A 61,622-nucleotide genomic window follows, 5' to 3' on the forward strand; every position below is an offset into this window, starting at 1 on the left:
AAAGGAGCAGGGCTAGTCTCTCCGGTACAACCTAGACAACACTCCTCTTTGGTGACCTACAAAATACTATCGGAGCAATCAAGTGGATCCAATGGAGTGTCCGCCTATTTGTCCCTGGACGATGCTAGAGCCCAACTCATGAAAAATGGTACTCCCTCCGACCGGTATTACTTTTCTCAAATTTGCTCAAATACGGATGTATCTATGTGTAAAAAGTGTCTAGATACATGTAATATTTCGACAAGTAATTCTGGCCAGAGGGAGTATCTGTGCCAATGGAGTATTTGTAAATTATTGATTAGTTTTACCTCTAAAAGAGCAACATTTTAGCTTGAGACATGGACCTACCAAATGCCACGATATCACAGGTTAATAATGCTAGATACAGAAGGTTAGGCTCCTAAATATCACCAACAGATACCAGTATTCCAATATAAGGAGATTAAGCTACATAATCACATCACAGTGAAAGAGTTTGCCTAATACGCATGCATGTTATGTGTTGTTGTGGACTTCGAAAGGAGTCATGACCCACGGAAATAACATAACGTACCATAACTAGCAAAAGGAGATATAATAATGCAAGGGAAACCTGGCACTAACACCTTGCCAGTAAGATTACAGTAGACAGGAAATAAGCTTGCAGGGACATATAGGAAACCAAGGCAAGTGCTTAACAAAAATTTGATCTACAGCTATGCACTGAAATAACCAAGCCCATACCTCCTCTACAAGATCTCCAGCAATTCCTCTAACAAACACACATAGATTGTTTTCTGTACATTCATCACTAATCCAGAAACCCACATCCTTGTGACAAGGTGGAAACTGTACAGCAGCAGAAGAAAAGTCAGCTAGAAATCAATAGACAAAAATTAAGAAGATTAAGATTAATTTTGGTGGATATGCTTGACCTTATTGCAAATTTATACACAAGTTGTGGTAATCTGCAAATCATATATTCCCTCCGTCCAACAAAGGATGTCTCAAGTTTGTCAAAATTTGGATGTATCTAGACATGAGTTAGTGTATAGATGCATTCAAATTTAGTCAAAGTTGAGACATCTTTTGTTGGACGGAGGGAGTAGGATGAATAAATGCAATTTGTTTGGACCACATTTCCCAACTAGATGGATGGCACAGAGAATGTAAGCTGCACTTTCTGATGCTAGATGATCCAAATTAAAGTGATTCATGTACAAAGATTTGGTTTAATATATTCCACTAGGCATGCTTGCATAGACAAAGGATATTGTTGAGAAATAGCAATGCATACTTGAGAATATTCTGGAACATTCTGGATAATTGGAGAGTATTGGGAATTAGTTATGCATATTTTGAGAAGATGCTAGAATACCTTGGATTAGTGGAGGAGAAGATATTTACAAGGAGCTTTCCAGTGAATATGAAAAGATATGAATATTCTAGAAGCCTTGAGAGATTACTTGAAGAGTGTTGCAATTTACCATGGAAGGACATAGTTAAGATAAGTTTCAAGAATAAGTGAGAATTCTCTAGAACTAGGATACATGTAGAGTATTCTAGAGAATTGTAGTGGGATATACCACATGGTCTTGTACAAGTATAAATAGGAGTGCCCCCACCTCATAGGTGTACCACAATCACCACAAGTAGTGTATCACCACACCAAATAGAGAACTGAGCTATCATGGTAGGGTTGTGTGTAGGGTAGCCACTAAAGATAGTGTTGTACCAATATTGAAATAGTGAATAAAGTGTTGAGTTCCCACAAGTTTGATATTCCAAGTAGTGTAGTGTGCAAAGGTCCTCAAGAGTGGGTGTTAGGGTCGCCGCGTGTAAAATCTCTACAGATATAAAGCAGATGGGGCAATTATCTCCAGCATCATAGTGATTTCTAGCCTTTGGCAAGATGCATAACCACTGGCAATACTGGAGCAATTTACTTTATCAACAGATGAATGCATAGATATACATAATAACTTATATTACATACCTTCAAGACTGGCTTGAACTTGATTCCAAGTTTGCCTTTAGAGAACTGAATAACAACAATATGCACATCTTAGCTATAAAGTTGATAAGAGTACATATGAAGAAGTAAGGTCAGAAAAAGCTATTAACTAGATTTTGTCCTGGTAACTAACTAGATCCTTTAGAAGTACTGCAACAGCACTAAATCGAGGGTATAAGAAATAAACCAAAAAAGTATCATGAATTGTGAACATATGTTAGAACCTAAAACACAAGTTACCTGCAGATAAGGTTTATTGTCATCATTACTGCAACAGTACTAAATCGAGGGTATAAGTAAACCAAAAAAGTATCATGGATTGTGAACATATGTTAAAACCTAAAACACAAGTTACCTGTATATAAGGTTTATTGTCATCATGTGCTATCCAAAATAAAATTATGAGTTTCAGAAAATAACTATGAGTTTCCTAAGATAAGGTTTTTTGTCATCATGTGCTATCCAAGAGGAACTCATTTGCACCAACTGCATACCCAGACATGTTTACAATTCGGATAGCATTATAATGATAGGTCTCCTACAAAAAACAACCTTTCACCAGCTTCTAGAATTATAAGGTGAAAACATATTGTGCACCCTTCTGCAGTTGCTAGAATCATAAGAGAGAGAAAATAAAATTATAAGTTTCAGAAAAATAACCTGCAGCGTAGGTATGCAAGAAGAGAAGAACCAACTAAATATGCTCGCTCAGAAATTTTGAAATTGTCGATCGAGAGACCAAATAAGAATGCTTCCCGCCGGCGGCCCTATGTAATAGACCGATCACGTAGCTTTGGCCATCAAGCAAAGGAGCCCTAGATGCACCGTCGTCACTCTCAATGTTGGCCTCCAACAGATTCACATCATATCGATATTGATTAAAACTCATTTCCGTGATCCGTCTGAGCACACCAACGTGTCCCGCAGCAAAAATTGCCGGCAAAAGATGCAGCCAAGATAAGAAACAACATATCTCTCCTACTAATGTTGTATCGGGTCTAACTATCAATGGACGATGTATTCTCTGACAACGCCCCCCACCAGTGGCTGCACTAATATCTGCTTTCCACACCCGAAGTAGAAACAAGTAAGATTTGCAATTGATCGCCAAGACCCAGGCTCGAGCAGGTGCCCTTTCACCAATGTAACCATAGTTCTGAAAATCAATATCATGGTGGAAACAAAGTGCTGTAACTGACAACAAGCTATTGACTTCCCGAGCTGTGATTGGTTTGGAACCACTAAATACATGCTGCAGTATGTGTGCGCACGTCAGAATAAGCAAGCTATCATCTTGGGCCCGGGCGACATACCCATTGCAAACATAAGAGCGTCGAGCACATTCTATCTGATCACTAACAGGCACCGTGCGGACTTCTTTAACTCTTTCTTTTATAGATTTCATCTCATCAAGTCTAGGCTCAAACGTAATATAGAACACAGACCCACAGCAATGCTTTACGACGGGCGCCCAATGACAAATATAGCCGTGGTCCCCATCAAGGGGTGGGACCGGAGGACCTTGAGCCTGAAGCGCTTACAAACGGTCGATGTGACGGCAAGCTGTGCTGGACTAAGTATGGGACGGCAACAGGATGGCTCGGAAGGACACGGCCGCAAGGAGAGGCGGCAGCGACAAGACGGGGCCGCACGGCGAGGAGTAAACGAAGATGGGCCTAGCACTGCAGAACAACAACAGTAGCATTCATGTACACAAATCAGCAGAAAGTATGAAGCAAAATCAGTTAGCAGCAGCAGAAGCAGGTAACAGCAGCACAGCAACAGTATTCTGTTCAGAAGCAGACCATCAAGCAGAGGGGGGCCTAGCCCGGCATAGTAGCTTGAGAAATTCGTTCTACTTGCTAGTACACGATCACAACTCGAGTGAGGAAATATCTTGAAAGGACATAGAAGTACATCGTCCAGTTCGTTTCCATCTATCAAATCCTAATAATATTACCTATTTAAATGCCTAATCCTCGTTATTTTTCAGCTACGTAGGAGTAACGCATCTTAAAAAGTGCCAAGAAAGATGGAATCGGACATCAACAAACTTTAGAATCAAGCAGAGGGGGGAACTGTTTATACAGCGGAGGTGAATCGGTTCAGTTCAGTTTGGCGGACAGGAACAAACTAACAACCCGGAGCTGCAGGAGGGAGCTCACCGTGGGCTTGCACAAGCGCTTGAAGACAATGCGGTCCTCAGAGCTGCGGCCGGTGTCGGCAAGGGTGAGCAGGCGCCCGACGTACAGAGGAGGTGGCGGCAACAGAAGGCAGAGTCGGCCGCTAGGAGAGGCGGTGGTGACGGGACGGCGACGCGACGACGGGGCCGCACGTCGAGGAGTAAATGAAGATGGGCCTAGCACTGCGTAAGAACAACAGTAGTCAGTAGCATTCATGCACACAAATCAGCCAAAAATAAGAAGCAAATCAGTTAGCAGCAGAAGAAGAAGAAGAAGCAGGTAACAGCAGCACAGCAACAGTATTATGTTCAGAAGCAGACCATCAAGCAGAGGGAGCCTAGCACGGAACAGTAGCTTGAGAAATTCGTTCTACTTGCTAGTATACGATCACAACTGGAGTGAGGAAAAATCTTGAGAAGAAATAGGAAGTATATCATCCAGTTCGTTTCCATCTCTCAATTCCTAATTTTATTACCTAGTTAAATGCCTAATCCTTTGTTATTTTTCAGGTACGTAGGAGTAACGCATCTTAAAAAGTGCCAAGAAAGATGGAATCGGACATCAAGAACCTCCAGAATCAAGCAGAGGGAGGAACTGTTTATACAGCGGAGGTGAATCGGTTTAGTTCAGTTTGGCGGACAGGAACAAACGAACAAACCGGAGATGCAGGAGGGCGCTCACCTTGGGCTTGGAGAAGCGCTTGAAGACGACGCGGTCCTCGGAGCGGCGGCCGGTGGCTGCAAGGGTGTGCAGGCGGCCGAAGAACAGCGGAATTGGCGGCGACCTAAGGCAGAGTCGGCCGCGATCGGCGAAGGGCGGAAGTGGCGGCCACCGAAGGCAGAGTCGGCAGCGACCGATGAACAGGGTTCGCCCGACGGAGCTGAGGTCCCCTAGGGGTGGAGGATAACGAGAAGGAGTTGGCGGAGAAGGATGAGGAGGGTTTGGCGGAAACGATGTGGCAGAGGTGGGGCGGCGGCGGCGCTAGGGTTCGCCTGCCGTCGCCTCAAGTTTTGTCGGGGGGCTCGGGGCGAATAGGAGTGGGGAATTTTTCGGCTGGGGCAAACCGGTAAGTGTGTGGCAGCGTGGGTAATTTCCTCCGACTACAGCGCCTATTCTGTATTTCGCGTGTCCGGGAGTAAATCCAGGAGCACGTGGAGTACCCCATCTTACCGACTCAGGCAAAATGAAGTACTCCGTAACACATTTCCCTCAAAATAAAAAATAAAAAAACTAACACATGGTTTGGCACCCCTCATTTTATGAAATGAACCCTAATTTTTCATAGATTTCTTTTGTTTGAATTTGATTTTCGATTCAAAAATCATGTTTGTCTACCACATGGATTTGTAGAGTGAGAGACAATTCCATAGAAATGATGGTTTTTATAGAGAAATTGAGATTATTTGTAGTGTGATTCCATGTAATTGCAAATTAAATTCATGTAGCCAATTACTTTCTAACCAAACAAGTTAGTTTCTAAAATTCAAAATGAATTTCACAATTCTAGTCCCAAATTATGGGTGCCAAACGAGCCGTAAGGGACATTGCGCTCCACATTCTTAACTCCGGGGAGTTAGAGCGTTTGGTGCGACTCCGTGCACTCTCGGAGCGGAGGGCTGCCGAACGGGTTCAAGTTGTGTAAAATGAAGTGATGTCAGCCTTTTCTTAAGTCTGCCACGTAAGTTAATTGCTGATGTGGAAGAGACAGGAGTGAAGAAAGGCATGGGCCTTCTTTAGCCAAGAGATGGTCTCTTCACAAAAAGATAAGGCAAAGAAAAGGCAAATTTCCCGTTGTACTAGATTTCAAATTTTCAAACATTTATTTAATTAATTTTATTTATCGAGTCATTAATTGTAAGATATGGCACTAAGAGATGACTTATTGTGCAACATGTTTTTTGCCTTATCTACATGATGTGAAAAACATAAGAGAAGGTGGTCTTATCAACCATTGTATTTGTACATGCCCTCAAAGAAAATGTTTCACATATATTATAGTATGAAAGAATATGGATTTTGTATAACTACAAGCAGCACCGGCCTTTTTCCTTCTTTCATACTTTTGGTAAAAATGGTACTCATAGTTATAGGTGGCCAACAGGTCGGCCCGGCACAAGCCCGGTTCGAGATAAACGGGGCTAGCCTGGGCACGGCCCGGTGAATCCCGACAATAGAGGGGCCGACCCAGAATGGCCCAAAAAGTCCTCCTCTAGGCCCAGGCACGGCATTGAGCCTGGTCGGGCCAGCCCGGGGCCATTAAGGCCTGACGGGTAGGCCTGGACGAAAAGATCGAAACTCGTTAAGCTTATTGAACGCTTGCTAACTTGGTTCGTTAAAGGCTCGGTTCGTTAACTTAAAGAACCGAACCGAACATCTATTTTAGATCGTTAAGCTTAACGAGCTTAACAAGCGAGCCTGGCGGGCGCCTGTTATGCTCGTTATCGAGCTCGTTAACAGAGCCCAAGTGCCCAACGCGGCAACGCCACTCGGCCCACTGCCCCCACTTCCAGGCCTCAGCCCATTAGGCGTTCTCGTCCTCCTCCAGTCCCGAGCGAGAGCGACTCCAGTCCCGAATCCCTAACTCCCGATCCCCCATCGTCCCGAAGTCTGGCGGCGGCCACGTCCTCATCCCCCAAATCCCCCGTCGCCTCCGGCCACCGGCAGTCCGGCCACCGGCGGCCCGGCGCGTCGTCGCCCTACCAGGCTACCAACCGGCCCCCATCCCGCCATCTGCCACCGTCTCTGTGTCAGCCGTCTGACCCTCTCCGTCGACCGCGCCCGCCCCCATTTCTGACCCACCCGGTGGCCGACGCATGGCGAAGGAGAAACGCCCAGGACGTCAACGCCCTGCGACTGCGACTGCAAGCATGGAAGTGGAGTCGACCAAGAAGCCGCCGACCACCTCAGGTTCTTTGGCAGGGAGCCCTGCTGAGACGCCAACCTCGACGACAGGGAAGCAATCCCGCATAGAAGGAAATTCAGGGCCTACTGACTCTGCTTCGAATGAATCAATGAGTGTTCTTCTGCTAATCTTTATGCTACTGTCTGAGGCTCTGAGCATCTAGCATTCTGCAACATAGATTGTGTGTATAGTTGTGTCAATGATTATAAATTGTTTTCTGCTAGGACGAGGATGAATGGATAGAGATTGAAGAGGAGTATAACGAGATTGATCAATCAGAAAAGGTTGATATGGATGATGAAGTGACTGTGTCTGATCTAGACAATGGTTTAGGTGAAGGTTATAGCCATGAAGATGGTAAGGTGGTGTCAAAGAAAAGAAAGAAGGCTGGAGTTGCTGTTGCTTTGGTAAAGGTCAAGGAGAAGAAAACGAGAAAGAAACGTGTAGAATGTTGGAAGTATTTCAAGTTGGTCAATGCCGTGTTAAAGAGGAAGCCTGATGAAGTTGTTGTGCAGGCGAAGTGCTTGTACTGTTTTGGGCTGTATGTTTATGCTGGAGGCACTACTAGTATGAATAGGCACAACAAATCTTGTGCACAAATACTGAATCAGAAGGCAAGAGCATTACGCCAAGGTACGATTGCATTTGATCCACAAAAGCCAGGTGCTTCTCTTATAGTTAACAATGAATATGATCATGAAGAATGCACAAGGATCATAGCTAAGATGATAATTGTGCATGAATACCCGTTTAGGATGGCAGAGCATGCTTGGTTCAATATTCTTATGAAATATATGAATGCTTCCTACAAGTTCATTGGTAGAAAGACTATTAGAGCTGAATGCATGAAGGTATATTTGTCTGAAAAGGAAATTCTTAAGAAGCAACTCAAGTCTGTTGATAGCATTAGTTTGACATGCGATTTGTGGACTTCAAATCAGAATATTTGCTATCTAGCTGTGGTTGCTCACTACATAGATGATAGTTGGAAAATGCAGTCTCGTGTGCTAAATTTTGTGGAATTAGATCCACCACACTCGGACATTATCATAGCTCAGGATGTATTTGAATGCCGCCAAGAATGGAAGATAGAAGACAAAATCATCTCTCTTACCATGGATAATGCATCTTCCAATGATGTTGCTGCTAGCAAGTTGATGGATAGGTTTGCTGCTCGAAAGTCAACTAATTTCATATCAAAATTATTCCATGTTCGTTGATGTGCTCATATCATAAATTTGATAGTCAACGATGGTATTGCACCGTTGGAGCCTTTAGTTCGCAAATTTAGGGAGATTGTCAAGTACTTGAAAAAGTCTCCATCACGCATGTATAAATTCTTGGGTACTTACAAGTCTCTAAAAATTGCTGTTGGGAAAGGATTGTGCCTAGATGTCTCAACCAGATGGAGTTCTACACATAGAATGTTAGAGTCTTGCACCGTGTACAATGTTGCTTTGGCTGAATATGCACAATCAGATTCTCAATACAAGTGGCTGCCTAGTAATGAAGATTGGGAATTTTATGCCAATATTGAACCCATCTTGAGATCATTTGCTGAGGTTACTACCATTCTATCCGGATCAAATTATCCCACTGCTAACATATTTTATCCTTATATCATGAATGTCAAGATTGCCATAAACAACCATGCTATGAAAAAGGATGATGAGAATTTGAATGCAATGGATAAGGCAATGCTTGACAAATTTGATAAATATTAGGATAGTGCATATGCTATAGTTGATGATGCCAATGCAAGTAGAAGGAAGGAGAAGAACAATGTAATGGTGATTGCCACCATACTTGATCCTCGGTTTAAGTTGAAACTTGTGGATTATTGTTTCAAGGAGTTGTATGGTAGAGACAAGGGTTGGAGAGAGTAGGATGACATCAAAAATGAGTTCTTTGATTTGTATGCAACTTATGAGATGGAGAGCCGAAGGGAGACTAGAAATGATATGAGACAAAATTCAGCTTCTAGTAGGCAGGCAGCTAAATCTATGTGCACATTGTCTAGTGGATTCCAATCCTTTCTAAATGAGACGGAGTTGGAGCCAAATAAGTCAGAGTTGACCTCCTATCTTGAGGATAAGCTTCATCCAATGAATGATCCAGATTTCATAGTGCTTGATTGGTGGAGGCTGAATGGACATAGATTTCCTATTTTGTCAAAGATGGCAAAAAAAAATCTTGACTGTACCAGCAACAAGTGTGTCATCCGAGTCAGCATTCTCAACAGGTGGTAGAGTTTTGGATGACTTCCGCAGTTCATTGCGTCCAAATATGGTTGAGGCACTAGTTTGTGGTGCTAGCTTCATTAAAGGTTCGAAAGATAACCAAATTAGACATACAATGGTACAAGTAAATGAACATGCTTTTATTAACTTGCATCTTTCAAGTTTCAGCCTATTATGCTTTGAGTGCCAAATTAACTTGCAAACCATTTATTGTTACAGGAACCTGATGTTGAAGAAGATGTGGAGTTTGTACCATTCCCTACAGATTCTGCTCATGTTGAAAGCAACTAAAGACCGATGATGATGTGGTGTGGGGCTGTGGGCGGCCTGTAGTTTGCTACTGTTATTTTGTTGCTGTTAGTTCTTATTGTGGACCGTGAGTTTGTGGCTGGTTTGCCACTATATATATGCATGAAATTTGTGTGACTGGAACTCTGGAAGTATGGAATATTTCTTTATTTTGCTATTGTGCTGAACTGCAACTCAAGTAAATAGGTCAGCTTGATATATTTTGTTCTTATTGTGGATTGTCGGCTTGATATATTTTGTTTGATGTCAGAATTTACCTCAAGTAAACAGGTCATGGCAAAAAAAATTATCAGCTAGCTTTTGAGCTATTTCTGTTAACGATTTTTTATCGATCTTAACGAGCGCTCGCGAGCCTTTATCGAACCGAGCCGAACTATGTCTCGAGATCGTTAAGGTTAACGATATTAACGATCCGAGCGCTTAACGAACCGAGCTCTTAACGAACCGAACACGCTCGTTAGCCAGGCCTACTGACGGGGCCTGAGAAAGCCCACCTCACACATGGGCCAAATCAGTGCAAAAAAGAAAAATGAGTTGGGCTGGCCCAAAACATGAAGAAATTGTGGGTTAAAAGAGAAAAAAAGATGGGTTGGGTCAGATTTGAAAAGGTTAATGGGTCAAATGTACTAATAAAAAAGAAAAAATATAAACGAGCTGTGTCGCGCCGGCCCGAGGGCCTGTGGTTGAAGCTCAGGCTCCGCACAGGTAGGGCCTCGGGCAGGCCCAGCCCGATTTATTTTTGCGGCGGGCAGACGCGAATGGCCAAGCCCGGTGGACTTTGGGGCTTTTCAAAATAGTCCGGCCTGATGGCCATTTATACCCATAGTGCAAAGAAAAGAGCACTGAATTCTACTGGCATCGAAAGCATAGCCACGAATTATTTTTTTAGCAAAGAAAGAGGAGTGCGCAGTGGGGTCAGGACTTAAGATACTCCGTACTGACCAAATAGCAAACAGTAAATGCCATGTGATCAATGGGCATCACTAGAACAGCAAGGTGAATTTTGAGGGCATTCGAATTTGATCTCTCTAAAACCATCACTACATCTCCTTGTTACGTGCATCTTATGACGGAAAGGCGTGATCTTATGCTAGCCAGCTCCTCGTGTGATGCATATTTAATTTCTGCAACGGACGACGCATTAGCTGAACTACGATGCACACACCCCTAGATGCACACTTTCTAAATTTACCCAGCCATATATTAGCATGGTTCTGTAGGTGTGTTTTGCTATAATTCTCTCTGCTTAGGTCACTGTCAGGTAGACAGACAGGTGTGAAGTTTCTTCTTCTCCTCATTTGTCTTTCATATGCATTTTGAGCATTCCCATGTCTTCCTCTTTGCTTGCACTCTCGCCGGCCTCCTTCCTCTCATTCTCGAGCGGCTCTGAGGCTTTGTTGTGCCAACTATGATTTATCAACGCCTCGATGGCATTCTTCACTGCTTAATTACACGGGATCCAGACACGCCTAACATGTTAAATGGTCGGTAAGGGAATAAATGACCGCAAACATGATGAGTTTTGTACTACGGCAACCGATCCGTTTGTTGTGACCATAAAAGCAAGTACAAAGAGAATGAGTATTTGGGAAGAAACCTAGCTAGTACTAATCATCTGAAGCACGATATACATTTACCCAAAAATAATAGCATCCTGGATAGCACATATAGCAATGAGAAACCAACGTCAAAGTTATAAGCCAACTGCTACTCCCTCCCATCCATAATAAGTGTCTCAGACTTAATACAACTTTGTATTAAGTTTCTATTAAATCTTAAACATTTATTACGATGGATCAGAAGGAGTAGATATCAAGCTGTTGTGCATGACATTAGGAGTGAAACTAACTTTGAGTCTAGAGATTTAACAAAACAAAACAAAAAAGTTTGTGTTCGTGCGCGTTTGTTGAGTCCACGGGATTATGTTCATCTCTTTAGCTGAAGAACATCATCCATTGTCACATTTTTGCCGCCACTGCAGAGTAGCATTCACTTGCATTGGATAGCATTCTGCTTCTTCGGTTCGCAATCTTTTGTGTACTTGCAAAATAGCAAAATGTAACAATTTTAGCATATCAAAAGCATGCAACCTCCCAACGATAACTTTTTACGAAAAAACGATGACAAAAACTTGCTTATAGGTAAAAATGGAAATAGACAATGAAAGCACCATATATAAAGGCTAGCACATGGAACTATCAGAAGCAATTGCTAATTTCAGAATATTCTGAAAACAGGACATGGTGTAGTAATGTTTAATTTGTAATCAGAGACACTTAATATTGGACTGAGGGAGTATTACATTTGACCAACAGTATCAGTATATTCAAATAAAAGCACGAAACTTTTGGTTCATGCATGTGCCATCGAAGCATGCAAGCATAGCTAAAAACTGACAGAACGACCAGAAGAGAAAACATACAGAGTAGATGCTGATTTCCTGAAATTATCATAATTATGGCCATTGGTCACACGACTAAAAAGGTCAAAATTGCCGCAATTACTCCAAATTGCAGAAATTATAATCACTTAAAAAGAGCAAGCACTACTCATTCAAACTTACCTCCCTGGCCACTTCACATTGAATTGATCACTGCGAGCTGCTAGAAAAGAAGCTGGTTATGGTGATCCTGTAGACACTAGAGCATTGATCTGACCGGGATCCTTACCTTCCAAAAACAGGTAAACCAGGTACAACTGCATGAGAATAAAATGAAATCTTGAAAATATTTGATTTTTTATTTGTAAAAAGCATAGCCCCATAAAATAGTTGCTTCGTGGCCTGGAAAACATGATATTTATAAACTTCAGTTTAAAACGTTATGTTTAGAAAAATACAGAGGAAACCGTAAATTGGTGTTCTGCAATTTGAAGGCTTTATATGCGTACAAGGCAAATCACAATACAACAAAGGTAAGATTTTCATAAGCTTAAACCCGAAAGGTCAAGAAACATAAACATATGTACATCTTCTCTGTTTGCCACCAAAAAATAAACAACTTTGGTTTTAAACTCTTGATATATCAAAGCAGTTACTCTTTAAATTTGAGATTGTTCTGAACATAACAAAATTGATCTTAAACAATTTAAGTATGTGATGCCTCTTTTCAAGATTAATAGTTGATACCAGAACTAAACTTTATGTATATGCAAATCAGAAGATAATACTTAAGAGTTAAGATAATAGATAAAATGTCTGGTGCCTAAATCCAAAGCATAGAAACAAAAACATGGCTCCGTCCGGTTTGTCTGTTGCCAACTATATGGGCATAGCTACTTGATATTTCCCAAGTTAGTACTATATGCAGCAGATCTGATAATGGACACGACTGGACAACATTTATTTAAACTTGCTTAGGTATGGCACATTAATATTTCAGACATGGATACAAACCGGCGTTGACATATTAACCAGAAACCAAAGATATTTTAAGAAGGCAGATACATAACTGAACAAAGATTTTAAGGTGAACATAACAGAAAAGGTAACCTTCATTATCACCAGAAAGGTGTTGCTTAATTGCATGATGTCAATTTTCTACATGGCGCGTTCTTTGCACCCTTTAAACTAATAAATAAGGAATTCGGATAACATGCCAACTTGAAGGGCATTTAGCACCTGAGGACATCATGCTGCAAGCTAGTAGCAGGCTCAGGTGTTCTCTGGGCAGGAAAGTTGTGAAGCTGAGAACCAGATCGACACGCAACGAAACGGCCAAGTGTCCAGGGAACATGGATGACGGAACTGAAGATGTGAGTCAAAAGTTCTCAGACAAGCTGTTGCTACGTTCCTGATGATACACTTATTATGAGAACTGTTTCAGATCTATCGCAACAACTTTGTGCTGCTATTAGACACCTACGGTTTTTAGTAGTTGTGGTTTCATCATGTTCTTGTTTCGTTTGAGCCATAATCTTCTTATAATAACATGTTAACTTGGGGTTTCTTGTTACTCGGATCTGATCTCAGACTGCTTCCTCCCTCCAACTTGTGAGCAAATGAAATTTGTCCAAAGGGGGAGGAAGGCTGTGCATGTCATGAACATACTTTTCCTTTTCCTAGTCACCGACTAAATCACCAAGTTATACAAGCGTGCTGGAAAGGAAAAGCTCCTCCAAGATAGTCCCTCCTGATGATTACGTACTACTATTTTTTCGAAATTGGTTGAATAGCAGTTAGAGGAAGGGAAAAGCATACAAGGCTGGGGAAGAAACAGAGCACGAGGGCAATTTTGGGGGAATTTTGATTTTGAAAAAAAAAACAGAGCGGAATGAAAATTCGAGACATAGGAAGGGAGAATTAACTGTGTTACTTACATTTTTTTTTATTAACTGTGTTACTTACATGGTTGCATAAGATATTGTCCAAAAAATACTTGTCAAATGTGAGAAATCCCATTTTTTGTAAATCAATAGTACTCCTATTTCTTATAAAAAATATATTAAATAAGCACCAAATTTAGCATGTATAATGAAAAACCGCATGTTTACCCACAGAAGTTTTGTCCAGCCCATCCATGGAACGGGTCAAATTAAGAGATCCTCGTTTCCCGCCAACTAATTAAGCTCGCTCCGTCCTCCAGGCCACCCGACCGCAACGGCCAGCTCCGGGACACACGCGCCACCGCACAGCCATGCGCGCCGCCGGCCTCTATATCTCCTCCTCTCCCTCCAGGCCTCCATATAGGCAGCACCAGCGCAGGCCGGGGGTGGCCCGCACTCCATCCCCTTCCTCTCCTCCGTCCCCCCCACGGCCGGCGCCCATGGCGTCCCATGGCATCCTCGTCCCCCTCCTCTTCTTCTTCTTCCTCCTCTCCGCACTCTCCGACGCGACTCTCAAGGAGGGCAGCAATGGCGAGCTCCCGGACGACTTCGAGTTCGACATCCACGTGGACGTGACCTTCGCCAACGAGCGCCTCCGCCGCGCCTACATCGCGCTCCAGGCCTGGCGCAAGGCCATCTACTCCGACCCCAAGAACTTCACCGGCGGCTGGGCCGGCGCCGACGTCTGCGCCTACTTCGGCGTCTCCTGCGTCCAGGCCCTCGACGACCCCAACGCCACCGTGGTCGCTGCCGTCGACCTCAACGGCGGCGACATCGCCGGCCACCTCCCACCCGAGCTCGGCCTGCTCGCCGACATCGCCGTCTTCCACATCAACTCCAACCGCTTCTGCGGCATCATCCCGGAGACCTTCTCCCGGCTCTCCCTCCTCCACGAGCTCGACGTCAGCAACAACCGCTTCGTGGGGCCGTTCCCCAAGGTGGTTCTCCACATTCCCGTGCTCAAGTACCTCGATTTGAGGTTCAATGATTTCGAGGGGGAGCTGCCCAAGGAGCTCTTCGAGAAGAGCCTCGACGCCGTCGTGCTCAACAGCAACCGCTTCGTGGGCTTCATCCCGGACAACATCGGCAACTCCACGGCGTCGATGGTGGTGCTCGCCAACAACAAGTTCGTGGGATGTATCCCGCGGGGCGTGGGGATGATGGCGGGGACGCTGGACGAGCTCGTGCTGCTCAACAACCGGCTCGACGGCTGCATGCCGCCGGAGCTGGGGATGCTGGGGAACACGACGGTGGTGGACGTCAGCGGGAACGCGCTCGCCGGCACGCTGCCGGAGGAGCTGCAGGGGCTGAAGAAGGTGGAGCAGCTGGACGTGTCGAGGAACCTGATGGCCGGGGCTGTGGGGGAGAAGGTGTGCACGCTTCCGGCGTTGGCCAACTTCAGCTTTGGCGGGAATTTCTTCAGCCAGGAGGCGCCGGCGTGCGTGCCCAAGGAGGGTGGGGATGTGGAGATGGATGATAAGGGGAACTGCTTGCCCGGGCGGCCGGCGCAGAAGACCCCGCTTGAGTGTGGCCCAGTGCTCGCTAGGCCTGTGGATTGCAGCACCAATGTCTGCTCCGCGCGACCGTCCAAGCCCAAGCCCGTGTACCCGCCGGTCGTCGGCCCATATATGCCTAAAGCACCGGCACCGCCCAAGTATCCGCCGGTGGTCGGCCCGTATATGCCTAAAGCACCACCGCCCGTGCCGGTGATGTCACCGCCTCTGCCGGTGAAATCGCCTCCACCACCAGTACCGGTGAGCTCACCTCCTCCACCCGTGAAATCCCCACCGCCACCCGTGCCCGTGAGTTCTCCGCCACCGCCGGTGAAATCCCCTCCGCCGCCTGCTCCAGTGAGCTCTCCCCCTCCACCACCTGCTCCAATAAGATCCCCACCTCCGCCTGTAAAATCACCTCCGCCACCGGCACCAGTAAGCTCACCACCTCCACCTGTAAAATCACCTCCGCCACCAGCTCCAGTAAGCTCTCCACCTCCACCAGTGAAATCCCCGCCACCACCAGCGCCCGTAAGCTCACCGCCTCCACCTGTAAAATCCCCTCCACCACCAGCACCGGTAAGCTCGCCACCTCCGCCTGTAAAATTCGCACCACCCCCAGCGCCGGTAAGCTCGCCGCCTCCGCCTGTAAAATCCCCCCCACCCCCAGCTCCAGTAAGCTCCCCACCACCACCGGTAAAATCCCCTCCTCCGCCTCCAGTACCATCCCCGCCGCCACCAGCTCCGGTGAGATCGCCTCCTCCTCCAGTGTTCCCACCGCCGCCACCGGCCGTCCCATCGCCTCCTCCGCCAGCGCCATCACCGCCTCCGCCGGCCCCGGCAGGAATCATACTACCACCGATCAAAGCACAGAACTACATGTCACCACCGCCGCCTCAATTCCAAGGATACTAATCATCAAGCGCGAGGGAAGCCTGCCGGAGAGAGACCACGAGGACGATTGACGAGAGGATTGGATCACGGCGCTCTATGGTGATTCTTCTTCATCATGTGCTTACATGAGATTGAGGGCACCATGATTGCGTGCATGTCCATGTATCCACGCGTGTACATATACTTACTTGTGCACCCTGTAGTCGAGCTACATACGTATACATACCCGTAAGGAGATGGAGATGAAGAAGAAAGAGGGGGAGGGTGCTGAGTACAAAAAGGAGAAAAAAAATACGAAGGGAAATCAATTAACATGGCCATTACTTATCACAAATGCATATTAATCTGTGTGGTCTCTAACTGAAATTCTTCCTTGGAGATATGGGAAGTTGGTGTATTTGTATTTGATCATTAGGAATTTAACTTTTTTCAGGAATTAGGTGTTGGTTTAAATGTCACATGTTGAAATGTGGATGGGGAAATTGGAAATATGATAATTGGTACTTCCTTCGTCCATAACTCTAAGGCGCGCTTGACTTGTTTCGACCTATTCTAGTTTTTCAAATGCAGGGATCTGACTATATTTTCAATTCTAATATACCTAAAAAAATAGCATACATATATAAGAGTCTTCTTTCAGACAAATACAACAATATTAATCTTGTACACCTAATTAACTATATGAAAGTGTTGATTGCACGCACAATAGTAACGTGTTTGCTGGGCGGGTGCTACATGCCGCACCGGGCCTGGCTCCGGCCTTTGATCTAGTACGTGTCGTGGCATATATATGCAGTTGACCCGGGATCCTTGCGCGGGAGATCTCTTCTTCTTCTTTTTGTAAATCTTTTGTAGATCTCCTCGATGAGTTCCTTCTGTCCTTTCTCTCCTTCAATTTTGGATTAGATCCTGTGTGCTAAGGTTGTGGGTTGTGGTTGCTTCTTCTTCCCAGCGTTCGATCTCAGCCTCTAGCTCTAGATCTTGCTTTGGTAGTTGCCAGGGAGCTTGAGCTTCTTCTCTTGCTACGGATTTTCGAGGACTGATAAATATAGCCATGTAAGCCACAAGGTTAACAACCTCAATGTGTAATCGATGAGATTGGTACTGGTACAAGATTTGTTCCAAGATATTTGGATGCGAGCAATACAATGCACATCTCCTCGGCCTCTGCTCCTGTCTCATGTGCTGCATCTCTGGCTTTAGTAATTCAGGCAGCCTGACATGGGTTCAATGTTTGTCTCAACAGGTGATTTATTTTGATGGGAACCTCCATTTTGCTCTTTTTGTCGCACAGTCTATGAGCTGATGATGTACTTGCTTGCCTCAACTGACATGTACTCATGTACTTGAACATCCAACAATCCATTTTGAAAAACGAGTTGTACCGAGCTGGAGTTGTAAAAGTTATATTTTTCTTATACAGATCCATGTGCTGATAAAACACTTGTACCGAACACCAGAAACAGTTGTGGGGGGAGGAATCGAGTGAAAAGAACTGTTTTTTTGATAATTTTGGTGATAAGAGTGTTTTTACCTGAAAACACTCGAAAACCCAGAAAGACACCCTGCCAAACAAGGGCGTGCGTGTGTTTTTCTTTTGTCCAAACATTTGTGGCTATGCTTTCCATACCAACAACATTCGGTGCTCTTTTTTTTTTTCACTACCATTTCTACCCCCAAAAAAAAATCTTAATTGCTTGAAAGTGCTTATGCACTCTTTGTTCTCGGGGGGGGCGGGGGGGGGGGGGGGCGCACGCTTCCGACAGAGCTCTCCTAGTCCTGTAGTCCCCCGTCCATGTAGCCCAGAGGGGCCCACCCCTAGGGGGTCACGCAGCTCTCTATCCCCTCATTGCTTTTCCCTTCCTCATTTCTCCCCAAATCTTCTCGCTCGCAGCTCTGGTGCTTTGGGGTTTTCTCGCTCTCCTCGCCGCTGGTTGCCGGAGAAGAGGGTCGCGGGGGCCAGGGGAGCGTGGTCTACGAGGTTTGGTGGTCGTCGAGGAGCTCGAGCTCGTTGTCTATACCTCCTCTTCCCCGTTCCGCCGTTGAACTCCGCACTGCTAGCAACGAGGGCTGGTCCGTGTTTTGGCGAGGCGGTTGCTTCTGCATGTCGGGGCGCGCGTTGCTGCTGGGGTCGCGGACAGGGATCTGTGGATGATTTGAGTGCATCGTCCTCATCAACGACGGCTAGGCGGAACGAGTTCGAGGGGCCAACAAGCACTTCGATTTCATCCTATTTTGGGGGGTTTTGGTTGGTTCTGCCGTCCTCTTCTCTTCAAACCCCGCAACTAAGTACGAGTTTCTGATTTTGAGGCACTAGGCTATGTTAATGCCTCGTATTGTGACATTTGAGCTACTATCTATGGCCGATTTTTGCTTCTGTTCGCAAACACGCAATGGAATTTGTTGTGGATTTGCCATCGAGCTGTTGTGTGTGCTTGATTTTTCAGCTATTCCCTGTGTAGATGTTGCCCCCGCTAGTTATCCCTTGCTAGGTAATAGTCATTCTGTTGGTAAAAAAATTTAGGCAATTTTTAGTCCCATGACACTTGGACATGATGTTTTATGTAGTTGCAATCTATGGGTGGCAAGCAATTTTGAGGTGTATTATTAGGTTGCATCTTACTTTTGTCAAGCACAGGATTATGGTTGAGATTTTGTCTCTATGTTCATGCATGTTTTTTCCATGCTGTTAAGTAGTTCATGCCGATGCGATTTTTGCTTCACCCAGGATTTTTTTTTATATGTTTTCTGTTATAAGCATTAGTATTAAAGCAGATTTTGATGATCACAAGCATTTTTCGATGAGTTCCAGTATGCAGGCGTGCAACTTGCAATATTTTGAGGGCTTTTATAGGCAACTTTATTGAGTATCATTTTAGAGCGATAAGTATTTTCTTAGCTAGTCAAGCAACTTCTTTGAGTTTAGAGGTTTTTTTGCCCCCCTAGTTATCCCTTGCTGCACCAATCATCCTGGTGGTAAGCAATTTTAGTTCTATGATGTCTATTTAGTTGTCCATTTAGTAGTGATCAAGGGGTTAATCATTTTTTTTGTGCATTATTTTAGGCTGCATCCTTTTTTGTCTAGTGCAGGATTAGGGGTTTAATTCTTGTACTCTATGTTCATACAATTCCCCCCTGCAGCTAACTATTTTATTTGGAAGCGATTGTGCATCTGCATAGGATTTGCTTTTTCTGGTGTTTGTGTTTAGATTTTTTTTTAAGTTGCTTTTTGCTGGGAGGTGGGGATGACCTTATAAGCTCCTAACAAGTTGCTCTACAGGATTGAAATATCATAAATAGTTGCAATAAATTTTTAGTCATAGAACTGTAATATTTCTAGAGATTTAGACGCAAACTACAGGGGGCGGGTGAAAACTTGCTTGGCGATTATGTTAGAGGATTTGCTTCAGGGGTTGGCAACATGCCACAGGTGTTTTTTCTGCTCTCATCAAAGTGCATTCTAAGCCTGATGCTAGCCATTTTTAATTTCCCCTAAAAAGGTTTTGCTGGTTTTTTGGTTTACATGGCTAATTATTTGCAGGGTGCGCCAGGGAATAATTTCTCATTTTTTGTTTCTTTCTGCTGCAATTTTGTGTTTTGACATAAGTCACGGTCTTTTATAAAGGTCCATCGATGTTGATGATGTCCCTTTTCTTGCTTTGATAGAGGTTTCTGCATTTATCTAGTCACATGCTTTTTTATTTCCTATTATTTATCTGGTTTGCATGATGACATGTTGGTCTTTTGTGTGACGATAAGTTGCTTTTCGACCAATCGAGCGTTTGAGTAAAAGTTGCATTTCCAGCCAAATTTTGAACTAGTACTTGCTAGAGTAGTTACCCTTTTTGCCTTCAAACTAGAAGGATTTGCCCAACTTATAAAAGTTGCTTTCCAATCTGTCAACCCTCGACTAGAAATTGCATTAGAGTCAAATTTGAAGCAATTAAGCATTCATTTGCCTTCAGTTTTTAAATAGGAGTTGCTGCATGTGTGTTGACTATAAGTTCCTTTAGCTTATCAATTTTTGAATACGAGTTGTATCATTGATTAGGCAAACCATTGAGTAGGAGTTGCAAATTCTAGGCTGCAGCAGGAGAACTCACATCTTACTAGGCGATTGGAGCTCACATGCCTATCTCCAGTACCCAAATCCCACAATAGAATTGAGGTGAATATTAATTTTTCCTGGACTGTTTTCTTGCTAGAACTTTGTACAAAAAATTCAAACTAGAGAGGCGCATGTATTTTTCCTGAACTGTATTGAAACTTTCCACGACAGCTAATTTTGTTTACTAGAGAGGCGCATGAGCAATTAACTTTTTTTCAAACTAGAAGTTGTTGGATTAAGCTTTTTTGAATAGTGAGTTGGTGGATCAAACAATATTTTTTTTCCAGAATAGTAGTTATCTCTGAAATGTAGTTGCTTCTGAATTTTAGTGGAGGTGCATGACCAATTTTAGTGGAGGATTTTAGCTCAAATTAAACCCCATAATTCTATTCTAGAATTGGATCCAACTATTTCATCTAGCTGGTTGTTTGCTTTGTTTCTTGTTTTCTGCTCAGCAAGTTTTGCTCGGTAGCAGCTACTTAGCATGTTGCGAGCTTCGTTTCCCTGTTTCACTTGTTTTTACTTTTCAGTTTAGAGACTATGTTTGCTGTAAGAACTTTGTGGCGGGTTTTATAATAGAAATTGATGGGGGTGGAGTCCATTGTTTCAAAATAAAAAGGATCCAACCTCTTTGGTCATTGGGGAATTAGCTGTCCATTTTTTTGCTGCTCATCTTAGGGGTTGTTGCATGCAACCTAGGGGGTTCAACAGTTATGTTGATTACAAGCAGCATGAGTAATCACTATGTTTTTTTTTGCTGAACATGCATTTCTGTATCTAAATTACGGGCTATATTATCTTGCATTTTACTGCGTCACAAGGTTTGAATTAACTTGTCGTGCATTTTTTGCATGTAAATCGGATGCAGTCCATTGTCCCCGGGGTGCCTCATAGTTTTTGCCTGACTGATTAGGCATGCTTTGATTTAGGAATTGCTTCAGCTTTTGCTTGAATGACCATAGCTCTGTCACGGGGGATGCAGTGCGACTTCTGAATACAAATGTGCGCTAATTAAATTTTCCCAATCATCAATTGGATGATTTGTTTGGGTTAGCTCCGGCCTTTTATTGTAAAACCAGGGGAAGTTGCATTTTACTAGCATTTTGTAATTTACATTACTGCTTAGAAATTGTATTAGAGAGCCAACTTTTGCCTAGGTTTGCTTTTACCTTCGACTGTTATATTTAGTTGCTTTTTCAGCCACTCAACATTCTATTTGAGTAAAAGTTGCATCCCCTAGCTTTATTTTTTAATTAGAAGTTGCAACACATGTATACCTTTTTTTTTGTTTTTTAGCATGTTTTTTGCTTCTCCCAAATTGACTATAAGTTGCATTTTGGAGTCATTTGTTGCCTAAAATTTTCTTTAGCACCTTTCGCCTGTTACAATTAGTTGCTTTTTCAGCCACTCAATTTTTTGAGTAAAAGTTGCATCCCCTAACTACATTTGTGTAGAAGTTGATATGCATATATATATCCTTTTCAGCTTTTTAGCATATACTTGCTTCTTTGATCTGTCAAATTGGCCAGTAATTGCATTTCGGAGAGTCATTTTTCGCCTAAAATTTGCTACACATATGTATCATTTTCTGCTTTTTAGCATATATTCAGCCCTTTTCTGCCTTTTAGCATTTAGTTGGTTTTTTGACCTATCCAGTTGACTAGAAATTGTATTGCAGAGCCAATGTTTTTGCCGAAAACTCATGTCAACGGTTTCTGCATTATTGAGCATATTGTTTTTTGGCTTTCCATTTTCCGTGTGTTATACAGAAGCTTTTTCCAATCAGTTTTTAGGTCAACCTTTTTAGTACAAAGTTACATTATTCAGTTGGTAGACTAATATAAGCAAACTTGTATTCCATGGTTTTGAGCAACATTTTGTTCCTAATTTGTTTCTAGAGAGGAGGAAGAAGTCCAGGAAGAAATGCGTTCTGTAATACCTGCAGCAATATCCCCTGTACGGAAGGGGGGCAACTTGTGGTGTGAAAGGGAGAGTAGAGGGGGAAAGGTTATGGAAAAAAATTGAGGAGGAAGATGGGATCGGAGGGGGTGACAGGGGGAGAAGATGCGACACTTTTGCTTGTTTTTCTTGCCTTTGCTTTTTTGCTTGGCCAATGGTCAATTTTACCTGGCTCAGGCCGGATGACACAACAACACGTGATTTATTATGGCCGGACGCGCGATGTGTCCGTGGGACCGAAACTTACCTTTTTTTTAGGTAAGCTGGACCAGCACCTACCTTTTTTGGGTGTGCATCAATAGGAAACCTAATAGTGCACGGGCACTCTGTAGCAACGTCAAAAAAAGTTTAAGAAACAAGGCGATGATTACGCATTTGGTAGCAGCGGGCGCCGTCCTTGGTCGCCACCACCGTGTGCACGAGACAAACTGCCTGACACTAAGTATCTATGGCAAACGATAGAGAATGTGAACCAGAGTTGCCATGGAATTATTGATGGCCAATTGGCCATGTTAATTAATTTTCGCTCTCCTGGACTTGCATTCCTGACATGCAGCTTATGAGTATCGTGCCCTCGCATAATCTTAACGACAAGTTTTACAGTAATCAGTGGACACTCACACAAATATTGTTCATTCCTTTATTACGCTTAATACACCGTATGTAGAGTTTCGTAACAACTTTGATCATTTCAAACAAGATTATGCAGGTGCAACAGAGAAGACTGAATATTTACATCATCATGCCAAAACAAGAAGTAGCAAATGCTCACCACAGCTGCTCAGACTACAACAGACGCTCCATAACAATGTTATGGTGATTAATAGAAATATATATAATTTGATAAATGCATTTTCTTGGAGAAATGCGAATCAGAAAACTTTACGACGAGTCTAAACTCGTTGAGGATTGGTGTTTCAAACAAAAGCAAGTCATGCAAGGGTATTGCAATTTTTTTCAAGTGGATGCATGTAAGGATATTGCAAGCATTGTAAAATGCAGAAGAGCACCAACCGCAGATTAGGACGGCCCAAACGGGCAGACTAAACTTTCATCACAGATAATAGGGCAGAACGTGCAGTCATGCTTTACAATGCCCACACTGTAGACGGTCTCCAGTGCCGCCATCTTGGGGTCATAGTAGCCTAGTGACAAACCAGTGTTGAGCAAAATCCGACCGTCCTTTGGATCAACGACCAATGGTGTAGTATTCTCTGATAAATAATGTGGCAAGAATTCTTCAAGCTCTATATGATATCTCATTAACCAGGTGTCAATGTCCATCATCATCCATATGTCAAGCACATTCTTGCTCTTGTCTGAACAAGCAATGCAAAGTGCTCCTTGAAGCTGGAGGATGGAAATACGGCCATTGTCATGGCTGCATGGAGGACCTTGCAGAACCTCAAATTCTTCTGTCTCAACACTGAACGCCACGATTTCACATCTTAGAAAAATTGGTCCAAGATTAGGCTCTACTACCAGTAGATTTTTCCATTGACGTAAGTGGGTGGCATATCAGCTATTGGTCTAGGAGGAGGATCTATTGAACGCCATTGCTTCTCTTTGACATACCTCAATTCACACTGCAGTTCATAATCTCGTGTGTCCAGGTTCTTCTCTTTGTAGGTAACACGCACCACCACGTGCTTGTTAATCGCTGAGTGGTAACCCAATCCGATACGGCCAGCAAAGGAAGTCCCATTGTCATTGTCAGACTCTATGTGCTCACGATAACCCATAACTGGATTGCATATAAAGTCCCATGAACCTAAGCTCCATGCGTTCAGGCCGTGACAAGGCTGGGGTGTACATACAAGATTCCGATGCAAAACTGGTGCACCCGCATCAAAGAAATCCTTCAAATTCATGTACTGTCCGAATTGGAGATCAACAACAATCATAACCCGAGGGATCTTATTCAAATTTGCATGGCGACATGCGATTGAATGAAACGGTCAGTCATGATCGTTGCACGCCATTCCCTGCACACCAAGCTCAACTCAGACACCGAACGTGCAGGCATCCACTTAAAAATGTCTGACCAAGCTTTAGTTGTCGGTGATGAAAAGGCCATCTCCTCAACTGTGCGTCCCACTGAACCGAGGTACTCCTCGAACAGACAAAGCGGCAGGATATAGTCGTCATCACAGCTACCAATTATGGTTCCATCTGGCGTGAATAAAATCTCCGGGATGTTGGTGTCAAGGCCCACCGCAAAAACTTTACAAGCTCCTGTCCCGAACATGACCCTCCTCTGTCCATCATCTGAATGATACATAACTAGTGGGGAAATGCAGAGAGATCGCAGCAGCATGCGCTCAGATTCTGGCCAAGCACTTCGCTCAATACAACAGAGCTTCTCCCACCGGCCTCCCATGTAATCTCTTAGCAGGAAGACATGGTAAGGATCATCACTATCAGGCTCTCCATAGCAGTAGCATAAGCAGTCATCCAGCTCCGTCAGCAATGGCGACGCATCCTCAAAACCCGCTGGCGGCAGCAACGAACCAAAGGTCTCGCTGCTAGTGTTAAAAGTGATAATGTCAGCACCACGGCAGAGGAAGTGCAGATGTCCCCTTACGAAAACAGCCAGCTTGTCCTCGCTGACATGGCACGATGGAGGCTCTTGGGCAGTAGGCCTCCAGTAAGCAAGTTTATCAAGGACGAAGACCTCACAGCTTGACACATTGTTGCACCAAAACAAGCGCACTACTTTATGCTGCTTGGTCACCGAGCAGTAACCGAGTCCGTAAGACACCCCATAGAAGAACGGTTGCCCGCTTATCGAAGGCCGCCAAATCGTCTTCAGTGGCACCTCGCTGTCAGGGAGAGGCAAGACCTCACCAGTAGAAGGGTTGCAAACGAAGTAGCCGCGGTAGTCGGTGCACCTGATGAGGACGAGGCCGTGGCAGGGCTTGGTGACAGGAGCAAGCAACCCTGTCTCTGCGAAATCGTCCGACCTGAGCTTCTCGACCTGACCACCGGGCTGCCATGAATAGACGCAGTCATCGTACGAGGAACCCACCGGAGCAAGGAGCAGCCGAGGGCGATCCGGCCTGTTGGCCCGCCGGGCGTGGAGGTCGACGAAGTACGCCGACGAGAGCATCGCGGACCAATCGGGCGACACGCAGCGGAAGCGGCCGACGGACTTGGCCGGGAGCCGGGCGAGAATCTCCATGAGGATCTCCTTGGGCAGCGGCGCGACGGCCTGGTTCTCCTCCGCCGTTGTCGCCTCTGATAGCTCCATCCTGGAGTCTTTTGCTGGCGAGGGAGGAGGAACCCTGGCGACTGCGCGGCAGACACGAGGGGGACGGCGCAGTTGAGGGCTGGAGGCGGCGCGGCAGGGTGGTACGTGGAGGAAGGAAAAGGGAATAGATTGGGAAGGATGGGCTTACGGGCTTTACGGCAGGATTGGGAATTTCAGGAGTTAAGTTAATAGGCTGGTTTCCTGGGCTGGGCCTCCCAAGCCGCGAGGCAACAGTTCTTATAGGAAACCACCAGTGTTTGCTTACATTGCACTACAGAGCCGTTCTCAAAAAAATAAAAAAAATGCACTGATACAGAGTAGTATTTCCATCCAGAAATACATTGTTGTTTTAAAAATAGACCGCCTCTTTTTATATGCATATTGTACGATTAAAAACTAAAAAAGAAATGATCTCCTTACTCTTTTTCATGGCAACTCAAATCTACTTTCTGCGTTGCTAATGAGTAGTAGTATACTCCGTAGTAGTATAACTTTTTAGCTAACATATCTAAACATATTTCTTTATTAAATGCTAATGAAAACTTTGGAACCTTGTTCTTCCAAAAGGAGGGCTGATAAACCTTTTGCATGTTACGATGACGTGGCACCGCACCGCCTGGCGTCCGAGTAAAAGTATAGTCTTGTTTGAAGAATCCAAGGCCTTGATTACGGCTAATTAATTTTGCGCAGACATGCAGGCAACCATTTATTCCCTCCTCGATAAACAAACAAGAATCCGCAGGACACGCGGCGAACGAAAGCATCTCCAGTTCATCCCCCAAGAACACGGCATTTATTCCTCTCACCCAACCCATTTCCAGCTGCATCCGTTCCCCAATAAACTTTCACATCTTCAATCAGACCGATCCTCCAATTATTCCGCCGGACACCTCCATTTTTCCTAGCTCGCCAAACGACGATCAGATTTCTTGACACCACAATGCAAAACACTCTAGAAAATGCAGGGATAACTAAGTGTATCTACTATGTTAATTGGTGTTATGGTGAAGTGTTAAGGTAAAATTTCATTTGGCTTTCGAGATGTCAGGAGGGACAGGTCAGGGAAGCAGCGCTGAAGCCTGAAGCAGTGAGCAACATGGCCTCCACTACCTGTTGTCTGTTGCCCCAACAACCCTCCCCAGACTCTTGAAAAGAAATTGGAATGTAGCAACAATATGTTGTTGAGGAGGAAGAGCAAAATGGCCCTTGTTCCTTCCTTTCTCCATGGCAAGATCTACAGATCAATTCACACGTAGCAGCAGCATTTCATCATCAGAGAGGAAAGCAAAAATGGATGGTGATTCGGTTGGGTAGATCCACCTGAATGCCGTGCAAAACGAGACCACTTTGTCTGCCCAGATCAGCCCGCGCAAATCGTAACATCACACACACCGAGAGAACAACAGTTGAGCAAGTTCATCACCTTACTCCAACAAGAACACGCAAGATCTTGAAAATAATTAAAAAAAAGAATATCTCTCATCATATTACTCCCAAGAACAGCACAAATCTCTCTGTTTTTACTTTACAACAAACAAATTTATGCAGATACAACACAGCAGCAGCAGTATCAGCGCTGCAAAGAAATTAACTAATAGTAGCAGCAGCAGCAGTGACGAAGAAGAACAACACAAAGAGAAAGAGCAAGCTTATTTCATTTAAGTCGGATGGTGATGTTTCGGTTCAAGAAGAAGGGGGGGAGATCAGAAACCCTTAGCCGCGGCAGCGGGTGATGCGGGAGCAGCCACGGTGGTAGGGGTTGGCCTGCGCGCCGGGGCGGCAGTTGTAGTAGCTCGCCCCGCGGCGGTTGCAGGGGACGGTGCCCCGCCGCAGCGCGCCGTAGCTGATGTACCCGCGCCCCGCCAGGATGCGCCTGTGCGCCTCCGCCGACGCCGACCCCAGCTCGCCCTCCGCGTCCTCATCCTCGCCGCCGCCGCACTCCCCCACCGTGCACGTCTCCCTGTCGGAGGCGGAGGCGGAGGAGGAGAAGAGGCCCAGCTGCAGGTCCCCGCCGGCGCCCATGGAGGACGACGCGGAGGCGGATGCAGACAGCGCCGCTACGAGAAGGAAGAGAACCACGAGGCTCTTGGCAACGCCGGCCATGGCGCGGCGAAGGGGGAAACCGGATTGAGAGCGTGTTTGGGGGGAAATGTACAGCGGAGTCTTAGCTGTGACTCTTGGCTGGAGAATGAGGAGAGAAGAGGTGCTGAAGGGGCGAGGTGGGACTAATAACGAGAGGAGAAGAAGAATGAAGACGCGGAGAAGAGGGGGAGGGGCGGTGCAGGACAACTGGAGACAACTAGGCTAGGGGTCATGGCGTGCGGCGCGTGTATTGTACTGTAGCGCAAGATTGAACAGCGGCCATGTGCTTTGCTAGTTTGCTTGGCCATCCTCTGACCATTTTTTCCGTTTCGTAAAAAAGAAAGGCGGAACAATACCGAGACAAGAGTCGGGAGAACATGGAGGATCGTGGGGTGGTGGGCTGCTGGCCGGTGGGTGCATCGGCTCTTTTTTCAGGTGGGTTTAACTGTGGATCTTGTGGGAATCGGATTTTGGCCGAGCGATCCCGTTGGTTTGCTGGTTTTGTAAAAGCGTGTTCCAGCGAGCCTCGACGCGGGCTGCAAACGAGATTAAACTTTTTTTTAACAAGTTACGGTTGTGAACGTTCATAAACACAGACACACACGCACGCGCGTCTGCTGACATGAGCATTTTCGAGAGGGCCGGCAGATCAAGTTGAGGAAAACTCCGTAAGCGCCTCGTTGTTATCGAGCACGGCACCTCTCGTTGAAAGAATGGCGTAATTCTAGAATGAATTTAGATAAATTCGAGCATGTATGCCAAGTCTATGGCTTTGAATTCAGATGCATTGATTACGCCACGAGAGACGTAACAAACTAAGTCTGCGTTTTTTCAGCTTTTAGAGCCGGTTTCCTCACCACAAGAAACATCATAAACTAAATCTGCATTTTTTCTCTCCAGCTTTTAGGGCCGGTTTCCTCCCCTAGCTTCCTATACAAGTCATCCACCAAATTTTGGTTAGGCTCATTTTTTTTGGATTGAACTAGTTTAGAAACCTAACCAAAGTTGAAAGTCGGTTTCTCCAAAAATCTGGGGAAGGACAGTTTCTTAGAGAAGCATCCAAAAGAACCGGGCCTAAGCTCACCTCACAACAAGTTTAAATAGTGCCGCAGCGGGGCGAGCAGCGAGAGCGTGCGGGGCGGGTAGATTCAGTGTATCCATATAGATAGTTAAGTTTTTTAGATGGGTTATGAGTTTAGATCTGATTGAGATCGGAATTCGCAGAAACAATCTTGTGCGCTCCAGTGAGGTGGAAGGTGTGGGTTGTCGTGAGATATGCTCGGACGGTTTAGACCACTGTGGTCTCAATAGGACCGCATTAGTGGACCGTCAAACATTGGATTTGATCTCTGGTGGGCTGAGAATACAACCATGCAATTGATGGTATGCTTTTTTTTTTATTTGCAAATCAAATGTGCAAATTGTACTGGACTCACGTCTTTTGTAATTTTTTGTTTTGCACACCATTCATGTCACATCCTGTATTTTCTATTCCTAAGAAATCCTACGGATCAAATAGGTCTTCATCTTGTTTCCCTAGGTGGTTGCAAATCAAAGTGATCCTCAACGGTTTTTTTGTGATATTTAGAAAATTCTCCTATGGTCCAACTCTAGCCTCCCTTTGCATACCACGTAGTTATCTTACCAGCCAACCGTTGAGATGCATTGTTGATCAATTTAAGAGGAACAGAGTACTTATGTTTTATGCAGATTATCCTAAAACTATACTATGATTCATCTACGTGCTAACCTGTTACCTGTACATCACGATTGCAATCAGATACCAAGGCAAGATGTCAGGGTCAGTAACAGAAAAGAAAAGGTCAGACGAATTATATACTAGATTTTTTTTGGGGGGGAATGATTATATACTAGATTTAATCTGATCTTCGAGGTGCCTTGGTGTTCCAGGAATAGGAAGTCTTTTTTTATGTGCCTATGTTTGTCCATCCAGCTTTATAATGTTAGTTGCAATATTCAGCAAGTTGCCAAATAATGCATATCTGTGTCCTACAATTTTCACCAGCGAATTATAGACTCCTTTATTCGTAAAATAAAATATGTTTCGTTGTCCTTTCTCCAAAATAAATTTTCTTTTTTTGCTGGTCACCAAAATAAATTTGCAAGCAAGGACAAAGCGTATGTCCCTCATGTACTTGAGCCATTCCAATCTCCGTAAAACTCAAACTAGCTCTCGTTGGCTCCCATATATCTCAATTAGCACAAAGTCTATGCACGGCTACGGACGATTTTAAATAAAAACACATGGTTAGGAAGATTATAGTGTCATTTGTACCGATTAAGTTAAACTGTCTATACATCTAATTATTCATCCAAGTCCGATAAGGGATGGACTATTTTGAAGACAACGGATCACCATCACCTATTGACATTTTTATATTCTATATTTGGCGTATGTAATGCGTTTGGAGAAGAGCCGGTTTTTTACACTTGAGTTGTTCAAAGATGCAACAATTTTCTGAAATTTGGCGTATGTTAATGTCCAAGTTCTTTGTGTGCTTGTAAAATTTGATGGAGAACATCAGTCTTGCGCCACCAGGCCGACAAAACCAGCCGGTTGAAAGAAAACCGTACCCAGTTCTGGCGGAAATCTTGGGCTGGGTTTGCAGGCCAAATTTGGGCCCGGGGCATAACAAGGTTTGCTGCCTCCGGTTTTGGCGTAGTCGCATAGAGGAGAGTTCCAGTAGACAAACTTGGGCCTTGTTCTCCCCTAAAAAGAAAACTTGGGCCTGGTCCAGACAACCCATTAGAAATGCTTCAATTCCCTCAAAACCAAAAACAATGCTTCCCAGGAAATAAAAATTAGGTCCAAGTATAATTGTGAGCACTAGAATTTGAACCATGGTGGGTGCACCCACAACTCCCGTTTCTCGCTTCCCAGCAATCCAGCTGATTAATTCTATAAAAAAATCCAGCTAATTAATTTCAATGAAGAGCTTGTCTGCATTGTTTATATCTGTGCTTTTTTTTTCGCGTTATGAGCATGAAACTTGAAACTAAAATGGGGATTGGCTCTCGGTAGCAAATTATGTCGGAATTTGGACTGTGGCCGGACAAACTCACCTCCTTGGTCGAATGGGGAGTAGTTGGTAAACTTGCTGTGTCCATCTATTCCGACAGAAACTTGCTGTGTCCGTGAACGAATGGAAGTCCTTGCTTTGCTCTCCCACAAAAAAAAGCAGCTTATTTCATACAATGATGTATTTTCTCTAAACGACGGCTGGCCGGCTGTTAAACTTTGTTCGGTTTTCATGTCTAGCTTGCTTGGTTTTTGACAATACAGGGTTAGAATGTTAGATGCATTAGTCGATGCAGAGGTCAACATTATCCTTTTTCTTTTGAAAAGGAAAAAGATGCTACAATTTTAAGTTTCACAAATACATTTACAACACTATTTTTAGAAACAACTATTCATACATATTTTTATACTCATTCAAGTAGAATCGAGATATTTTCTATGTGCTTTATTGTGCATTGTATCCTAATTTCTGTGAGCCCAATTAATAATTTTCTATTTACTTCAAACTCCTGAGTTCCAAAGAGGCCGCGTAGATTTATTTTTCAGCATATATAGAAAAAACATTATAGACTAAAGATTTTATTTTGATTGGTGCAAAGTTATCCAAAGGAGAAAAATCTAAAACCAATTTGCTAACAAATCATTTAATTTCTATACTCCATACAAAACTTTTGTACATGTTGAAATGTCTTTGCGTGAACACAAGTGAGGGAGGCAGAGTCATTGTCCACGAGATTTGTGGCTAGATTATGTAGCCACGATAAGTGGGGATCCTAAGTGGCTAAGTCTGTCACCGAATTAGTATCCTTCATAGTAAATGGTATTTCTTGGACTACAGTTTTGTTTTGGCATAATTATTTCTTCTTATATTAGTCAAAATGACGCTTGCGAATTTTTCTTGTTGTCAGAAATCCAAACGGTCAATTATTGATATCGTCGAGGAAAATCGTACAAGGGTGGACAAATATAGTAATATCGCGTTGTTGTTGGTTGACCACCAGTCCACCTCTTCATTTATGCCATAGCATCGTTCTTCTAGAAGCTGCAACGTCAACTAAATGAACGACGTCTTCCTAAAAAAAGAAAAATGAGGCAATGTGAGGTCGAGAATTCTCCAAGAAACAATCCACCCAAATCAAGAATACAATCAATCGCCAACGTGTTCCATCCAACATTATACGACTCAACATACTCAATTACTCATGCACAAATGGAATCTTGTATCTCTGAAAAAATTGAATTTTTGCAGATAATTTTTGTATCTCATTCACAAACGTGTGCTGGACTAGCTTTATTGTCCCAGCATGGCGGGCGAACTGAACCCTGAATTACGGGCAGCAGTTCTCTTCTTCCTTTTAGCCTTGTTTTGGGCTTTTGGCAGAGAAAAGGAAAGAGTACTGAGTACAGTTGTAAGTAGCTTTAGCAGCTAAAACGGGTGGCCGTTGCTAAGGCGAGCACAGCTGGCCTTCTGTGTGTTGTTGCCGTCGGTGGTCTGGTCATATTCGTTTCATCATCAATTTGACGGTTCAGAAGAATCGAAACGAGATCCGTAAAATCCTGTGGCCTGAAATCGTCTTCAATCCGACATGTTTTTCTTAAATAAGGATGTGCCCGTGTTATCTCACTTCAAGCACTCGCATGTAAGTAAACAATTAGCGTGTATAAATTCGTGTTGCTTTACTTTTTTTATTATTTTTCTTTCCTTTGCAACCTTCTGTTTTTTGAAGGGATCTACAAAGTTAGAGTCGAGATCGACTCATACAATAGGTTATGCTTTAAGATGGATCTATATAATTTGTTAGCATAGACTAGCAATGGTATAATTAGGTCGGCCCTTATGTGACTCGTAGTTGAATACTATTAGCTAAGAGTATGACTATTCAAGAAGAGTCATTTTTCATCTCTCTCTCATGATTATCTCTTCTCTATGTTAGCAAATTTTAAACAAGAACTGGATAAGAGTCAACGTTTGGGAATGCTATAAGGAAAGAAACGTGAAAAAAAATCATTGATTTAGGTCTAATATTTTTTCTTACTTTGAGTCGTCGTCGTCCTTTTGCTTCATTCACGCCATCTAACTTCCATATGTTTCGTCTTCACCATCGTATTCCACCTGCATCATCTATAGCAACTAGTTCCATCGGGTTTACTGATCGTCATCACCAACTTAACCACTCACTCTCGGTTTTTATCTCTGCTCCAACCCTAACCCTCTCCTACATCTCTTTGTCTAAAGATGCAACGCGGCCTCATTACCCAATCCCTAACGGGTAATTAGCCCATTAGGGATGAGTTTGGGACAAATTTACTCCCCCACAGGGATGCATACGGGGAAAATGTTGTCTCCATCGGGTATCGGCGGACGAATATGCCCCCCAACCCAGATAACTGCTACATGCGGTTTCCCATGAAGTATGTGACTGGCATGTGAGTCCTAAAAATGCAATGCATACCTACAACTCTAGTAGCATATATAATTTCTACTCGTATCTATCATTCTCAGCTGCCCCAAGCTCCAAGCAGTTGCATCTTCCCCTCACGCGAAGCCTCAACTCGCCAAAACGAAAAGGGCCAAGGCCGTAACAGATTCAGCGTCGTGTAGCTAGTGAGATCCGGTATTTCACTGCATCATGGCCCCGGCCAGACCGCCGCCTCCTCTACCACTCGTTGTTGCACGCTAGCACGCCATGGCTAACAAGTTCACACTATCCCTCCTTGCGTGCCTCTGGCCATCGTGGCTCGCTTCCAACATCTAAGATCCAACCAAGACCTGGTTGTAGGATTCATGACAATGGAAATCATGTGGCCTGTGGATGGGATGGATAACCATTACCCGACAAGGTTTGTCTCGGTTGACATCTTGACAATTTGCTACCATTTTCAGATCCGCTTCCACTCTCCTTGTTTCCTAACGTTTTCTCCTTGTTGAATCTCCCTCTGGTAATCTTTTATTAACCTTCATTTTCATGTTAGTTGACAATGGCTCGACCGGTCCGTCGTTCCTCCTTCATGTTCAGAATTTTCCTCTAAGCTTAGGAAGCATGAGTTTTTTCTTCAGGTTCCCCACCCCAAAACCCAAACTTGTTCCTCCTCCATGTTCAGAATTTTCCTCTAAGCTCAGAAATCATGAGTTTTTTTTATCTTCAGGGACACTGATTTCCCACCCCCAAACCCAAACTTATACTAGCTGATTATCTCAGCGTTGACCTAGTGGGAAAGACTCGGGGGCGATGGAAGCTAGGAAGAAGGTCAGAAGATCATCTAGCTGGCTTAAAAAACAATTCATTTGGAGAACCTAATAATAGAAAAGTAAGCTAAAAAATGGTTGAGGTTAAAAACTACGCTTTCCAACACCAATTCCAACTGTACTACGCTTTCCAAACCAGCCCTCCAAATTTTATTACATTTTAATTTATTTTTACAAAGCTGACCTCCAAAAAAAAAGAGCCAAAGAAATCTCACGCGTCCTCCTCTCACTCCTCCCCTCTCTCTCCGCCTCTCGCCATGGCCGGCCGCCTCGTCGCCCCTCTCCTTCTCCTGCTCCTCCAGCTCCTCGCGCCGTCGCCGGCGTACGCGTCCCCGCGCACGGCGGCGTCGGCGGCGGCGCGGGTCTCTGGTCGGTGCCCGAGGCCGGAGCAGGGCGGGCTGCCGCCGTTCGTCGCGAGGCTCCGGCGGACCTGCCGCGCCTCGACGGAGGGATACCCGGCCGAGGAGGTGCGTGTCTCCGACCGTAGCTTCATGGATTGGTTGGCCACGAATTGTCTGTTCTTTTTTTGGTATGCGTGCGTATTTATTGTGTGGATGAATCGGGAGATTCCGTACGGTTCTTCGTGGATCTCTCGTCTCTCTCTTGTAGGTACCTGTTTGTCCTTCGATTTTCATATGGGTTGCACATCCGATTTAGTTGTTTCTGATTACTCACATATTTGATGTCAACAATATTATTATTGTTTAGAAGTTTCTGAAGTCAATTGGGTAATTCTCGTCGCGATTCTTGAGGTCAAAATTTCATGTTTTTCGCGGTATCTCGGGTTGATTGCTTGCTTGCTTCTGATTGTAAAGCTCTTGGTGGGTTCTTTTTTTTCGTTGCTTTTTTAATTTGGTTGCAGGCGAATTTCCTTCATATGTTTATGTAAGCTGATGTAGTAGTAGCAGTCGTCGCCACAGGAGTATGGGTATCATGGTTCAGTTGGATGGGTAGCTTAGACTCCTCCCTCCAAAATCAGCTTTTGTTCTTCCAAATAACTGCGCTCAAATAGAGTTGTTTCGAATTCGATGGCATCTCTCATTGGTTCAAGGTGAATTCAGCTAGATTTCTGTTGTGTGGATTAATGCTCACTTTTCTGTAGCTTATTATTCTTGTGCTACTAGCAGTGATTTTTGATTTTTAGAAATGGAAGCTTTATTACCTCGTCCTTTTGCATCGCAAGATGCATATAGCTAAATTATTATGTCGTTTATTACAATCATAAAAGAAGCAGCCAAATCAAGAAGTGTGACATGGCACGCTGGTCACCGAACTACATAAGCTAAGGAGCCTATTAGTGGCAACTAGCCAAACCGTGACATAAACTCCCCTTGCAAGCCATTAAAGCCTCTTGGCGGCAAGCTCCATCGGTTCCCTGTGCTGCGACCGTTGTAGCATAAACCATAATCACAGTCAACTGGTACAAGAGTAACACCTGCATACAAGTTTCAAATGGAACAAACAACTGCTGAAGCCACTACTAAAACAAGTGAGCGCAAAGACTTGTCCACTCCCTGTAGCCAAGACCCAAAAATATGCGCAACACTACCAAACATGGTAATATTAAACACCAAATGGATAGCACACCAAGCAACGCGTGCCATCTCAGTCAGAAAATAAAATCGAATGGTTTCCTGCTCAAGAAGCTGCATCAGTGTCGCCATACCATTGTCATTTGATCAAATTATCTTTTGTAAGAATAACGCTTCAACAAAGAAACCAAAGGAGCACCTTAATTTTTAGCGGTAATTTAAGTCACCAATTTTGTTTCTATCTAACCATGCCATGTGTCTATTAAGGTTGAATACATAGAGTGGACAGAAAAATGCCCTGTGTTGTGTAAATCCCACCTAAACAAGTCTTGTTCCTGTGGTAGCTCCACCTCAACCACTTTAGTAATAATTTCTTGTCAATCAGCTACGTGATGTCCTAGCAGGATGCGGTGGAAATCAACATTGGACTGTGCCGACCCTATCACAGAGGCTTCTATATCATGCTTATTTCGAACAATGGAAAACAAACGAGGGTACAGAGAACACAACACCGTATCCCCTAGCCATTTATCCTCCCAAAATCCACCGACTCACCATTTCCGTCCCTAAATGAGCCGAACTGCTGGAAGGAATCCTTAACCCGCATTAGACTCTTCCAAAAATGGGAATCCATTGGTTTAATTTTGAGTATGAAAGGGGTTCTGCCCCTTGTACTTATTACATAGAAGTGATTGCTAAGCCACTTACTTAGAAGGCATTTATGTTTACCTCTAAATCCTGAAAGTCTAGACCACCTTGTTCTTAATGACGTACATAGAATTCCCTATTTCGCTAAGGAGTTCATTTAGTAGTGAATTAAAATTCATGTAATATTGAATTAAAATTCATGTAGTAGTGAATCAGAAGATACAAGAAATTACTTAGATGCTTGCATTCAGATAGCTCTGACTCCTGAATAGGTCGAGGAACAAGTAAATACGTATGTCTTGCTATTATTGTAAATCGCAACAAAAATTATCTCGAACACGTGTGGAAACACCTGTCATTTTGTATTAGAAGAAAAATGCCAAGAACGCGCAAAAGGTTTCAAACTCAACAAAACAAAACAAAAGAACCAAAACACTAAGCTAACCAAAGACCTACTCCCTCAGTCCCTCTTTTGTGGGCGTATCTTTTTTTCTCTGGCATCCCAAAGTACCAGGCGTGTCATGTGTAAAAGGCTAAACTTACCGAAATTGCCCTCAGGTTTGATGTCACAAGCAGCCAGCCGTATCGTTGAGTCCCATCGGCTCCCGTACCAGCACATTTCATGAACCATGCAACAAGCCGTGTCCGTGCTCATGTAGCCGCTGACCAATATGCGCACGAGTAGATGGAGCAGCTAGCATGCACGGCCATAAATGCTAGCTGCTTGCGCGTGCTCTGTCGACGGAATTGATTGTCCATGCAGATTGCTTTCCAGGAATATCAATGAACCGGAACCCCATTCTTGCACGCCCGACTCGGTCTGCCAGTTAATTTTGGCATTAAATAGAAGGCATCGGGGCACGGCGAGGGCAATCCCGTCAAGCATGCAAGTGCGGCCGAGCACCTTGGTATGTGAGAAAAAAAATTACGCCCACTATACACGGATCAAGGGTGTACAAGCTAACAGAAATCATAGAAGGAATAGAAAAGAAGAGCTACTGCTATGTAACCCTACCCTACTGCCAAATGAAACCAGCTTTATAAACAGGTGACGCTGAAATTCACTTTGCGTTGAGGTGTGGGCTAAGAGGCTTAAATGTCTCAAGGGAGTAGGTCTGATACAATCGAGGAGTGTCAATCCTACTGAGGGTCATAGCAGTTTTTTGTAGTCTTTGTTCACAAGTCAATCGGCTCAGTTGTGGGATAATTAGGGCGCACACTGCCAAAATCATCTCCTTAGAGCATCTACAGTGCAAGTGCTTACAGCCAGTGCTTATGAAAAAACCCGGGTTTTTTTTTTCTTTGCCACCTCAGATTCACCGGGTGCTTGAAGAAGCTGATGAGTGCTCCGTTTTGCTTCGATGCCTCACCCATTAACTTCTCCTTCTGCTACTAGGTGCTTCGGCAGTGCCTTGTATTGCTGGCTTTTTTTTTCTCGTGTTTGACGTTGGCGTAGGAGGTGCCAGAGGGAGTGCTAGAGAGGATTACCTTCTAAGCACCTGTACAAACTTCCTAGCGTTGGATAAAATAAAATTTGAGCAAGTGCTTAGTGATGTGGAGGCACTCTGTTTCCTTAAGCATTGGTCTATAAGCACCTTGCATTGTACATGCCCTTATAAAGCTAGGTTCGTTTTGACTATGTGGTGTTTAATATGAACCTCACCTTGAAATTTTTTGCAGGTCAATGGGGAGAAACTTGTCAGAGAGTTGGGTGCAAAGGAGGGGTACACTGCCGTCCTCTTCTATGCATCATGGTGCCCTTTCTCTCAAAGAATGAGACCGGTCTTCGATGATCTTAGCTCAATGTATCCACAGATTAAGCACTTGGCTGTAGAACAGTCCAACGTCATGCCAGCGTAAGACACTAATGTGTAGTGGTGTAACTGGTGTTCCTGTTATCCTTGACCATTAATATGACCGACAACCTTAACTAACACATCTTCTTTTTACATGTTTTGCAGCGTTTTGTCAAGATATGGTGTTCGTAGCTTTCCTTCTATACTCATACCTCATGGATCATTTGCATTTTGGCCTATTGGTGCTAAAGATCTCAACTCACTGGTCAACTTTTACTTTGCTGTCACGGGTAGGTATCTCAATTATTATTAATGCATCTATATCTCAGCCAGTAATGGATTGTTGGATACACACTACTGTAGTAGGAAATACAAATCAACTTCCTGGAAGAGCAGCCTGTGGCCGTGAGCTGTAACTGCAGAACACACAACTGGGACGGGAATAATAGTTCTATTGTATAAAAGATAGCAACAATAGTAATTTAATTATATGGGTAAAATATGGCAAACGATATTTATATGGATATAAGATAGCAACAATAACTCCATGGAGGAAAGATGGCCATAACGACTCTGTGGATGTTAAATGTGCACATATGCATTTACCATCATTTTACTATAAACTAGCCATTATCGTTGACCTCATTGTTAGACCTGATGTTGCACTCATTAGTTAGTCACATTTTGAAAAATTTACTATCTTTGTCGAAAAGTAGATACCCTTCTTGTGTTTTAAGGGAGACTTTGTGCAATGCAGGGCAAGAACCAGTTGCATATCTTGGTCCACGGAAGTGGAGCCCAACTGGACAAAGCACACAGTATGTGAAGTTCTGGAATGGCTCAATCAACGAAACAGTGAAGAGCGAGCCCTACCTGGCATTCAGCATCCTATTTGTTTGCCTAAGGGTATTCTTGTTCTTCTTCCCAAAGTTCTTCACCTGCATCAAAGGCCTGTGGACGCAATATTTCCGGCACGCCAACCTTGGAGTCCTTGCCAAATTGACCCAGCTGCTTGAATGCGTACCTCATGCAGTAGACGTCAGGAAGATGTGGAGCAAATGGAGGCTCATGGTTGGGGCTATGAACGCCAGGGTCTGGGCATCATCTCTAGCATCCGTGTCTATTGGAGGGCAGTCTTCTCCCCGAGCTGCTGTTTTGGATTGACCGTTTCAATTTAAATAGCGAACGGGAGATCATGCGGACTCTTTGAATTGTTCTGGATGTACAAGCTCCTGTAACTCACATGAACATGTAGCGATACATCTTGTTTGTAGCCTGTAAATCCTAGGGATACTGTTGAGCCTTTGTAGATCATATTGCAACATTAATCATGAGTATCTGTTGTCATAGTTTCGAGCAAGGAGACAAAGCATAATCAGCAACTGAAGTATGTTCATCTGCTTGTAGTAATAAAAGGATGAGAAATTCCAACCTGTGTCTCCATATAGTACCAGCAAGTACAAAAAATGTAAAATCGATACTGATGGATTTCAGCAAGAACTCTGGTTAACCTGAAACCAGATACAGACTTAATATGCCGTAATGCTTTCATGGGCAACATATTGATCTCTCTTCATCTACATTTAGGGGTGCTAAAAAATGTGTCGTTTGGAACCAGAAACGACAACAGCAGGTGATACAAAAGTATACATGGAACTCAGTACAAACTAGTAACAGCTATGCACCATGGTGAATCAAAATCTTCTCTCTGATGTTTTCAGGTTTCGACTGCAGGTCCTCCCTCTGCATCTCGAGCTCCTTCTCCTTGCTGACAATTAACACTCTGGAATGTCCTCCACTGAGACATACTCAACCAGTGGGCATGCCACTACTTGCATTGCGAGGCCGTTCACCAGTTCCTTGAACTTCTGGGCGGTTGTCGTGGATGTATGAGCCAATCAGGCCTTCAGCGATTAGGCGAGACGGCTTCTTGTCTGCAGAAGACAGGCCCTTTTTCCTGAGGAACTCCTGGGCGCTCTGAAGGTCACCACCAGTTTCAGGCTTTCAGCCAGCGGTTTCTTGCAGTCCATCATACCCGCGCCAGTTTCTTCTCGGAGTTGCTTAACCAACGCAGCAGAAATTGCCACAGTTGTTTTTCCTGAAAACATAAGCACGTCAGATATACTCCAGATTTTCGTTAAAAAAATGATACTCCCTCGGTTTCATAATTCTTGTCGAAATATTACATGTATCTAAACACTTTTTAGGAATAGATACATTTATTTTTGTACAAATTTGAGACAAGAATTATGGAATGGATGAAGTATACTCCATATTGAATGCTCACTTTCAGAGAGGGAGGCAGTAAACGCATTCTGATGCACATATTGCGCGCGCGCGCACACACATTCCTGAGGAACACGGGCACGCGTGGATGATACATGGCCTGGAGAGCCTGTGTTGTGTTGTGTCTGCTTTGCAGCCTAGTTATTCTTGACAGTTTTTGGCTCGTCACTGCAAATCTCTGTGCAGTTCAACCTTTTCTTTTATGAATCTTTTTTGTTTGTTTTATGGGAGTAATTTGTTAAATAAAATGAAGCCACAAACTCACGCTGGGTGCTGAACTGCTGATGCTATCACAATTCACAAAATGTGGTACTCAGACCAGTAGATTCTGCTGCTGTCAAAAAACAAAGCTAGCCTGCAGATTCTGCCAAGGCTGTTCTGGGATTTTCCCTTTCCTTTCTTCGTTTGGAGCTGGTAAACCTTGGGTCTTCTTGGCGTCCTTCTTCTAACACAAAATGACACGTTTCCCAACGGGCGTTCAAGAAATAAAAGACCATTACAAGCCTTGAAATTTTGAGCGATGCCTCCAAAGTGAACAGACCATAAGCACCAACTGGTGTCTTTATAATAGTATAAAATGTAACTTAATTAAACAGGCTGCGCCGATCCCAGACTCCAGAGTGCTGGAGCTCACTTGGACGCGGCAAGGGTTCGAAAAAGACTACTACACTAGACCAGGGCCAACATAAGAGCGCAGGGGCTCGTTTCCTTGCAAAGGAACTGAGATATCTACCGCTGCTCTTGAAATTTCTACAGCAGGGGCCACCAATGAAGTGGCGCAATTTCTAATTTCTTCTTCACGGGCTAATTTACTTGTCGCTCGCACTCTCCGTCTCCGTGGCATCTTTGACCACATCGGAATCATCTTCAGCCACCCCGGAACCATCTTCAGCAGTCTCCTGGAGCCATCGGGAAGGTAAATGGTCAAGTGAAATAATGGGAATTATCAGAAAAGCATGCACTGTGAAAAATAAGAAAAACCATCAAACATGTAAGATTACGTCGCTAGCACATGTTCAATTATTCCAGGAAGAATTAGAACCAGATTGCTCTAAAAAAAGAACAGTCCCAGACCCTATCAATGGGACCCACTATCGAAACATGAGTAACAAAATCCTACTGACAAGAGCCCGAGGATGATTGGAGCCTTTGTATTGAAGTCTAAATGGGAGGAGCGGATGACACATTTGACTCTTCAGAATGTTTTGTATCCTACCCTTTTAGCTTATACTACCCTTTTGGCTTATATTGAGGGGGGAAAAGATGATCAGTTTCTCTCAAGTGATTAGCATATCTACTTTAAAATAGAATTGTGCTATATTGGGAGAACAAATAGCAGATGCCATGCTAAATAGAATTCAACTTACAAGTACAGACAGTGTCTGAGAGTTCTGGAAATCCAAGAGAGATGCAAAAGCAATCATTGCCAGTCTGCTCTATCCACCAGTTGCGTACTACTTTAAAAAAAGGAATTGTGTGATGCATCAGTACTCACATTCTTTTCCTCATTGACAGCACTGCTTTCTTCATGACTTTCTAGATTATCATCCAACTGAAAAAGGGGAGGAAGCCAAGGGTTAAGGAATCTTCAACCTTGTCATGAAACTGGCTAATTGCAGATTAAAACCATTATTAAAGTACAAGTAATTTGACTATCCTATGGTTGCAATGCAGCTACCTATGTATCCATAATTTGCGCATATTATAACCATTATTAAAACACAAGCAATTTGATAATCAAATGTTTACAATAAGCTATATATTCAAGAACTTCTATCACAATCCAGTGAATCTTTGAGCAACTAAATTAAGCTAGAAAGAGAGTACTTACTTTCACGATCTCTGGGCTAGCTAATAATGCACCCACACTTGTATTCTCCTCCACAGTTCCATTTTTACCATCATTTTCCGTAGCATCTTCTAGCTGAAAAGAGAAGAATCAAATCCAAACATACAAGGTACACACTACACAGCAATTTAACACAAAATTACACCATCATGAACATAGAAGAGTTATTACCCCCAAATTCTTCAAGCTAATTGACACATCTTCCTGTTGCTTCTTAAGGGTGGTCCTCAGTTCTTGGAAATCCTAGAAGGGGAGATGGAGACAAAACAGTTTATAACAAGAACTTCTGGAGATGAATATCTGGAACCTTTTAAAGAATATCAAAACATGTCCTTACTGATCTCAGCTGATCTATTTCACTGTTTAGTGCAGTCTTGATATCAGATATTTCCTGCAGGACATATAGTGATAAATAAGCTGCACACAAAATTAAAAAGTGCGCTGCAAAATACCCGCTAGATTACAATTAGATTGGCATTGCTGAAGGTAGGTCGTTTTATCATGAACACATGTACTATCAACTTTCTGACCAAATGAAACTATCACCCTTACCCTAGAACTCTTTAGTCTTTATTGCACTAATAGTTTTTTTATGGAGTTTCAAGAACAGATACAAATTAGACACATTGTCTACAAAATCCAAATAAATAAATAAAAGAAAATTGTTTTCTAATCATTCAAATATAACAATTATTATGAAAAAATGAGCCAATATAACAACACAAATAAACATATAATATGAAGTGAAACGCGAAGAAACTCACAGATTTGTATTTCTGCACTTGGGTGTCTAAATTGTTCCTCCAGCTCTGCAAATCCTAAAAAGCAACAAGATATTTATATAAACAGTTCTGATATTTAATAGTCATCCCTACTCCCTAGTGAAAAAATAAAATAATTTGCAAACATATAATCAGCAAACAGATATTATCATTATGTATCTGTAGGCTGTGCTCTGACTTATAACCATATATATCCTTTCAAGATTCAGGTATTGGAATGGATGAGAACTTATTTACCAGACTTTAAATTGTTGACAAAATAAATGAAGCCGTAAAAGATGAATAACGAGGAGTAATTATTTCAGCATACCTCCTTCAATCCTCGGAGTCTCCCCAAAAGCTCTGTTTGGGATTCATTTAGTTCCTGATACCCAAAAGCATAACAAGTTAATTTCTTCCTTTCTCTTAGAACTCGCACACTATTTGTAAAAAAAAACGCACAAAATGGCAACAGTCAAATCAAGAGTAGAGGGTAGAGACAGATATATAATATAACCATTGAACAAATCAGACACAGGGGAGATGAGACATTTTATGTGTAAAATAAAATAGCTTGGGAACCAATTAGCAGAGTACTCCATGTCTCCATTTTGTGGACAGTATTCAGTGTGTAGTTCACAAAGTTCATCCATGAATCCTAAAAAGGAAGGTCATGGAATAAATATTCGATTATAGACAGAAGAAGATTATCGCCAGAAATTATCTTTTGATCTTAAACTGCAGTTTTGTTAAATTTTATACTTGAACACACTATTTCTGTCCTAGATCAGTGAACTGTAAATCATGTCAATCCTAGCAGCCTGATCTGTATTTTGATAATGCAGCCATTGTTGAGTTTGTCCTGGCAAATAGTCGGGGCTTGGGATTGAGCAATTTGAGTTAGACCGTTTTGAGGCCTTTCTCAAATTGCTGCATTTTGGCGAGGGTTTAAAGAAAGTAACCTGTAGAAATGCAACTAACCAACTAACTATGGTATGTCTATAACTCTATATCAGTACTGACTAAAGGCAGTTAATCTTCAAATATGGTGGCAAGTCACTGATGTATTCCAGTTTATTACTACCTCTGATCCTAAATTCTTGACTCAAATTTGCCCAAATATGGATGTATTTATTCTTAAAAAGCGTCTAGATACATGTAATATTTTGACAACACTTTAGGATCGGAGGGAGTATAATTTAGTGGTGAGCATTCAGAGCAATTTTAGTTACCAACACGATACTGATATGTTTAAATCTGGTGACCCGATGATGCCTACTTTACCATGCATTCCTATTGCATGAGCATCCCCCCCCCCCATTTTCACAAGTGTCACACAAACATAGGAGCGGTGATTTTTTCTCAACAAGGCCACCCCAGAAATGACCAGAAAATTCTGCGTTTCAAGAAATCTACCATTCATCCTAGCATAAATACAAGCTGCCAAAATAATAAAATCTTAAAAATGAAAAAAAAATCAACGGTCCGTCCGTAGGTGAGAGGATCCTCACCGAGATCTTCTCCCCCACCGGCAGCAACGCCTCATTCCTCTGCGAAAGAAAGCAAACGATCAGAAACCAGACCGCGGGTACAGAGATCGGGGGACGGGCTGGCCGTTGCTCACCGCCGGAGACGGGGAGTTCTCGCCCGCCGACGCTTCCGCCTCCGCCGTCGAAACCGCAACCGCGGGCCGCGGGGATGCTTCGGAATCAGACATGACGGAGGTAGGGAGGGAGGGAGCGGGGCGGTCGTGGGTAGGGTTAGGGTTTTGCGGCGAGGGAGGGAGACGGTGCTACCGTGCGGCGTGGCTGTGGGAGTGTGGGGGGAGAGATTTGAAATTGAAATGGTAATGGGGAGAGATTTGGTTCGCACGCAGAGAGGGAGGAGGGGAAACCAAAGCGAGTTTTCGCAAACCACTCTTTTGTCGAGATATGGCATGTCGCAAGTCGCATCCTAAAAACTTTTTTTTTTTTGAGACGTCCGAAACCTGTTTTTTACGGCAGAGGTTCAGAATTTTCAAAAAAAAAGAAAAGAACAGAGTAAGTTCAATTAGGTGTAACTCTAATTGCAAATGAATAAAGAGAGTGCTTTGCTGTCAAAAAAAAGTGTAAGCGAACTACCACGAACTCGGTGCACCGGGACTTCCATTCAATTTGGTCTGATGATGACAAGGGAGAACGTATCCGGTGCACTGGGCTATTTGGTGCACCCGATCCATGTGGACCGTTGGATGGAAAAAAAGACAGGAGTAGGTCAAAAAAACCATTCCGTTATTAAAAAAAAGAAAGATAACCATTTGTCGTTCTCCACTTAGACTCTTAAGTTTGTTGCGAATCAACCGCGCTCCACTCCTCTCTTTGATGAGTGCTTTGTGCTTATGACCCTCCATTTCATAAAAGTTGGCGTATTTTGTTTCGTTAAGACAAGACTTTGACCAAAAATTACGTTATTAATATGTAACCTATATGATACAAATCATGATTATTGGAAAGAACTTTTAAAGACGAATCTATTGATATAAATTTCATGTATGTAAACTCACGTATTAGTAGAGTTATCATTGATCAAAGCTTTGTCTTAACGAAACAAAATACGCCAACCTTTGTGAAACACAGAAGATACCATGCTGCTTTCTTTTGCACAAATGTAACATTAATGGATGAATGCTCATTCGTTCACTGTTATTAATTCATCATATATCGCCGCTAACTGCCTTATTTTCCACCATTCTTGATTCATAACAATGGTGACAATCAAGGACCAATGATTCATACTACTCCCTTCGATCCATATTAGTTGTCGAAATACTACATGTATCTAGACGTTTTTTGGACATATTTGAAACAATTAATATGAATCAGAGGAGTACAAAAATATCAAACACATGCGTCAATACCAATATATACCTTTGTCAACAGCCTTGTTGGAAAAGAATTTGGCCTTCCGATATGCTGCAAGCATAGAGCGATATTTGCTAACCTTCTCTTGGTGCTCCAGGATTAGCACTTCGCTATGCAAGATTTATACAAGTATGTTTATTGTCAGAATTTACGATTTCTCACAGTGACTAAGCAACAGCTTACCTCCACAGGAACAAAGGGGGAAGGAGGGGACCATACGTATAACACCACCAAAGCGTAGTACTAGTTTGCGGTTCCGGCATAAGCTCTCGTCGCACAAAGACATACATATACCACCAATTTCTAGTCTATTCCTATCTAAAAAATACGGACCGTTTCTTTCACCGCGGTTTCGTCGTCTGTCAAACATCCTGAAGGGTGTGGTGGCAAACTTGTAAATTATGTTGCATCAACCATTCTCCCCCAATCTCTTCTCCCGTCTCCCTGTTTCTCCCGCTGAGATGAGATCGAGTCCGCCGCCACCACGCTGCCGCTAGAGAAGAGATCTAGATCGAGCCGCTCCCTCTCCTATTCGTCCCCCAGCTGGCCGCTTGGTTCATCTCCCATCCCTTGCGCACGGAAAAACCGAGCCGCCGCACCTACGCACTCCTGTGGCCGCCGCTTCCCCGTTCTAGGCTGCGGCCTGTCCGCCGCCGTCCCGCCAACTAGAAGGCCCCGACCGGGGTGGCTAATGCTCAGGACCCCATCGTGGCCTCCTCTCTGCCCCGCCGCTTCCTCCCGGCCGCACCACAGCAGACAGTCGCCACCTCCCCTCGTCCGCGCAGCAGCAGACACCGCCTCCTCCCGCGTCCACGCAGTAGCAGCAGCTGCCGCCAACTCTTGTCCCCGTTTTGATTGGAGCAGGAAGAGAAGCCCCTCGTGCTGAAGGACTGTGAGTATGAAGCTGTGTTTCTTCCGATCTGCGTTCAACCGAAGCCTCAATGCTAGGTATGTGGCTAATCTAATCACTGCAAAGGAGAGGAATTGTAGAAATTACGTGAGAAAATTGCAAGGTAAGTTACTAAGATGGTGGTTTCTGGTGGGGTTTGAAAGGGGCTTGCTTGCATTGGTTGATTGAAACAGAGGTAGAATAACATCCATGACCTATTTAAAAGGGATGTTTGGTGGTCATAGATAAAAGCAAACAATTGTTTTTAATGCATATCTTCGAGTGTCTAATTTTATTTTGTTGTTCCGTTGCAACGCACGGTCATTTCAGCTAGTTCCAGCGAAAAGATTGATTTCCAGCGACCATCATCCATAAGTCGGGGTAACAGGCTGCACCTGTCAGTCGAGCAGCTCCATGAGCGTCTTGGTCCCCGCGGCGCAGCTCCACCTTCATCTGCACCAGCCTCTGCCTCTTGACCTTGGCGTCCATCGCGCGCGCCTTGTGGCCGTCCTTCTTCCCGAACTCCCTCTTGAACATGCCAGGGTATTCCGCCTCCAGCTCCTTCACCTCCTCCGCCAGGTACGGGTACAGCTCGCACATCTCCGCGAACTCCCTCGGCCCGTCGCTGTTCGCGTTCGCGTTCGCCGCAGCAGCAGCCGCCGCCTTGCCGCCGCCGCCCCAGACAATGTTGGAGAGGTCGTAGAGCCGGCGGTCGTGCTCCTCGTGCTTCTTGTACCGTTGCCGCAGGGCGGTCTGCTTTGAGTGGAGCTCTTTGCTGTCGTAGGCGCGGTTGTCGAGCTTCCCGGCGAGGGCTTCCATGAGCGCGTCAGGATGCGGCAACGCGCCGTGCGCGTGGCGGTGGGCGGCGAGGGCCTCGTCGTCGGTGGACCAGATGCGGGGGATGCCGCCGCCGGCCTTCCTGGCCTCGCCCGACGACGGCGGGAGCGGCTTCAGGTTCTCTGCCTCCATCGGCTCTGGTGGCAGCGCTTCCTCGTCGGGCTCAGATGACTCGCCCTCCTCATCGTCGGTGGTCTCGGAATCCTCACGCACGCACGCGCCGGCGATATGCGCCCAGCAGGTCGCACACACACGTCAACTTGGGCTCACAACACACTCGGCCCACTAGCCAAAGGTACTCCATCGTGCTGCTGCCTGTGTAGATCGTTGCACTACCCCCTCCTTGAGAGCCAGCATGGGTGAGTTCTGAACTTGTGATGCAGTGCATGAGCGTCCTCCCAGGAAGCAAGCTCCACAGGTAGTCCAGTCCAAGCAATCTTCAACCGTTGGGTTGCAGCATTGCCACGCTTGACAAGGCGAGAGTCCAGCACTCGGAAAGTTGTGACATGAACACACACATCAGTCATCAAATGCAGAGGTAAATCAGGTGTGCTAGTCTGACCTGGAGGAAGGGCCGGCTTCAGCATAGAGACGTGTATCACAGGATGTATTTGGCTCCCTTCAGGCAGTTCCAGTCGATATGCCACTTCTCCAATGCGTTCCAGAATTTTGTATGGACCAAAATACTTGAAAGATAGTTTGTGATTTGCACGACGCCCCAAAGAAAGTTGGACATATGGTTGCATTTTAAGATACACCCAGTCGCCTACCTTGAAACTTCTTTCAGAGCAATTTTTATCTTCCTGATGCTTCATACGTTGCTGAGCACGTAATAGATGGTGCTTAATTAGCACATTGGCCGCAGCTCATTCTTGCATCCAGCCAGCCAAATCAGAATTATGAGCATGTGTCAAAGAATCAACTCCTAGGTGTTTCGGATGATAGCCATATAGAGCAAAGAAAGGAGTTGTATTAATAGCAGAGTGATGAGAAGTATTATACCAATACTCAGCGATTGGTAGTCTGACCATTTCTTGGGACAAGAATGCACCATACATCTTAATAATGTTTCCATGGACTGATTAAGCTTCTCACTTTGGCCATCAGTTTGTGGATGTCTCCCGGAACTCATATTCATTTTTGTGTCAGACAAACGCCACAATTCTTGCCACATGTTGGTGGTGAAAACAGGATCACGATCGGAAACAATGATTTCAGGTAAACCATGGAGACGATATACATGTTGGACATATGCCTGAGCCACACTCAGAGGAGTGTAAGGATGGTTTAGAGGGATGAAATGCCCATATTTGGTGTACCTGTCGATGACAACTAGTATTGTACTGTATGTCTTGCTTTTGGGGAGGCCATCCACAAAGTCCATGCTGATTGTATGCCATGCTTGAGGTGGGATTGGAATAGGGCTAAGTAGACCTGGATTTTTCACATGCTCACTTTTTGCCTGCTGACAGATGGTGCACTGCTTAACATAATGACGAATGTGCTCTTTCATATGCGGCCAAGAGAATAAAGATTTGATGCACTGATAAGTCGCATAGAAGCCAGAGTGCCCATCAATTCCACTAGCATGAAGCGACAACAAAATTGCCTGATGGGCATCACGATTATTACTCAGCCAAACTCTTCCTTTATGACGAATGATGCCAACATGAGGAGAATACCCATTTTTGTTACTGCCTGACAGACTTAACTCAGTGAGTAATTCTTGAGCTCAATTGTCCTTGAGATATCCTTCCTGGATGACTTCTAGCCACTTAGGTGTAGAGATGGAGATGGCGTGTTATTCTTCCTGGAAGGGTAAGCGAGACAAAACATCTGCCACATTATTTTCTTTGCCTTTTTTGTAAACCAGCCTGTACTGTAACCCAAGCAACTTGACAAATGCCTTGTGCTGAATATCAGTAGTGAGTTTCTGATCATTAAGATGCACCAAGCTACGATGATCCGTGGCAATAATGAACTCTGCATGATGTAAATAAGAACTCCATTTGTCAACTGCGTGAAGGATAGCCAAGCATTCCTTTTCATATGTACAGAACCCCTGCGCCCTGGGTCCCAAAGCTTTGCTTAAGTAAGCAACTGGATGTCCTTTCTGCATAAGTACCGCCCCAATCCCAGTTTTACTTGCATCGGTTTCAATAGTGAAAGTTTCTTTGAAATTAGGAAGTGCCAAAACTGGTGCATGCACCATTGCATGTTTCAGCGCCTGAAAGGCCTCCTCCTCGGTACAAGTCCATGCCCAAACTCTATCCTTCTTAAGAAAATATGACAAAGCTCGACGATAATACCATAGTTTTTTTATGAATTTGCGGTATTAACCCGTGAGACCCAAAAATCCTCGGACTTGTTTCACATTGCAGGGGATTGCCCACTCTTTGACAGCCTGAATCTTTGTCGGGTCCGTGCTAACTCCATGGGCACTGATTATGTGGTCCAAGTACTCGAGTTGCGCTTGAGCGAAAGAACACTTGCTCATTTTGAGGAAGAGGTTGTGCTTCTGAAGTAATTCAAAAAACACCTTCAGAAGTTGGACATGGTCTTCCAATGTGGGACTGTAGATGAGAATATCATCAATAAATACCAGAACATATTTGCGAATTTGATCAACAAAAATTTCATTCATCGCAGATTGAAATGTTCCAGGTGCAGTTGTGAGTCCGAACGGCATAACTCGGAACTCATACAATCCCTTGTGAGCACGGAAAGCAGTCTTGTGTTCTTCTCCTTCGACCATTCGTATTTGAGGGTACCCCGATTGTAAATAAAGCTTAGTGAAAAAGGCTGCTCCTGACAATTCATCAAGTAACTCCTCAATAATAGGCATCGGGTACTTGTTTTTCATTGTACTTGCATTTAGGTGTCTATAGTCGACACAGAAACGCCAAGTTCCATCTTTTTTCTTGACAAGTAGTACCGGACTAGCAAAAGAACTAACATTGGGTTGAACTAGACCTTTTTGCAACATCTCATTGATTTGTTTCTCAATCTCTGATTTCTGCATTGGGTTGTACCGGTACGGTTTAATGTTCACCGGCTTGGAGCCAGGCAACAGAGAGATACGATGATCAAACTCCCGATGAGGTGGTATTTGGGCAGGTTCATTGAACACTGCACTATGTGTCGCAATCAGGTGTTGGACAGTTGGTGGGATTGGTGCTGAAACGGGAACAGTGGACTCAATATCCTCCATTTGATTCAACTCAACGATATGGGACACACCTCCAGTTTTCAGCAACCCCTTTAGATGTTTCCCAGAGATAGGAGAACATGGAGTGACAGTGTTACTAAGACCACGTACCGTAATCCGCTTGCCCTTGTGGTGGAACCTCATTGTCTTCTTCTTCCAATTCACCAACATATCACCCAAAGTTTCCAACCAGTTCATGCCAAGAATAAGATCATAAGATTTCAGTGCTAGCACCTTCACATCAGCCACAAATGTTTCCCTCTGCATCCACCACTGAAAATCTAGGATCATCTTGTCACACACCAAGGTGCCGCCGCCGGCAACAGTTACTTGTGCTGTAGCTATTTTTTGAGTGGGTAGTTTGAGTTCCGTGACAAGATCCTCGTTGATAAAACAACTGTTGCTACCCGAGTCCACCAACCATGCCAGTGATGCGAAAACTCTTCTTGCTAGTTGTGCCAGAAGCAGCTTGGAGAGAAATCTTCATGATAGTGTTATCAATTTCTGTTGCTGGTGTGGGTTCGCTGTCAGATTGTTGCACACCATCAGCCCAGTCATCATCAAGTTGTGCCTCAACTAGCTCCTCCAAAACATGAATATGAATCTGCTTGGGGCACTTATGGCCTGGCCCAAACTTCTCCCCGCACTTGAAACATTCCCCCCTGGCTTTGCGTTGTGCTTTGAAGTTATCAAATCGGTCAGAGAACTTGCCCGCGGCTTCAGTTTTCTTTCAATCAGTGAAATCACCCAAGATACCCTGATGTTGGTAAGGCTTGGTGTATTTTCCTTGAAAACCACTACGAGCTTCCACCTTCTTGATGATAGGAGTAGGATCCTCCACCAACAGAGCCTCCTGTGTTTGAGCCAAAGAGAAAGCCGGATCAACAGTTCCAGGTTGTTGTAATTTAATAGCTTTGCAGATTTAAGGCTTTAGCCCCTCTAGGAACCGAATAACAAAGAAGGTTTCATCATATGAATGATTGTACAATAAGACCTTGCGCATGAGTTCCTCAAATATATATGCATAGTCATCAACCGAGGTTACTTGTCTACATGCAAAGAAAGTCTCCATTGTCTTGGTGTACTTGTTGCGGTTGAATTTAGCAAACACGACAACACATAATGCAGCCCATGAATCTATTGTATGCATAGCTTGAAAGGTTTGCAGCCATAAAGAAGCATTGCCCCTAAAATGCATAGTTGAAAAATCTACCCAAAGATGATCTTGAACTTGATACAATCGAAAGTATTTTTCACACTGTTCTTTCCACCATTTAGGATTATCACCATTAAAAGTTGGAAAATCGGATTTAGGCAACCTAGCTCCATGATGTTGTCCAGCAGAACGATTAGCATAATTATCATGTTCATCATCATGGGGAAATAAGTCATTGGTTCCAGGTTGCTCACCCCCAACCAGGGTGTGCCCAGGGGTTCGATCCTCCCCAGTAACACCACCTTGGTGACGCAGTGGAGAACGGTGCCCACTGGGCCGTGAGTTATCCAGTCGCTGGTGTTGCTGAGTCGGTTTCGATGAAGGTGACTGCGTCGTCTCCAAGGTGGTGACACGCTTAGCGAGCCCCTCGACGGCGGATCCCATATCTGACACCTTTTTGTTGGTGTCAGTCGTGGACTGGATGATGCGCTCCAAGGTAGCATCGGTACGCTTGGCACGCTCCTGGAGATCCTGGGTGTTGGTGGTGAGCGTCGACAGGTTGGTGGTGACCTCGGCCAAATGTGTGGCCGTGTCCTTCAAAATGTCCTTGATGCTGGCGAGGTCTGCCTCCGCCATCACCATTCCCTCCGTCAGAGTAGGTTTGTTGGATCGCCCTGTTGCTCCCACCCCGAATCCACTCCCACTTAGCTAGGGTACACGCGAGCGTGTCTTGCGCAGAATCACCGAAGCAATTACACACCCGTTGTCAAAGTTTGATGGTGTGAATCAAGAGAATTGTGGAGACAAACGAAGAACAACCGAACAAATTTTTGGGGATTTTTGAGAAACTGGGATCGAAACGAAGCTCTGATACTAGATGCTACAGACCAAGTAGCACTCCTCGCGTCACGCTGAGGATCGGACCAGGAAGAATCGCAAGATATGAGAATTTGGGGATCAGAGAGCAGAGGAAAGTAGATAGGAGTCACGCCGTTTAGCGTTTGTACATTCATCGATAATCCTCACGCACGCACGCGCCGGTGATATGCGCCCAGCAGGTCGCACACACACGTCAACTTGGGCTCACAACACACTCGGCCCACTAGCGGAAGGCCCAACACTTAATTAGTCAGGATACTCCATCGTGCTGCTGCCTGTGTAGATCGTTGCATCGCCCCCCTCCCTCGCCGGCCTTTCCTATCACCCTCGCACCGCACGCCGCCATCCTGGAAGAGGCCGACCAGAAGGGCTCTGCGTCAAGCAAGGATGCCACTAAAATCAGGAATAAGATGTTGATCGGTGGCCCTGTATTTCTTTCTTTCTTTCTTCGGAATATCTATGTGGGGCACGTGCCTAGCGTAGTCTTACGCAGCGGCGTGCTCCGCACCGTCGGATTAATCGCCACATCTCACCGACTCTCACGGTCTCTCTTTCTTCTTTCTTCTCTCTCCCTCTTACCTCTCCCATTCTCCACCGAGGCACCGACCGAAACCTGCCCCATCTACTCTACCGAGTCCCGACCCGCCACCTGCCACAATCCCCATCGCTGGCAGCCACCACCGCAAATCCACCGGCCGCCGCATCCTCACCCTTGCGCCACACCGGATTTGACAGCACAGTCGACCCTGTGGCAGTACCGGCGGCGATGAGAAATCCCCCCACAGGAGCAGAACCACCCGGGCCTGGCCGCGTGCCCAACCTCCCCAGTCACGGCGAGCGGCGACGCGTGGATGCGGTACTGGCCTTCAGCGCGGTCTCCCCCGCCGCCTCTACCACCGGCGGCGCGTACGGGAGTAGCCCGGATGAGCCGGAGCCGCAGATCCCGCCGCCGGTCACGAGGACCGCGATGAGGAGCTGAGCTTGATGGTCGTGGCGGAGAAAATGAACCTCCATGGCGTGGCGGACCCAGATGGGGCGGTTGATGGCGACGGCGATGATGATGGTGGCTTGGCGACGGCGATGACGATGGTGGCTTGGCGACGGCGATGACGATGGTGGCTTGGCGGCGGCTGATTTGGAGGAGCAGCAAGTCGTGGTAACCCATCTCCTCTCCTTTTTCCCATCTCATCCTCTTCTTTCTCTCCTTCTCATCACTTCCATTCCCTGAGTAGGAAGAAGAAGAAGAGAATGACATACTGAGCGTTGCCGTTTCATGGACGCGCCGAGTGTTCTCCAAGCACGGCCTCTGGTTTAGCTCTCGTCCTCGGACTCATACGTCAGATTTCTGCCGGTTGCGAGGCACACGTGGAGGAGCTTCAGGGTGCTAGCGTTGACTATGTACCTGGGCTGCGGCCGCACGAGTGCTACTCCTACTGCTGCTACCACCGGGGCTCTCCTCGCAACATCCCCATGCTCACTGGTGTGGAGGTGCAGGATGAGGACAGTGACACTCATATGGCTCCCGGATCTCCGCCGTATGCACCGATTTGTTGCTGTTTCTACAGAAGCAAGGGCGGTGGCCGTCATTGGTGAGCTTTTCTGTGAGCAATCCACTTTGTTTTTAGCTGATTAGTTGTTGCTATGTATCTTTGTGTCTGATCCTCGAGATAGGAATGCCCATGAGATAGTTTTTTTTTTATTGCGGTCATGCTTGCAAATTTTGTGTACATAGTTTCCATAGTCTCATGGTAGCACTACAATTTTGGTATCGAACAACCATTGTTATTGTTACCACACAACCATGTAATTCACTTGCATAATCTGGTAATGAAAATAACAAATGACGTGTATGGGACAAACTGATAGTTGTTATAACACAACGCGGCAAGTTCACTCGAATAATATGGCAATTAAAAGTAATAAATTGTGTGTATGGAACAATTCTGGCAATTGTTACAACACAACCTGGCAATTCACTCGGATAATCTGGCAATTAGAAGTAGCAAATTGTGTGTATGAGTATGAACAACTTGACAATTGGTACAACACAACTTGGCAATTTCACTCGGACAATCTGGCAACTAAATTAACATATTCACCAATTAAAGGTAGCAAATTGAGTGTATGGACAACCTGGCAATTTCACTTGGATAATCTGGCAATCAAAGTAGCACAAAATGGCAGTTAAAGATAGCAAATTCAGTGTAACTACTTGGCAATTGTTACAACACAACCTGGCAATTTCACTTGTATAATCTGGCAACTAAAGTAACATAATCTAGCAATTAAAAATAGCAAACTGAGTGTATGAAATGACTTGGAAATTTCGCTCGAGTAATGTGGCAATTAAGGTAACAAAATCTGGCAATTTAAATTAACAAATTGTGTGCATAAAGCAAGCTGGCAACTTCACTCAGATAATCTGGCAATCGAACTAACATAATATGGCAATTAAAGTAATGAATTGCAATCTAAATAACAGTTGAAGTAGTATACCATTTTGTTTTTGTCAAAATGGAAGATATGAGTTTATTTGGACTGATAGTTGCATCATGGGCATGGCAGTGAAAAACATGACAAACTTGTAGCACTGGCACAATCCTTTGTGAGTAGCGACAGTGCAATACTTACACCGTAGCAAGTGTATATTTTTTTATTTTTTGGTTTTTTGTTGAATTGATCCGTCCTGTTTTCGTAGGGTATGGACAACATGCATTTTTTCAGGGGTTGATGGTGACTCACAAGAGGGATCTGATGACTTCTGACGCGAGCACATGGGAGGTCTGACGCAAGCTGGCAAGAAAAGCAGATGGCATCATACGCTAATGCTAGGCTGCAGCCAGGAAGCGGGTGCTGCGCGTGCGCAGCCTAACGGGCGGGTTGCACTAGCGGGCGCCGCTGCAGCCAGCTATGTGGGGAATGCCGTTGTGTAGTTCAGTTCTTTCTTTCTTTCTTGTGCTTTTGGACTACTGCTGAATTTATGCTGCCGCTGATCCTGCTTTTGCTCTCCCCATGGGATTCCGAACCTTAACCTAGCAGGTGAGATCTCAGTAATCTGATAGCAGCATCATGAAATTCAGTTTGAACTTCATGTACTTTGTAGAACGATTACGGCTAGGATTAATGGACAGGGTGTGGCATTAGGGTAAAAAGTTATTCCTTTTAAAGTAAACGCCTAAACTTTTATGTGCCCGCGCACCTTCTAGTCACGACGAGTGCTCACTTTCTCACCCGCTTCCTTATCCACGGGACCACACCACGGGACATCAACTGACCCCCCCTCCCCTCCCTCCCCCTCTCTCTCTCTCTCCCCTCCCTTCTTCCTCCCTGATATCAACGCGCCCCCACCCCCGCTGCCCGCACGCAGTGGCGCGCCTCCTCCCTCCCCGCCGCCGTCGGCACCATCTACCCGTCGCCGCCGCTGCCGCGCCCCCAACCCTCGGTCGATCCCGCCGCCGCGCCCCTAACCCCACCTCCCCAGCCGCCGCCGCCGCCGCGCCCCCCCTGGCTACCCATACCTAAGCCCTGTGAGTCACCCACCAAAACCACCCCTCCGCCGCCCACTCTCTCCCCTGTCAGCGGCCGCCGGCACCCCCCTCCTCCCCCGGCTCTCTTCTCTGCCCTCTCGCCCCAACTTCTGTGCACCATCCCGGCCGATCCGGTGCGTCGTTGGGCTCGATGAGGAACCGGTCCTCTGCGGGCCAGGGTGGGGTCGAAGGGGAGGATGGAGCCGGCCGGCAGTTGGCCGCGTTGCTCGCCTTCCTTCAGCAGCGTCGTTGCTGCTCGCACAGCAGACCCTCGAGCGTCCTTCACCACTCACGCACCTCCTCATCTGCTTCTCCGACTTCGGCCTTTATTCTCGGTTGTTGGATTTGAATTGTGTTCAGTGATTCATGTAAATTCTAGTCGGAGTTACTTTATGATTATGATGGGTGTATTTTCAGTGTATGACAGTACATTTTTTATTTAATTAGATGTCGTTTTCATGTTAAGAGTTACATTGTTGATCTTTTAGGTGTAACTTTCATGTTAAGATTTACTTTGTGGATCTTTTAGATGTAGCTTTCGTGTTAAGAGTTACTTTCTTGATCTTTTAGATGTATTTTCATGTTAAGAGTTACTTTCTTGATCTTTTGGATGTAGTTTTAGTGTTATGAGTTACTTTTATTTACTTTTTAGATGTAGTTGTGATGTTCAAACTTACATCTATTTGTGAGCTTGGAGAAAATAAGTTTTGCTGGCTGTGTGAAATCTCGCAGTAGAGGAGAGGGGTCTCATAGATTAGATGCAACATCTTTCTTGTGTTTACAAGGGTTACTTTTGCTTTAGTAGATAAGAGACTTTTGTTAAAAAAAATGTTCGTTTTGTGTGTATATAACGATAAATTTTCTTGGGATCTAGAGCATTGGTAATTTGTGTTTTTTTTCTCGAGATGTGTTTCATGGTGGGAGCAGAAAGAAAAAAGTGATGGTCTAGTTGTAGCGAAAAGAAAAGGTTTTCTCTTGTACTGTCACGTGCGGGGCCGGGCCCAGCAGCACAGCAGGAGGAGGGGAAAGCATAAAACAGAAACAGAGGAGAAAGACGCGTCGCTACCTTGGTGTCCACGCTAAACCACAATAGCTGTCGTTTTCTGAGTGTGAACGCAATGCGGGACCACAGTAGTTGTCGGAACGCACTTCTTAAGCTATATAGTGCGCGCGCACTATGTAGACGGACCCTAAATACTAGTTCAATCCCACCCTGCAAGTGAGTCATTCTATCTGATGATTGTTTTAAGAGTTGGACTTAACCGAAGAAATAGCTACAGAAATAGGGTTTACCAGTTTAAATATTCTCTTTTCTTAATTCTTATTACCACCGTACATGCCGCCTATTTTCCATGAGAATATTTTATTTTCCAACAGAAAAAGGCCCTGCGTTTCTTAATTCATATGTGTTGAACTGTTGATGTATTGATGGTGTGATTGCAACTAGCCCTCCTTCAAAGGTCCACCAAGGGAGGTGGAATTCTCAGTTTTTTTCCACATGGAACCCTCCAGTGTGCTTCCTTAACAAAAACGTGTGGACTATTGAGTTATCAACGGCCCCTTATTAACAATCTTGCATATATACACGGTCAGTTCATCTGCTTTCTTTAGAGTCCATCCTCGTCCCCCAAGCAGCTCTGCACTCTGCATATTTTCTGTAGAATCTGGTTTTGTTTTGCTTGGTTCTGTGCAACCTCTTCTTTGATTATTGACACAAAATAATTGGCCATGCAGACAGTACAATTGCTTCGTGTGTTTATTATCATCACCCTCTCGTTCATGTTTTTTTACTGCTTCCATCAACAACTTCCTTGTGCCCATGCTATATCTTTACCTAGCTCGACAGCGAAGAACACCAGTTTTTTGGACTACTCAACCATCAGTTTGGGTGGAAACTCTAGCGCTCGTTTATTTCTTCAGAGCAGAAGCAGCTCCAACACCCTGGCTAGTTTTGGTTTGTACAGCACAGATAATTCTTCATTTGTCCTTTGCGTCATGATGACCTACTACTCCAGTGGCTATGCAGATCTTGTTATCGGCCAGCCACAGGTTATCTGGTCTGCGAACCGCAACTTCCCCGTAGGCTGGAATGCCATCCTTTCTTTCACTGGGGATGGTAACTTACTTCTTCACAACAGTGATGGTACCTTGGTATGGTCCCCAGAGACAGCGGGCACCTCTATTGTTGGCGGGTCTCTTGCTGTTGGTATGCGCCTCTATGGTTCAGGAAACCTTGTGCTCTTTGATCGGAACCATTCCTCTGTATGGCAGTCCTTTGACTACCCAACAGACACATTGGTCATTGGGCAGTCACTCTGTGTGGGGGTTAATCTCATCTCCAATGCTTCAGTCACCAGTTGGACATCGGGTCAGGTTAATCTTCATACCCGGCTGAATGGATTACATTTTTACTTCGGCTCTGCTTCTTATTACAAGCAAGTATTCCAACCAACTTCTCTAGGCAATAGTACATCACAATATTGTTATGCATTTGCCAATGGAAGCCTTGGATCTCCCAACCTGCAAATCTTCTCGTTGCCACTCGCAAGGTCATTTCAGTTCATGCGGTTAGAGCTTGATGGGCACCTACGTCTTTATGAAATGGAGGAGGCCACTGTCCGGGTGGTGTTTGATGTGCTAAGCAATGATGTCAAGTTTTGTGATTACCCTATGGCTTGCGGTGAATATGGTGTTTGCATTAATGGCCAGTGTTGTTGTCCCAGCTCAAGCTATTTTAGACTACAAGACGAATGGCATCCAGATGTTGGGTGCATGCCTCTCACCAGTCTGTCCTGCAATCATATGGGCTATCATCAACTTGTACCTATTGGCAACATTTCCTACTTCAGTGATGATAGCTTCCAGTCATTGGCTGCTTCGTTCTCGCAAAAGAAAAAATCATTGGCTACTTCTGCTACAGATGTGTACTGCAAGCAATCTTGCTTGGAAGAGTGTTCTTGCAAAGTTGCGTTGTTTCACTATGACAGCCATGATGGCAATACCGGCTCTTGTTTGCTTTTATCACAGGCATTGCTACTCTCTCAAACTAAGAGTTCTGCTAATCATACTTTGGCGTTTTTCAAAATACAGGGCAGCTTACCACCGAAAAGAAGGACCAGCATTGCAGTTGGTTCGGCAGTCGGGAGTCTTGTTTTATTTTCAATTGCCATCTCAATTTTCATTTGGAGAAAATGTAAGAAAAGGGAAGAAGAAGAAGTGTACTTTGGAGGAATACCTGGAGCACCAACGAGGTTTTCCTATAATGAGTTGAAGATAGCTACAAGGAACTTTTCGATGAAGCTCGGAGTTGGAGGGTTTGGAACTGTTTTCAAAGGTAAAATAGGCAAGGAAACAATTGCTGTCAAACGCTTAGAAGGTGTTGACCAAGGAAAGGATGAGTTCTTAGCAGAGGTTGAGACCATAGGAGGAATTCATCACATTAATCTTGTCAGGTTAGTTGGATTTTGTGCCGAAAAATCCCACAGGCTTCTTGTGTACGAGTACATGAGCAATAGTTCATTGGACAAATGGATATTCCATGCACATCCAGCGTTTACCCTTTCTTGGAAGACAAGGCGTAACATTATCATGGGTATTGCCAAGGGCCTGTCTTATCTCCATGAAGAATGTGAGCAAAGGATTGCTCACCTCGACATCAAGCCCCATAACATTCTCCTGGATGATAAGTTTCAAGCAAAGGTCTCCGATTTTGGATTATCAAAACTAATCAGTAGGGACGAAAGCAAAGTCATGACTCGAATGCGAGGTACGCGTGGATATCTTGCACCTGAGTGGCTAGGTTCAAAGATCACCGAGAAGGTAGACATATACAGCTTTGGGATCGTGATAGTCGAAATCATATGCGGGCGGGAGAACCTGGATGAGTCACAGCCAGAAGAGCGAATTCACCTGATAAGCCTTCTTCAAGAAAAGGCTAGGTCCGGACAGTTGCTTGATCTCGTGGACAGCAGCAGCAACGACATGCAGTTTCACCTGGAGGAGGTCAGGGAAATGATGGAGCTTGCAATGTGGTGCTTACAGGTTGATAGCAGCAAAAGGCCTCTGATGTCAACTGTTGCCAAGGTGCTGGAAGGTGCCATGGCTTTAGAGGCCACACCTAACTATGATCTTGTTGCTAATTATGAACCAAACCATGCAAATGTTTCGGGGCAAATTTGTTCATACCTGCCTTCGGCAACACATCTGTCTGGACCTAGGTGATATATAATTAGCTCCCTTTCCAAATACACCAATGGCGTGTCCTATCTCTATTTTTACATTCTCATGTGTTCTCTAGCTATGAGCTTGCAGGCCCCGGTTTCTAAAATCATTCTGTTGAATATGAAGTTCACCATTTTGTTAAACCATCGCCTGTATTTAGTACCAAATATTGTAGCTTGTTCGTGTAACAACTGCATTATAGAAATGTATTAGTTCAGTACCCACTTTCCAAATGGATTGTGTTTAAATCTCATGCCATTTCCACCACCGTCTTGTTATTTAAGCTTAAACCCGGCGGATATTTGTTTCATTCCTTGGGCAATTTCTGTTGCATTTTTATCTCCTGGTGACACACACAGGCAGTCCGTGCTATGTACATTACCAATTGGTTGCAGATTAGCGAAGCATGTTTTTCAGCCAATTCTCTCTGCTGGGAAGCGACAGAATGGACAGTGCAATGAGTATGGAAAAAGTGGAAATCCGTCAGTCAAACTTAGTGAGAATTGATGGATTTGAACAAAAACATGCTTGGTTTCGAGTCTCAAGTGATCTGAATAAGAGTAAAATGCACTCAGGGTCACTCAACTTGGTTTCGAGTCTCAATTTAGTCACTATATTTTGGAAATCGAATTTTACGGTCCGTGAACTTGATGAAATATTCCACATGGTACCGTATTTTGTACACATGGATGCTCGCTCAGCTCGGATTTTTGTAATTTGCCCCCCGAAAATAATCCATGAGTCCGTGAAAAATAATCCATGAGGACCGGAGCGCATTTTTTCAGGGAGTAAAATGCAAAAAACCAAGCACAGCTGGCACAAGAGACAGACCCATACATACAAAATACGGTATCTGTGACCGTATGTGGGATATTTCGTCAAGTTTATGGTCCGTAACTTTCTATTTCTAAAATAGAATGACTAAATGAGAATCGAAACAAGTTCAGGACCGTGAGTGGCAGCCCGCGTGCCTAACCAAAGTCGTTGTTAAACTGAAAAGTAAACGGAGGTCAACTTGCAATCACGGACAATGAATGTGAGATGAGAGGCCACCTACGGTAAGAATGAGAGGATAGCTAAGCAGAGCAACTGAAGCAGAGCACCCTCGGA

At 44.5% G+C, this 61,622-nt stretch overlaps 7 protein-coding genes and 2 long non-coding RNA genes across 10 annotated transcripts in view; 5 read left to right on the plus strand and 4 right to left on the minus strand.

Moving 5' to 3' along the window:
• Window positions 1-5,254, minus strand: part of LOC104584382 — a 5,705-nt gene extending 451 nt beyond the window's left edge. The window contains exons 1-5 of one of the 2 annotated variants that reach the window (XR_001407596.1): window positions 4,858-5,254; window positions 4,159-4,358; window positions 2,654-3,675; window positions 1,976-2,020; window positions 724-828 (exon numbers count right to left, since the gene is read on the minus strand). This is a non-coding gene — a long non-coding RNA (uncharacterized LOC104584382). The remainder of the gene's footprint in view (window positions 1-723; window positions 829-1,975; window positions 2,021-2,653; window positions 3,676-4,158; window positions 4,359-4,857) is intronic. The other variant, XR_732079.1, reaches the window with a different exon arrangement.
• Window positions 5,255-6,989: 1,735 nt separating this feature from the next.
• On the plus strand, window positions 6,990-9,609 carry LOC112272445 (zinc finger BED domain-containing protein RICESLEEPER 2-like). The gene is made up of 5 exons (XM_024463214.1): window positions 6,990-7,193; window positions 7,303-7,929; window positions 8,020-8,243; window positions 8,370-8,772; window positions 9,538-9,609. The coding sequence occupies exons 1-5, from the start codon at window positions 6,990-6,992 to the stop codon at window positions 9,607-9,609; spliced, it is 1,530 nt and encodes a 509-aa protein (XP_024318982.1).
• A 4,781-nt stretch (window positions 9,610-14,390) lies between these two features.
• On the plus strand, window positions 14,391-16,856 carry LOC100834126 (pollen-specific leucine-rich repeat extensin-like protein 3). Its single transcript, XM_024463215.1, is given in 2 exon segments — window positions 14,391-16,094; window positions 16,097-16,856. Coding segments are annotated over 2 exon segments (2,016 nt in total). The 3' UTR covers window positions 16,409-16,856.
• A 1,231-nt stretch (window positions 16,857-18,087) lies between these two features.
• LOC112268967 lies at window positions 18,088-22,778 on the plus strand. Its single transcript, XR_002960568.1, has 2 exons — window positions 18,088-20,505; window positions 21,314-22,778. It is a non-coding gene; the product is annotated as an uncharacterized LOC112268967 (long non-coding RNA).
• A 1,457-nt stretch (window positions 22,779-24,235) lies between these two features.
• LOC112268966 (F-box/kelch-repeat protein At3g23880-like) lies at window positions 24,236-25,790 on the minus strand. The gene has a single exon (XM_024455374.1). It carries the CDS (start codon window positions 25,652-25,654, stop codon window positions 24,326-24,328), a length of 1,329 nt encoding a protein of 442 aa, XP_024311142.1. The 5' UTR covers window positions 25,655-25,790; the 3' UTR covers window positions 24,236-24,325.
• Window positions 25,791-27,104: 1,314 nt separating this feature from the next.
• LOC100827910 (rapid alkalinization factor) lies at window positions 27,105-27,954 on the minus strand. Its single transcript, XM_003575646.4, has one exon. It carries the CDS (start codon window positions 27,755-27,757, stop codon window positions 27,368-27,370), a length of 390 nt encoding a protein of 129 aa, XP_003575694.1. The 5' UTR covers window positions 27,758-27,954; the 3' UTR covers window positions 27,105-27,367.
• A 6,268-nt stretch (window positions 27,955-34,222) lies between these two features.
• Window positions 34,223-39,432, plus strand: LOC100841870 (5'-adenylylsulfate reductase-like 6). Its single transcript, XM_010238887.2, has 4 exons — window positions 34,223-34,490; window positions 37,884-38,059; window positions 38,165-38,289; window positions 38,757-39,432. Exons 1-4 carry the CDS (start codon window positions 34,281-34,283, stop codon window positions 39,161-39,163), a joined length of 918 nt encoding a protein of 305 aa, XP_010237189.1. The 5' UTR covers window positions 34,223-34,280; the 3' UTR covers window positions 39,164-39,432.
• A 1,336-nt stretch (window positions 39,433-40,768) lies between these two features.
• LOC100841257 lies at window positions 40,769-44,780 on the minus strand. The gene is made up of 9 exons (XM_024454689.1): window positions 44,520-44,780; window positions 44,407-44,445; window positions 43,227-43,280; window positions 42,899-42,952; window positions 42,472-42,525; window positions 42,306-42,377; window positions 42,117-42,209; window positions 41,781-41,837; window positions 40,769-41,184 (listed from the first exon to the last, which is right to left on the minus strand). The coding sequence occupies exons 1-9, from the start codon at window positions 44,610-44,612 to the stop codon at window positions 41,095-41,097; spliced, it is 606 nt and encodes a 201-aa protein (XP_024310457.1). The 5' UTR covers window positions 44,613-44,780; the 3' UTR covers window positions 40,769-41,094.
• Window positions 44,781-56,113: 11,333 nt separating this feature from the next.
• LOC100834425 (G-type lectin S-receptor-like serine/threonine-protein kinase SD2-5) lies at window positions 56,114-60,655 on the plus strand. Its single transcript, XM_003575406.4, has one exon. The coding sequence runs from the start codon at window positions 58,020-58,022 to the stop codon at window positions 60,510-60,512; it is 2,493 nt and encodes an 830-aa protein (XP_003575454.2). The 5' UTR covers window positions 56,114-58,019; the 3' UTR covers window positions 60,513-60,655.
• Window positions 60,656-61,622: the final 967 nt, after the last annotated feature.

This window comes from Brachypodium distachyon, chromosome 4, assembly GCF_000005505.3.
Source record: "Brachypodium distachyon strain Bd21 chromosome 4, Brachypodium_distachyon_v3.0, whole genome shotgun sequence".
Lineage (NCBI taxonomy): Eukaryota > Viridiplantae > Streptophyta > Magnoliopsida > Poales > Poaceae > Brachypodium > Brachypodium distachyon.

Excerpts from the sequence above, each read along its gene's own strand:
- LOC100841257 (XM_024454689.1), bottom strand. The coding sequence starts at position 44,612 with ATGTCTGATTCCGAAGCATCCCCGCGGCCCGCGGTTGCGGTTTCGACG. Across the intron at positions 42,526-42,898 it reads AAGTGCAGAAATACAAATCT|GAAATATCTGATATCAAGAC; the intron begins GTGAGTTTCTTC and ends TATGTCCTGCAG. Across the intron at positions 41,185-41,780 it reads CTGTCAATGAGGAAAAGAAT|GAGACTGCTGAAGATGGTTC; the intron begins GTGAGTACTGAT and ends CGATGGCTCCAG.
- LOC100834425 (XM_003575406.4), top strand. The coding sequence starts at position 58,020 with ATGCAGACAGTACAATTGCTTCGTGTGTTTATTATCATCACCCTCTCG.
- LOC100827910 (XM_003575646.4), bottom strand. The coding sequence starts at position 27,757 with ATGGCCGGCGTTGCCAAGAGCCTCGTGGTTCTCTTCCTTCTCGTAGCG.
- LOC112268966 (XM_024455374.1), bottom strand. The coding sequence starts at position 25,654 with ATGGAGCTATCAGAGGCGACAACGGCGGAGGAGAACCAGGCCGTCGCG.
- LOC112272445 (XM_024463214.1), top strand. The coding sequence starts at position 6,990 with ATGGCGAAGGAGAAACGCCCAGGACGTCAACGCCCTGCGACTGCGACT. Across the intron at positions 8,244-8,369 it reads GCTAGCAAGTTGATGGATAG|GGAGATTGTCAAGTACTTGA; the intron begins GTTTGCTGCTCG and ends TCGCAAATTTAG. Across the intron at positions 8,773-9,537 it reads ATTTGAATGCAATGGATAAG|GAACCTGATGTTGAAGAAGA; the intron begins GCAATGCTTGAC and ends TTATTGTTACAG.
- LOC100841870 (XM_010238887.2), top strand. The coding sequence starts at position 34,281 with ATGGCCGGCCGCCTCGTCGCCCCTCTCCTTCTCCTGCTCCTCCAGCTC. Across the intron at positions 34,491-37,883 it reads AGGGATACCCGGCCGAGGAG|GTCAATGGGGAGAAACTTGT; the intron begins GTGCGTGTCTCC and ends AATTTTTTGCAG. Across the intron at positions 38,290-38,756 it reads CTTTTACTTTGCTGTCACGG|GGCAAGAACCAGTTGCATAT; the intron begins GTAGGTATCTCA and ends TGTGCAATGCAG.